Source organism: Emys orbicularis, chromosome 20 (assembly GCF_028017835.1).
Source record: "Emys orbicularis isolate rEmyOrb1 chromosome 20, rEmyOrb1.hap1, whole genome shotgun sequence".
NCBI classification, from domain to species: Eukaryota; Metazoa; Chordata; order Testudines; family Emydidae; genus Emys; species Emys orbicularis.
In genome coordinates, this window is record NC_088702.1 from 4,139,378 (window position 1) to 4,210,869 (window position 71,492).

At 49.9% G+C, this 71,492-nt stretch overlaps 1 protein-coding gene across 1 annotated transcript; it reads left to right on the plus strand.

Moving 5' to 3' along the window:
* The first annotated feature begins 4,194 nt into the window (after positions 1 to 4,194).
* Positions 4,195 to 24,824, plus strand: RHBG (Rh family B glycoprotein). The gene is made up of 10 exons (XM_065420193.1): positions 4,195 to 4,384; positions 13,332 to 13,518; positions 14,928 to 15,078; positions 15,606 to 15,753; positions 17,062 to 17,228; positions 19,045 to 19,182; positions 20,478 to 20,611; positions 22,471 to 22,592; positions 23,943 to 24,016; positions 24,750 to 24,824. Exons 1-10 carry the CDS (start codon positions 4,195 to 4,197, stop codon positions 24,822 to 24,824), a joined length of 1,386 nt encoding a protein of 461 aa, XP_065276265.1.
* Positions 24,825 to 71,492: the final 46,668 nt, after the last annotated feature.

Below are 71,492 nucleotides of genomic sequence, written 5' to 3' on the forward strand. Positions count from 1 at the left end.
TGCATTACATAAGCAGCCATCTCTAGGGCTAGATCTCATTAAAGAACCCCGTTTGTTGATTGCATAATGTTTTGATTGGCTTAAAAAAACAGATGAGGCATGAAGATAAAGGGATTGAGATCTGAGGGTTTAATGATTAATTGGGTTATTGCTTTGTTTGAGGTCACTTGAGTTTTATCTGTGTCAACCGGCAGGGGTAAGAAGCCAGATTCTCATTTACGCTTGGGCCCCTTTACGCCTCTCTGGCGGTGTAAAAGGGCCTCCCGCGTTTGAGAGTATCTGGAGCAATGTGACTAAATCTGGGAACACATATTTCCTCAACTGGCCAGGTCAAAATGAAATTCTGCCCTGAGCAGCGTGTGGGGTGAACTCAGCTTTAGTTTAACAGCTGCCAGGTAGTTTTGTGGAAAAGCGTCTTTAACTCAGGGGTGGGCAAACTATGGCCCACGGGCCACATCCAGCCCTCCAGACGTTTTAATCTGGCCCTTGAGCTCCAGCCGGGGAGTGGGGTCAGGGTCCTGCTCCACTTTGCACGGCTCCTGGAAGCAGCGGCACGTCCCCCCTCCGGCTCCTACGCGTAGGGGCAACCAGGGGGCTCCACATGCTGCCCCCACTCCAGGTGTCGCCCCCGCAGCTCCCATTGGCTAGGAACTGCAGCCAATGGGAGCTGTGGGGGCGGTGCCTGTGGACAGGGCAGTGCGCAGAGCCACCTGGCTCCTCCTCCATGTAGGAGCCGGAGGGGGAACATGCCGCTGTTTCTAGGCGATTGCCCCAACCATTGGGCCATCCTAAGACATACGCAGGCTAAGGAAAAGTATACAAACACCCAAGCAGAGTGCCTAATGGGCAGGCAGCAGACATGTTCATTCCACTTCCTTTTGAGAGACAGATTTCGATCTCTTAGGCTTGGTCTACACTTACCCCCCCAATTCGAACTAAGGTACGCAACTTCAGCTGAAGTTCGAAGTACCTTAGTTCGAACTTACCTCGGTCCACACGCGGCAGGCAGGCTCCCCCGTCGACGCCGCGGTACTCCTCTCGTCTAGCTGGAGTACCGCAGTCGACGGCAATCACTTCCTGGTTCGACTTATCGCGTCCAGACAAGACGCGATAAGTCGAACCCAGAACTTTGATTCCCAGCCGCCGAACTAGCGGCTGGGTGTAGACATACCCTTACACTGCAGAAAACCAGAGTAACTCCCGTTAACTTCAGGGGAATGACACTGGTGTAACGGAGATCAGAATCTGACTCAGTGCCTTTAAAATTAACAAAATTTATCCACATCACTTTCCAACAGGCTGTTTTAGTTTATTCAGCGTCAGTTCACTTCTCCTCCTCTGCGTTCTCAAGTCTTGGATTTCGCACTGTCTCTATATGTTACAAACACCTCTCAGCAAATGCAGATGCAGAGAAAAAAAATGAAGTCACACTCTCTGTTCCCCACACCCACTGCCTGCCCATAGAGATGTGTGAAAGAATTTATAAACAGTACAAGCTTTATTAGGAGCATAGAATTTATAAACAGTACACGCTGACGCAGCTTCTCTGCCCCCAGCTGGGAGACAAAACTTTCTCTCCTTTTCAGCTAACTGACAACCTGGAATTGGGCAAAAATTTTCGGTTCAAACTTTTTTTTCGGTGAAAATTGCTGATTCTATGACACCAAAATGTTTTGTGAATTCACATCAAATTCACCAAATCATTTGTTTTGAATAAAAAACAAACAATATTCAGAAAAGATCAAAACGTTTTGTTTTGACGACATTTTTGAAAATGAGACTTTGATTTTTTTGGTTTGAGATCACTTTCTGTTAAGAAATTTTGTTCAAATTCGCTACTCAAAAGCAAAACTTTTTTAAACCTGTCTTTAAAAAAAACAAAAAAACTTTTCAATGCTCTGAAAATTTCAAAATTTTTGTTTTCAGTTTAATCCAAAACATTTTGGGGGGTGGAGGGGGATTTTTTAGAATTGTCAGCAAATCAAAACATTCATTTTTTACCTAGCACTGTTCTACAGTCCAATCCATCTAATCTCATATCTACCCAGATCCATTGAATCTAGAGAAAAAAATACTTTACAATTGAGTTAAGGTTGAGAGTATGTGTCAGTAATTTAAAAGCTAAAAGGCATTTCAGATATGTTATAAGTATCCCAAAACCACACACTGTAAATCCAGGAAATTCAGAGTTAAAGATACATTTAAAAGAAATGTAGATTTTATAGTAAGAAATGTACAATAAAATTACCCAAACAACCTTAACTCTGCCCTGCCGTGATATCATGCAATAAACATATGATTACAATTAAGACTTTTAAAATAATTTTGGTCCTAAATTAGATACAACTGATTTTTAAATACACATTTACTTTTTCCTATATTTTGTTCCCTCGTAACATCATTATGGAACGATGTTAAGACTGAGTGCCCTAACTGTGCATGTCAAGCAACCTACCAATGAGAACTCTTGACACAACTGACCGGTCCCATACTGGTGGATCATTACAACCAATAGAGTGGTTACATGCAAATAAATTAGCTTTTGAGGACGTGTGGTGATTGGTTGAACTACCTTATCTGACAATGGAACCTCCTTAAGAGTTACCTGATCTGAGCCTGCCCGTAGTCTGTCTAGTCATAAAAATTCGATACAACAATTCAGATAAATTACAAACTAATTTATCCAATTCACCCAGTTAATATACTCAAGTGCCTGTGCTATTCTGTTGTTAACAACATTTGGGCCAAAAAACAGGACTAACAGATACTACATTTCTTCCAGGATCTAGATTTGGGTCAATTTACACTAATAAACTAACAAATGTATTTATTTGTAAATTCTCAGAAAATTAATTCTGTGCTCAAAGAGTAAGCGCTGTAAATTTGGGGACGGTACGGTCTATTTTTCATACAAAATAAAAAGGTTGAAAGTTCCCTTTAAGGGCAATAAACAATTCAGTTTTGATTGTGGAGTCATGATCGACACCTCCATAATAATAGAAACCAATTTATCACCTGTGTCTAACCTAATCCAGCTAATCTATAATCTAATCCATCTGGTCCATAAAGTTATGCATCTAATCCCTTCAATCTTGAATCACTAGAAATTAGCACACTGTGGACACTAACACAAATAAATACGTCCAATACCAAATTTAATCAATCTAATCCATAATCTAAACCAATCCGTTTAATATATAACTAAATACAATCTAATCCATCTCTTTTCTAATCTAATTCAATTAATCTACTCTCTAAATCAATGGATAGCACAAAGGAGCCCAATTTGGAAAACTGGAGTCTAGTCTTGGGTCTGCCATTGGCCTGCTGAGTGATCTGCCCAAGGTTACTTCACCTTTCTGTGCCTCAGTTTCCCTGTCTATAAAATGATGATAAATGCTACAGACCTCCTTTGTAAAGTGCTTTCAGATCTACTGATGAAAAGCACGAGATAACAATATAACCACCCGTTTCTTGTATAATGCTTTTCACCAGTAGGTCTTAAATTGCTTCACAATCTCTAATGGATTGATCTTCACAGCACTCCTGGGAGGTAGGTACTGTATTATTAATCTAACCCAGTCTATCCGTTCTATAACCTAATCGATCCAATCTAATCTCCAGTCTAACGGAATCCATTTCTCCCTAGCCCTATTCCAGTGCTAGGACTTGCATTTAAATTGCAACCCGCATGCAACAGTTGTGCTGAACTCATTTAATTTGTCTCTGAATCATAACAAGCTGAAACAGCTGCTGTCATGATGATGTGATGCAATGGGCCAGATCCTCAGCGGGTGTAAAGCGATTTAGCTCCATTGACCGCCATGGAGTTACAACTGATTTACCTCAACCAGGGATTTGGCCCTAGGAATCCATAGCTGGTGCCTCAGTCACTGAGCCATTGGCAAAGCTGGCTCTCCACATTCCTCTGTTCCTGCCTAAACAGACAGTTGCTTGCAAGCATGCAGCAATGGAGACATGAGCAAATGTTATCTCATCCTCTGGAGCTGCGTTGTGTTTCAGTGGGTGGGACCCAGCTGGCAACTCATTGACTGGTGGGCGGGGCTTTCTACAAGTAATTAACAAAAGTCTTGGCACAAGGGCCCCAGCTTGTTAACTTCCACCTGCGGCTGGTTGGAAGATCAGTTTCATTTTCATCTCTCTCCCCGCTTCTTTCTCCTCCACCTCAGCAGCATGTCTGGCCATGCAACCAACCTCCGGCTCAAGCTCCCGGCAATATGCTTCCTCCTCCAGCTCTTCACCATCATCCTCTTCGCTGTTTTCGTCCGCTACGATCGAGAGACCAGCGCCAGGCTCTGGCACGAGGAACTGAGCCACCACAACAAAAGCAACCGGGACAACGATTTTTACTTTCGCTACCCGAGTGAGTACAGCCTGTCCATGCACTCAGCTCCTGCTTCATCAGCCTAGGTCCCCACCTACATCACCCATCACCACGGTCAGGAGGGGAACCCAAGCGTTTACGTGCCCCATATGTTCCATGGCCTCTCTCTGTGACAGAGGACGCTCATCTCAAGTGCGTGATACTTATGGTCTCTTAAACCCCAGATGAGCCCCCATTTATATGACAGCCACCTTCTTGGCTGACCTCTGGGATTGAATCAGAGACCTCCAGTCCTAAGCCATGAGCCTCTACAGCTGGGTGCAGTATCAGACTCACAGCCTATCTATCTTGGGGGGGGGGGTATAAAACTTCAGCCCATCCCCGTAGTATTGGAGCACTTTCCACGTAAAATCAACAGCAGCATCCTTTGTGGCTCAGGTACCGCGGGAAATGAGTACATTACAGGCCCAGAGGATCTGGGCTACGCTGACTTTCAGGGGGGATTTAAGAACTTAGACGTGCCCCAAGCTGGTGCCCGCTGTTGGCACCATCTTGGTTTTTCTTCTTGGTGCAGAAAGATTGCGCAGAGCGTGGGAGAAGCTGGCGCGGCCGGTGCCGGGCGCGTGGGTTGAAAAGCACTCCGTGTATTATCCTTTTGAGCATGACGCTCACGGGAGTTGGTGGGCAGCACAGCTGCAAGGGAAACGCTGATCCCTTCCCGGGGCCTTGCAATTCAGAGCTGGCCTCCGGGAAGGGTGCGTCTGTGTGCCAGGACATCTTGCAGAGCAGAGGAGGTTGGAGGCTCATTGGGAACCTAAAGCCTGAAAGAGGCGATTGACTTCTGGGGGAGCAGCGGGTGCCCAGCCCCTTGCACCAGGCCGTGCACTGACATTGCTAAGCAGCTGCTCCGTGGGGGCCTGCACTTCAGCAGCAAATGGTTGTCAGGGCTGGTGGATGAAGAGTCAAGGGGCTGGAAGGGAGGTGTCAGGATGCTCAGGGATTCATTCATTCCTCGGTTCAGATCTGTTCTTATTGTGGCAATCAGAGCCAGCTTCAATGCCGGGGGTTGCGGGGAACCACACACAGGCAATTCGCAGCACCACAGGGGAAGTTTGCTCCACTTGGCCTCATCAAAGAATAAATTGTGGTTCAGGCAGTGGCCTGGCTTGCTAGAGAACAGAGTTCAAACCCCTGCTCTGCCACAAAATCCCGTGGGCAAATTGCCTATGCTGCAGTCGCGGGGTGACCGCAGAGCGTAAGCGGGTGCCGACCTCAGCCAGCTTGGGTACCAATAGCAGTGACACCGTGGCAGCGTGGGCTGGCGGCCTGAGTTAGTTTCTGGGGGATTGCACTGCTATCGGTACCCATGCTAGGTAGATGAATGCTCACACCTCCGCCTGCAGTGTAGACATACCCCAAGGCAGAGAGAGACTGAGGCTCTGTCCACATGGTGATAAAAGTCCCGAGGCATGGCTGGCCTGGATCAGCTGACACGGGCTAGTGCGGCTATATAACATTGCAGTTTGGGCTGAGGCCGGATCCCGGACTCCGAGACCCTGCCTGGGGTGGGTCTCCGAACCAGAGCTCCAGCCCAAGCCCAAACATCTACCCTGCAATGGTCAGCCCCGCAGCCCATGCCAGCTGACCTGGACTCTGAGGCGGGGTGCCGTGGGTTTTTTATTGCAGTGACATACGCTTGGTTTCCCTTCTTAAGATGGAGCTAATCTCCCTTTGTCTAGTTAGAGAGGAGCGGGCTTTGCTTGGCCAAAAGCTTGACAAGCGACGGTTCAAAGCACTGTGGGATGACTGGCCCAGTCCCACGGACCATGCTGTAGAAATACTGGCCCACTACTGTTGACATGTTAGACAGGGACCCTCAGAAATACTGGGTCACGACTAGAAACAGCAAGGCCCATACTGAACTTTGGAAATACTCAAAGTGACTGCACAAATCCTGGGCCGTTCGTTCAGAAGGGGTGTTAATATCCGGGAGAACACCTGCTGCTTGGCCGTGCGTCTCTTGCTTCTTATAATAAACTCACACTGCTCCTTTATCAACATAACTAACGCCTAAGCTAATAAAGGAGGTCTTTGTACTGAGCTGTGTCTGCATTGGCTTTATACGTGCTGCTAGGTAGACGGTTCGTTTTTCTAACCCGGGATCTCTACTATAGGGGAGTCTGTCGTTTAGTCTGCAGCAAACTTGTGTCAGAACTACAACCGCCTTGCCTTCGCTAGTTTCCATTGTTGTTTGCAGTATTCTTGTTGCCATATTGGTCCCAGGATATCAGAGAGAAGATACCTGAAGAAGAGTTCTGGGTAGCTCGAAAGCTTGTCTCTATCGCCAACGGAAGTTGGCCCAATAAAAGATATTACCTCGCCCGCCTTGTCTGCGTTAGGATTTTAACGCTTGTTAAGAACACACCTTTTTCCCCCTGCAGCAAAGACATGCTCATAAGGAAATATCTCTTGCTATTTGCACACACAGTCTCTAGCACAATTGGCTTCTGATCTTGGTTGAGGGCTCGAGCTGGTAGTAATCACTGCTTGTCAGAGCTATACAAACAATGTTGTCACTCATAAATCAATCTTTCCAGTCCCCTAACCATTTTCACTGCTCTCTGCTGAACTTTGTTCAATGTTCCCACACGCTGGCTTTCATCATGGGCCACTGTGGGATATACGTAGTGGGGGGGAAGTAGTTCTATTTCATGGGGGATTTCAAAATCAGGTTTCACTCCTGTTTGGAATGAAAACAAAAACTTTCAAAAGTTGTCCATGAAAAGGAGAGGAGCCGGACCCCCAAGGCCGGATGCCTGGCCCGCTGCCCCAGGGAGCCCATTGGAACATCGGTGAAACCAAACTGCGTCCACGGAACCTTTCGACTTCACCGAATTGGCCATTCTGATGAAACATTGTTTGGTTGGAATTTTTTCGACCAGCTCTAATTTATACCCTGTGTGGATTGGTCATAAACTTAACCATAGACACAACCACTTTACTGCTCAGGACCTGGCTTGTGAAAGTCACAGAGAGACTTTCTGGTGACTTCAACAGGCTTTGGATCAGGTTCTGGTTGAGTAAGGCACATGTTTTGAAATCTCCATTGTGCTCTATTAATTATAATGACAATTTAGTACTATCCTACTATTGTTACTATTTCTTATCTGTATTACGGTGGCACCCAGGAGCCTGTCATGGACCAGGACCCCACAGTGCAAGGTGCTGTATCAATCCAGAACATAGAGCTTCCAATCAAAGTACCATCTAATGCGTCATTTTTCACTGCAGACGCTTCCCTGCTCCAGTACTGAAAGCCCCGCCCAAGGTTAGAGGTCGCTGCACTGCTGAGGAGCGCTCTTTGGAACGAGCTCGATTGCAAAACACAGGCTCGGACCACTCATGGGGATGGAAAATCCCGTGACTGTTGTCATGAACCAGGGTCATTAATCCTGATGTCCTGGTCAAATTGCTAAGGGCAGCCAGCGAAACCGCCAGGCCTGAAACAGATACGGATCAGACACTTACGGGAATAATGAAAACACCCCCCCCACCCCCACCCCGCTTTGCCTTAGCTAGGAGAGCAGCATGAAATAGACTGAAACGAACGCTGCAAAGCAAGTGACAGAGAAATTAGGTTTGCAGTGTTATAGCTGTGTCGGCCCCAGGACATTAGTGAGACAAGGTGGGTGAGATCATAGCTTTTATTGGACCAACGTCTACTGGGGAGAGAGACAAGCATTCGGGCTACACAGAGCTCTTCTGCAGGGCTGGGAAAGGGGCGTAGAGCTAGTCTACACTTCTGTTAGTCTTAAAGGTGCCACAGGACCCTCTGTTGCAGTCTACACTTGAAAGGCTACAGCGGCGTGGCTCTAAACATTATCTTCAGTGTAGACACTACCTATGCCAAAGGGAGTGGTTCTCCAATTGGCGTAGGTAATCCACCTCCCTGAGAAGCGGCAGCTAGGTTGACAGAAGAATTTCTTCTAGCTCTGTCTACATGGGGACTTAGGTCAGCTTACCTACGTCCGTTAGGGTGTGGATTTATGAACACAATTTTCAAGTGTAGACAGGCCATTGTCTTTATTAACGCCTGGACTGCACTAGAAAATTAGCTCAGCGTAACGACGTTGCTCAGGAGCGTGAAAAAAAATCCACACCGCCGAGTGGTGTAGTGAAGCCGACCTAACACCCAGTGTAGACAGTGCTAGGGAAATGGAAGAGTTCTTCCGTCGATCTAGCTACCGCCTCTTGGGGAGGTGGATTATCTACAGTGGCTCACTGCTGTTGTAGCATTTTAAGTGTAGACAAGTACCTGATTTTTAGAGAAATTTGGGCCACTTGGACCAGATCTCTAGCTGGTGTAAATCAACATAGCTCCAGTGACTTCAACAGAGAGTTGAGACTCAGTGGTTACTTCTGAAAACGTTGGCCTAATGGTTCTGCAATATTGCGTAGGGAGGCAGCGTTGCCTAGTGTACATATCACTGGCCTGGGACTCAGGATACATGCGTTCAGTTCCTGGCTTTGCCAACTGACCGATGTGAACTGCTCACCCTGAGCCACGCCTGACTTTCCTCCCCAGTGTGACACGCCTCTGCCTGTTCAGTTGGATCAAGACTCCTGCAGCCACATCGATCATTTTTATTTTGTCCCTCGCCGGGGAAAGGGAGTTGTGACTGACAGTGCTCCAGGCACAAAACCAAAAGCTCACCGCGAACCCTGCCTCTTAGCAATCTTGGGAACTTCCTGGCTTTCCAGGACTCCCCTTACCATGTGGCTCGGCACGTCACAGCCCACGATCCATGCCGCTTCCTGCGGTCAAGGAACCCCTGCACAAGAGGAGGGGTAGGTGGGTGCAGGGCTGAGAACTGCCCTGCTCAGCGTTAGTGAAGGCAGGGCAACCGCACAGCTGGAGCGAGTCAGGCCAGCAGGGGCGGACGTCCGACAGGTTCTCCCAGTTTCATCTGCCAACTCTTAACTCCACCCAGAGCTGAAAGAGAATTACTCATTCTCTCCCTCTTCCCCCCCAACACAGAGAGACATGTACTTCCTATCAGGCAAGAATGCAGCCTAGGGTACGTCGACGCTACCGCAGAGCTGAAGCTGTGCCGCTGTCGTGTGGCTGCTTCCTGCGTCCAGGGGAGGGGTTTAGATAATCCATGTCTCCGAGAGGCCGTGGCTAGATCGGTGGAAAAATGCTTCCGTCAACTTAGTTGCCTCTACAGCAGGGGTTAAGGAGACCTGCGGGGCAAAGAATCTTTCACAGCCCTGAGCGACGGAGCTAGGCCAACCTACGTCTTGGGTGTAGACCAGGCCTTAGATAGCTGGAGGTAGACAACTTTTTTTTTTTTAAATCGGGCAGTGGCAAAGTCGTTGCATATTGCTTCCAGGAGTAGCTTGGTACCAGGGCTGAATTTGTCCACTTTTAATAAAGGGAGATAGATGAGCTTCTGGCCCAAGCTCGAGATTTCTTTATTAATGCAAACCCCCATGTTTTTTGGAGGAGGGTAAAGTCCTTCACACCCACAGTTGTCTACACCCACATCTGGACCGGGTTACCATAGCATCTGAGCTCCTCATAATCGGTAGTGTATTTGTCCTCACACCATCCCTGGGAGGCAGGGCAGGGCTGCTATCCCCATCATACAGATGAGAAACTGAGGCAGGGAGAGACTTGCCCCCAGGAAACCTCTGACAGATCAGGGGATTGAAATCAGTCTCCCAACTCTCAGCCTAGCTCTGTGATCACTCACAGCCTTCCTTACAGGTTCTTCTGTGCCATCCGAGGTAGGATTCGAACCCATGACCATTTACACACACAGGAGGACACTTTCCACCATGCCACTGAGCTATGAGACCTGGAGTTGCCAGGTATGTCCACACTACAAGCAAAAACACCCCCCAAACCCAGCCCCAGCCCCAAACCCCTACAGCAGTGAGGTTCAAAGCCCCGTCAACTGACTCCGGCTCGCGAGGCTCACGTGACGGGGTAAAAATAGCCGTGTAGATGTTCGAGCTCAGACTGGAGCCTGGGCTCTGAGACCCTCCCCGCTCACTGGGTTTCAGAGCCTCGAGGGCCAAATATCCTGCTATTCTTGGCCCCGGAATGAGAGTCCGAGTCAGCTGATCCAGGATCCCAGACTTGCTGCGTGGGTCTTTTTTTGCAGGGTAGCTGCCCCCTCATTCTCCACTGCCCTGGACCTTGCGCCCGCGGGCGTCGTATTTACCCTAAGGCCTCTTTATTCTACTCGGGCAGCGCAAAGGGGGGACCAAGTACCTGTAAGTACGCTGCCGGTGTGGGGTAAAGGGGGCCCTGGTGTAAATCAGCATCGGGCCCCTGGGCTTCTTATTGGCACTGGTACGAAATAAGTGTAAAACGCTACAAAATCATAACTAATCATACCAGGCTCTTAGATAGCGTTGGTCATTGGTAGATCTCCCAAGCGTTTCGTCGTCTTTCATGTATTTATCCTCCCAGCGGTAGATGCAGAGTGTCCTTTATACCATGGGCCTCTTACGCCGTTCTGGCAAGGGAAGCAGGATCTTAACGGGAGTGTAGTGAATCTACTTCCTCTTTAAGCCCCGCCAGAGCAGCGTCAAGGGTCTTGGAGTAAATGAGCATCGGGCAGGTGCCGTTTCATGCCCATCTCACACCAGAGTAAAGGACTCCCCCAGGGTACAGGGAAAAGCAGGACCAGGCCCTGGCTTTGTTCCTGCATCACGAGCCTAATGCTTGTGCAGCTGCAGAGTCTATGTTTAGTTTAAAGCAACAGAGGGTCCTGTGGCACCTTTAAGGCGAACAGAAGTATATTTAGTTTAGTCACTTTCAGCGCAGAGCACACGAAATCCTGTACCTGTGACTGTCGCAAACGTCGAGTGTGAGCTCCGTGCGCTGGCAGCAGCGAGGCGACGAGACGGAGGGGCAGGCGCTGCCCTGGCGTTAATCGGCGGAGTCCCATTGACTGCAGTGGCGCGACCCCGGTTTACACCCGCTGAGGATCTTGGCACTCAGTGGGCTGTTTTAACGCCTGTGGAACGAGGGGGCGGTGAAGAACCTGGCAGATCTCTATGCCTGGGGGTGGCGAAGGGGGAAGAGTTTCAGAGAACGCAGCGGACCCTGTACTCGCATAGCTCTCTGGTTCGCTGCTGTTCCCGCAATAGACCCCATTTCCGCTGCCCCCCACCCCCAACCCCCCCAGGGCATGTAAGTTACACTCATTTCTATACCTTCCCAGTGCCGATGGCTTGATTCTCATTTACACATAGGCCCCTTGATGCCGCTCTAGCCTAGTAAAAGGGGCTTTCACGCTGCCAGATCCGTGCAACAGGACCTTAAGAGTGGGACTGAGAATCAGGCCCATAGTGCGTTGCACATGCTTCGCACTGGTGCGAATGAAAACAGGAGGTGCTGGACAAGGGAGAAGACGACCTTTTTACTCCCAGCTACATTTGGCTCGCTGGTTTCAGAGCGAGTCCACAAGTGGATTTACACTGATCTAAACTCCACTGGAGTCAGGGGAGTCAGTCTGGATTTGCAACTGGTTTAACTGGACAAACAGCCCACTTCAAGGGACTAGGAGTAATGAGAACTTGGTTCCCTTCACAGCTCTGCCACTAACTTGCTGTATGACCTTTGGCAAACCTCTTCCCTCCCCCGCCTCAGTTTCCCCGCATGTTAAATGAAGATAATAGCAACAGTGTTGCGAACCCCATATGGGTTAAAAAAAAATCATGGCTCAGGCATCCAAAGAAATCATGAAATTGGCTTAAAAGCTTGAGATTAAAAAACAAAACAAAACTCTGGGTTCTTTCCATCTTCTGTCTGGTTTCTGAGCCTTCAAGGTGCACTTGATTCACTTGCTTTTCTCTGCAGACATGAGGGCTAGAAGCAGTTTTGAATTCTCCCCCCACCACTCGACTCCCAGAGCTGGGGCTTTACCAAGAACAATGAAGATCACGAGACTAGTGATAAAATCACGAGAACTAGCAAGGGTCTGTAACCACTCCCCACTTTTGTAAAGGGAGATCTAGGCAGGAAAGGTCCTATCCAATGGCTAAGAATTATTGTCCATGTTCCCACAGTAACACAGCGTAAGGTTTTGGGTGGAAATGTCGCTCTTACAAGTGCAACGCTGTTCATTATGCTTCTAACCAGGACTTAGGTGTTTGTAGCCCGAGGAATTCCAAAGCGCTTTACAGAACAGGGATCACCTATCCCCCACTGAAATGCAGCCACCTCTGGAGTGGAGCCCTGCACTTCTGATTCTTCACTTCTGAAAAGTGAGGAGGTGGGAGGTGCAGGGGAATGGCTCCAGTTGGAATTTGTCCAGGAGACACCCCAGAGCTCTTGCGAAAGGTGTCATGGGCTCTCTAAGGTCAGGACCTCACTTTTTACATCCCGCCCGAACGGCGGTAGAACAAAGCAGTGAGGTACACTGCCCCAGTGTTTGCGCAGCAGCCAATCAGCGAGGTCATTGGTCCATGGGCCAGCCCCCCAGAGAAAGGGGCCACGGGGCACGTCCGTGCTCGGGGAATTCTCAAGGTCGCTTGGCCGCTCTCATCCCGGGTGATGGCTTCCTAGAGCCGGCTGGGGGCTGCTCTCTGTTCTGATGAGAGCAGAGGGGAAAGAAACGGTCCTAGGAAACACTCAGTGCGTTTGTGCCGAGAGGATGATCTTAGCACTGCCGTCTACCTCTATCCTCTGGGGTGGATTCTCAGGCTCTCCTTCCTGACAGGAAGTTCAAAAACATCTTGAAGTTCAAAGGTAGTTTCAAATTCAGATTTAAAAACAAAAAAAAAAGTCAACATTTTTGTGGATTTCCCCCATCCTGGGTTATTTTGCACCAATCCTGGAGCATGTCAAAAATATGTCGACTCTTGAGGTTTTTTTGCGGGGGGGACGGGGGGGGATAAATATTTCAGAAAATGTGTTGACAAGTTCCCCCTCCCCCATGATCAAATCCACTTGTGATGCTTTCCCCAGGTTTCCAGGATGTCCACACCATGATCTTCATCGGCTTTGGCTTCTTGATGACCTTCCTGAAACGTTACGGGTTCGGCAGCGTAGCCTTCAACTTCCTGATCGCGGCGTTCGCTATCCAGTGGTCTACGCTGATCCAAGGCTTTTTCCACTCTTTTCACGATGGAAAGATTCACATCGGAATAGAGAGGTGAGTGGCCGGAAGCCAGGTGTCAGAGAGGAAGGATGTCAGGTGGCTCATTCCCAGACTCTTTGCGTGACGGTGGGTAAGTCTCTGTGCTTCAGCTCCCCATTGGTCAAACTGGAAGAAGAGCCCTGCTCCGGCTCCCAGGGGCTTCAAGGATAAAGATTCCGAGGCGCTCGGATAGATGGTAACAGGGCGTGAAGTCACACATACAGCTTTCCTTTCGGGTCCAGCTCTAAGCCAGGGAGCCGCACACAGGGCCGGCTCTAGGATTTTTGCTGCCCAAAGCCAAAACAATTTTGGCCGCCCCCCACCCCCCGTTTTTTAATTACCCCACCCCCGGCCCCGCCTCAACTCTGCCCCTTCCCCAAATCCCCAGCCCTGCCTCCTCCCCCCAGGCTCTCAAGCCTAGGAGGGAGGGAGGGGGAGAAGCGGCGCCCGCGCCGCGGCCGCTCGGGATCTCCCCCTCCCTCCCAGGTTTGAGAGCCTGGGAGGGAGGGGGAGACCCCGAGCGGCCGCGGCGCGCGAGCAGCAGCAGCAGCGGAGGTGAGCTAGGGCAGCTGGGGCACATTTTTAGGGGCGACATTCTGGCGCCGGCCATGCTGCCCCTAAAAATGTGCCGCCCCAAGCACCAGCTTGTTTTGCTGGTGCCTAGAGCCGGCCCTGGCCGCACAGATGTTCGCGTCAGACACGCTTGTGATCAGAACACCACGGTGTTGCCTCAGCCTGATTTACTCGTTTATCCAGCAGTCAAAAGCGGATTTGGCAGTAGGCATGGGAGGGCCGAGGCTGAAATCCCGTGTCTGCTGCCGACTCCCCGTGTGACCTTGTCTCCCTGGGCCTCGGCTCCCTATCTGTCCCGTAGGGATAACAAGAGCTCATTTCTCTCGCCTTCGGGGCAGAGGGCGTCTCTCCCGGTGTGTATGGACAGCTCCTAGCACAATGCACTCTGATCTCAGTTGAGGCTACTGTAATACACGGAATAATAGAAGGGCTTTTTTCACTCATTAGCTTGAGACTAGATAGGACCAATAGATCATCTGGCCTCCTGCAGACCACAACACCGGCGGGATAATTTCACAGACGCGAAACCCTCCAGCCAAGTTCTTAGCCCTTCCGCCCACTCGTTAGATGAGCCTAGCGTTTCTGTTCCAAAGGCTCCAATCGCACCCGCTAACCGATTCTGACGTTCCTTCTCTGGATGGCTTTTCTCTTGGGGACCCCTTGTGAATTTCCCAGACTGTCGAGTGCACAGTCTTCTCCGTTACCCATTAAACTACCTGGAGGCTGAAATTCACCCCGGTGCCAGGGTCCCTGCACCATTTAAACCTAGAGGAAACTGGTCTTGTGTTGGCACTCTGCCTGGGGTAACAGTCTCCTGCAACCTGTTCTACTTTCTTCACTATTCCTGCTAGCATGATCAATGCCGATTTCTGCTCCGGAGCCGTCCTGATCTCCTTCGGAGCAGTGCTGGGCAAGACAAGCCCCATTCAGCTGCTGTTGATGGCCTTGTTTGAAGTCACACTCTTTGGTATTAATGAATTCGTCCTGCTCAGCGTCATTGGGGTAAGTCACACTTTTCATGGCGCGTCCGTTCCCCGGAGGAAGGACTGTTCTAAGCTGGGTGACAACGTGGTCTTCGAGCCGAGCAAATACCTGACTTGTCAGTTCAGTGGCTAAATAAAATTTAAAAAAATTGTTTTGGGTCAAACGAAACATTTAGTTTGATCCAAAACGTAATTATTTTCATTTAGTTTTTTGGGTGTTTTTTATCCCGCACCTTTAAAAAAAAAAAAAATCGAACTAGGTTTTTAATTAAAAAAAAAATAAAATTCCAGGAACCTTCCAAATGAAAAATAGTTTTCAAGTCAGATGTTTAGATTTCTAATGATTTTTTAGGGCTCCCTCCCTTCCCCCGCTCAGCAAAGCATTCGGCAAAACCGACGTGAATTCGCGAAACATTTCGATGTGGTCGAATCCGCCTTTCTTTGCTGAGCGCGTCTGGGCTGAAAACACGCTGCCCAGTGGGGGTACAGCCTGGATTACCTCTCGCCCCCTTTTCAGCCCCATCCTTTGCTTCCTGTCCCGACCAGGCAAAGGATGCTGGGGGCTCCATGACCATCCACACCTTCGGGGCTTATTTCGGATTGATGGTTTCGCGGGTCTTGTATCGGCCCCAGCTGGACAAGAGCAGACAGAGGGAAGGCTCCGTGTACCACTCAGATCTCTTTGCTATGATCGGTAAGGACTCGGAACACGCCCTGCTTCGCTCGAGCCCCGCATGGGGCCAAAGTAACATCTGATGCATCAGAAAACTATGTCTGTGGTATTTGTAGGGGGCTTTATCTTGAGTCCCCCTTGCTCAGATGATCCCAAATTTGGACCCGTAACCCTGTCCCAGTGGGACATTACCCAGGGTACCATCTGGACCATTGAACAGCTGCTGGGACCAATCCCCGCTTAGTTCTGTTCTTTCAGAGTTGATGTCATGAGCAATGGAGGCCTCTGTCTCTCTCTGATACCAACCTCCCCTCTCTGAGGATTACCCCCGACTGGGGTGCAGGCGACAAGTAGTCTCTTGGCGACATGAGGGTTGAACCATCTCTCTCGTGACATGTAAATTTCTTGTTTACACCTTCATGTTGCTGAAGAATGGCTGCTCAAGCCAGTGACAGCTCTTTAACACCTGGCTGGGGGCGCTAATGTGTCTTTGAAGAACTGGTTTGGACCTGCCTTTTTAGCTCTGGAACATGTTACAGCAATGTTATACAGTAGAAACTTATAACTTTCCATACAATGTTGATACATATATTTTACCAGGACAATAATGTTCAGCAGGATATGGGTTTTCAAATGATCTCTCAGAAGGCATGCTTTGTACAAAATTTATCAGAATCTTGTAAAAGTGGTGACCATAACACTATAGACCATCACTCCCAGACAACGCACATCAAGTTTCAAAACAATCCAAGCAAGCATGTGTATTTTAGGGCACTTAGAAAAGTCCTTTGTTAAACAGTAAACTACTGTCTCAATAAACAGCTGGGTAAATAGCTGATTTGTCTGCTCAGCAGCAGTTTCAGGGAGGGGAGGGGGGAGTTTGCATCAAACCAAACCTGAAAATCCAATCAGAAACGTCAAATTCTGAGTTGATTCTAGAGTGAGGATTAGAACCCAACATTTTCCCCTCCGAATTTTCCATTAATTATTCTTTTTTTTTTCGGGGGGGGGGGGGCATTTTGTTGAAAAATCAGAAACTGCGAAGTTTTGGTAAAAGTGTTTTGGGTTTTGATTTAACCGAAATCCAGCACTTAGTCTTTCATTTTCTGTTTTTTTCAATGGGAAAACAGGAAAATTTCAACCCAGAAGAAAAACGTGAATGACCATTTTCATTATGGTCAAAGACCCGTTTTCCATCCAAACCAGCTGTTTTGACGCCAAGCGGCTTTTGATCAAAGCGAAAACGTTCACAGAACATTCTCCATCAGCGCTGTGGGTGATTCCCTACCTTCCAAACCTGCCCTCAACTCCTGATTCCTTCCCCTGCAGGAACAATCTATCTATGGCTCTTCTGGCCAAGCTTCAACTCTGCCATTACGGCTCATGGCGACGACCAGCAGCGGACCGTCATGAACACCTACTTCTCCCTGGCCGCTAGCACGCTGGCCACCTTTGCCACGTCAGCCCTCGTCAATGGGGAAGGCAAACTGGACATGGTGAGTCAACTCAGCGGCTGCTCTGTCTTGTTGCTGATGACCCCCAAGCATGGGCGGTGGGTGAACCCCTGCTTCAGGGAGGCTAGCCCCCAGCCCCACCCCTTCCTCCCAAGGGCACCACCCCCATGGCTGGCCTGATCCCCGGGCCACTGGCCCGAGCCACCAGTGGCCATCGGCTGGACCTGAGCCCCTGCCGGCTTCAGAGGAGAGGGGGACCGAGGGAGAGGCCTCAGGGCGGAGCCTGGGTGAGGCCATGGCCTGGGTTAGGGGAGTCTTAGCCTCCCTTGGCCTTTGACACCTGCCACCCATGCCCCCAAGTCTCCTGCCAGCCGCATTTCCCCCTTCCAACGAGAACCTCGGTCTTTTGGCCATGTGGACTCCGCTACGCACCCCCGAGACTCTGCAGGAGAGGAGCCCTGAGCCTGGCGACCTGCAGAGATGCACAAGAGTGGGGATCCCTTTGTGCAGACCTGCCTCGCCGGGATCATCCTTCCCAAGATGGTGGACGGGAACGGTGGTGAGCAGGTGGGATTCTGGGTGTCACAGTTCAGGACGCCTGTATTTCCCCCATCATGGTCCACCAAGCGCTCCCAGTCTAGGCTCCCGGCTCCCCAGCCCTCACATCTCTTGATTGAGAGTTTTCCAGGCTGCACTGTGGTATTCCCAGCAAGCCAGTCGAGCTGCACAAGCAGCCTCTGGAGAGAAAGCAATGAGCAGCGTAATTGCTCACAGTTATGTTACCACCCAGCAAGCGTATTTGTTCTTACGGTAGCAGCATTCCAGGGAAAACCTATTTAAAACAATACAAGAACTTCCCCGCATGCTGAAAGGCTCACTAGAGGCCACCTGAACTCCTGCCTTGGGCTCTGGGAGGTGTCAGTCCTTCAAAACCCCCAATCAGGTTTTCCCCGTGGTTACAAGTTCACACCTGTCTCGGTTCACAGCCGCCATGAACACTTCAGCCTCTCCTTTATACAGCTTGGGCCTTTCATCTTGGCCTCACGTACCAGGCGGTCAGCAGGTAGTGATGCGATCTTCGGGACGTAGCTTCAAAAGGCTGGGTTTTGGTGTAACCGGCGGTGGGGAATTTGCATTCATCTCACCCTAGCTATTCCCCAGGAAAAGCACTTCGCACTTTCTGTTCTAAAAGTCCATTCTTGTCTGGCACATTGGTCATTATAGTCATTTCAAGCCCCATTGAAATGTCACATCTCCCCCCTCCCCCATTGAGAGGTTACATATAATCTCAGCCCACAATAACACATAAGCCATTCATTTAATACAAGGGAGCCCAAAGAGACTCAAACTTAATTCAATAAGGTCTCCCAAGGATATTGCCAGCGGCAGCAAGGAAGGATGGTCCAGTATTTAGGACATTAGCCCTATGGCTTGTGAGATCTGGGTTCTATTCCCTCCTCTGCTACAGACTCTCTCTGCGACCTTTGGCAAGTCACTCAGTCTCTGTGCCTCGGTTTCCCTATCTGTACAATGGGGTAATAGCACTGCCCTACCTCACAAGGAGATTGTGAAGATCACCTCTCAATCTTTAATGTCTCTGGTACTGTAGTGATGGACTCATATAAATACCATTGGTAGATAATATGGTGACAGTTCCTCACCCTCTGGGCCTTCTAAGATCTGTGTGACCAGGCTTCCCCTTTCGAGGAGCTGCCGTTTTGAACCGCGCCATCCAGACACAACTTTGAAATTCTTCCCAACTTTCTCACCACCTTTCCTTCCAGCCTTCACTGCACCTGACCAGCGGCGGGTGCGGGAGTCTACACTGAGCTCCTCCCCCCGTGCTCTCTCTCTCCAGGTCCATATTCAGAACGCAGCCTTAGCCGGCGGGGTCGTGGTCGGGACATCAGGCGAGATGATGCTGACTCCGTTCGGTGCCATGATCGCCGGGTTTCTCGCTGGGCTCGTTTCTACCCTGGGCTTCAAATTCCTCACAGTAAGTCCCGTCGGTGACGTCTACGCAGCACGCCTCTTGCGGTGTGCAGCTTCACCTGCCAGGGAACGGCTCTGGCGGGAGGAAGTGACGGGCTGTGTAGACAGGGAAAGCCCTGCTTGGGCACGTAGAAAGGTGTATAGGGTCCATACCCACAGAGGCCAGGTGTGTCTTTACTTGCCTGAATGGTGCCTCTCAGCCTACCCTGCTAGTTATACCCATACTGGGGGCACGTGCATGTACTCTACCCACGGCGGACAGGAGCATGCCGGGTAGATGTACTTAAATAAATTCTTAAATTAATGGAGATATCCCATCTCCTAGAACTGGAAGGGACCTTGAAAGGTCATCGAGTCCAGCCCCCTGCCTTCACTAGCAGGACCAAGTACTGATTTTTGCCCCAGATCCCTAAGTGGCCCCCTCAAGGATTGAACTCACAACCCTGGGTTTAGCAGGCCAATGCTCAAACCACTGAGCTATCCCTCCCCCCTTTCATGTGGGGCCTGATCCTCATTGGCATTAAGGCCCCTTTTCTCCAGAATGCCAGCCAGGGCCCTCAAAGGGGCTGGAGCAGCATAAACAGGCCCTAAAACCCCAGCTGGAGCCAGGGGAGGTTTCCTCCAGCGCAGGGATGGTGGAAGACAGACACTCTGCTGCCTCCGCCTTGCTACCTCCAGCGTAGGGTGTGCCGTGGGGGCTGGGCCTCAGTAACCGCACTGGAGCTGGGGAGGGGACGGACCTGGACTGCTGGAGCTTAAACCATGTCTGTATGACACACCATGGGCGGTGGCACGTAGGGTACGTGTGGCTACGTGCTGCAGCGAAAAACAAGCTCTATCCACACTGCAACGTGCAGGGGGCAGTGAACGGCTCTGGCAGGGGGGGAAGACAGCGGGGACAGGCTCGTCCGGCAGCGGGGACGTTACACTGCACCTTGTGCATGCAGAGAGCTGTGTAGGGTTTGTACTGGAAACATACCCACAGGGTTCAGGCGCGTCTTTCCTCTGCCTGCCTAAGCTCTGCCTTACCGTCTACACTGCTCTTTGTACCCGGGCAAGGGGGAAGGGAGGAAGCCATCTCTGGACTCTCCACACTGCTGTAAGAAGCATCCCGCATAGACATGCCTTTGGACAGGCCCCCAGGGATGTCTTTCCAGCCCCCGGGGGGGCAGTCCAGGAAGGTGGCTTAAAGCCCTCCCACCCCCTGCACTGCGCCTCTTAGACGCACACCGCAGAACCCGTGCCCTGAACGCACCTCTAGCCCTTCATGTCCTCACGACCCCTCCATGCTCTCCGCAGCCCATCCTGGACTCCAGACTAAAAATACAGGACACATGCGGGGTCCACAACCTCCACGGGATGCCGGGCGTCCTGGGTGCTCTCCTGGGAGCTGTGGTGGCAGCTCTGGCAACGCAAGACGTCTACGGGGACGGGTGAGCACCGCTCGGCGCGCCAGTCTCACTCACGTGTGTGTGTGGGGAGGGGGGAGAGAGAGTCCAACCCTCCCCTCCAATGGATTTCTTGATTTCGATCGTAAATTGCACCCCACCCAGTGCCAGGGATGGAGTGGGCACGAGGTGACATCTAGGCAGCTCTATGCAAGCCAGGCATTGATCACGCACGGTTCATTAACACACCAGCCTGTCCTCTGCTCACTAACTTGATACTGCCACCGAGAGGCCAAGAATCACTGCTCAGCTATTCCCTGGGAGACAGCGTTTCTATAGCAGCCGTTCTCCATCTTTTCAGTACCAAGAACCCCTTCCTGTGTACCAGCACCAGAAGGTCAGCGTGCGTTATGGAAAGGGCAGGGCACTTGCTATCCTCTCCCCCCAACACCTGTTCACAACTCTGCTCGGGGCGGGGGGAACCCACACATCTAAGACTCAGTCTTTACAGCAAGACTTAGCAACATGCGACTCTTTTTGAATATTGTCGATGGATAACACAGAGGTTTATTTTAAAGCCTTTTTTTTCAGTTATCTATTTACATATTCACACTTGTGGGGAAGTTATGGGGGGTGGGCAGACCACAGAGGCCGTCAGACAGTCATTAGGTAACGAGAGTAGACGCTGAGATGCAGGAAGTTAAAGCTTTATAACTTGAAGGCGCAAAGAGTCAGCGTCACGTGGCAAAATATACAAGTCAATATCCTGAAATCAAGTTCTTAAGCCGCGTTTTTCTTACTTTGCCTAGCTGTGAATTTCAATCAGCATAGATGGAAATACACGTTTGGGCTGTGTGCGTACGGTGAAATCGACACTCACCAATATTGACAGATAAAAATCGAATCCTTTCAAGCCTATCAATAGCGCCTTCCAACCCCCGGCACTTTACTGACACTAGCTCTGCCTCGTAACGCAACCCCTGGGAGAGGACATTATTGCATTCATAATGACGGGGAAACCGGAGCGTGGAGAGAGGAAGGAACTTGCCCCTCAGTGGCAGGACCGGGAATAATACCGATTTCACGCGCTCCCGTCACTCCCTCCCTAGGGATGAGTGAACTGTTTCGGGCTTGAACCTCTCCTCTGTGCTCACAACCTGACATCACAAATCTGTTGGGAGGTTCGTTTCAGAAAAGGTCTGGCTCGCATCCCCAGTACTTTCCATCTACCTGCTGCTCTGTCATCTACTGGGACTAACAAGGGCAAGATGACGTGATTGGAGCCTCTGCACTTTTTGATCTGTGACTATTTAAGGGCCTCGGGGGCTAATGCTTTCCCTGCACCAGTCTGGAGCTGTGGAGTTGCTTCTGTAAGGCCTGCTTCTTCTCTGGCACCCCACTGCCGTGGACAGTAAGCTCCCCCTCCAGCAATAGATGTGTCTGATCCACCCCCCAAAAGCCCGTCAGGGGACAAGCAGTGAGTCCCAGCAGAGGTGAGCTGCAGCGGTCGAGGACTGTCCACAGCTCCCCAAATCTTCCACACCCCTAGCACTGCACCCTTTCCGCTGCCTCTGAACCCTTCTGTATCTAGGCAATCCTCCATGGTTACATCTCTATGGCTTCATTAGTTCCACAGCAGCAAAACATCAGTCCTTGGAGCCTCACTGAGCCCCCACAACTTGGCTCTGATGCTGGCCCATCGGCAGGGTTTGAACAGGTGACCTTCAGCACTAGGAGTAGACGGGCTACAGCTCAAGCTAATGGAGTAGTTCCATTGACTTCCAGCAGTAGTAGATTCTTATCCTCTTAAATGACTCAGGCACGCGTTGGGGACAAGGCCCCACCTCGGTCAGCATGAGTTACAGGCGCTCCCAACACATACCTGGCTCTTGCCGGTCTTGCAGGATGGCCGATGTGTTCCCTTTAATCGCTGACGGAAGCCGGACGGCAACGTACCAGGGAACCTGCCAGTTCTTCGCATTACTCATCACGCTGGGGTTCGCTGTTGTCGGAGGAAGCCTCGTGGGTGAGCTTTGTGTCTGTTGATGGGGCATGATTTCACAGGCAGAGGGGCAGACTTTTATTTTTCCCTGGCAATGCTCCACCCCCACTCTGCCCCCTCTCCTGAGACCCTGCTCTCCCCAAACCCCTTCCCCAGCTGCCAAACAGCTGATCAGCGATGCCCCGCCAAACAGCTGTTGCCGGTGGGTGCTGAGCACTCACTATTTTTTTCTGTGGGTGCTCCAGCCCCAGAGCACCCACAGAATCGGCCCCTATGACTACAGGAACATCCCATGGTAATGTTACTACAGGGCTTCGGGACCACGGATGCAGCATTTTTGGTTTGATTCAATAGCAATTATTGATAGTGCGGTAGCACAGGTCTCGGCAGAGATCAGGGCCCCGTTGGGCTAGGCACCACACATAGGTATAACAACCGACGGCCTTTGACCTGAAGACTTTACAGTCTAAACAGACAAGACAGAATCATTATCCCCACTTTGCAGATGAGAGAACCAAATGAGACCCAGATCCTCAAAGAGATTTAGCTTCCTAAATCCCTTTCAGGATTTGGGCCTAAAGTGACTTGACTGAGGTCACACATGGAGTCTGTGGCAGAGGCAAGAACGGAACCCAGGTCTCCGGAGTCTCAGTCCAGTATTTTCCTATTATTAATTATTTGTGTTGTGGTAGCATTTCGGAGTTCCAGTCACGGACAGACCCTCGGGGCGCTAGGCACTGTACAGACACAGAACATAAAGGAACTTATAATCCTCTCTTAAGTAATGTCTACACTACAAAATTAGGTCTCACGTCTTCACTACCCGCCGTATCGGCGGGTAGCAATCGATTTATCCGGGATCGATATATCGCGTCTCGTTAAGACGCGATATATCGATCCCCGAACGCGCTCACCGTCGACTCCGGAACTCCACCAGAGCGAGCGGCGGTAGCGCAGTCAACGGGGGAGCCGCGGCCATCGATCCCGCGCCGTCTGGACCCCAGGTAATTCGATCCAAGATACTTCGACGCGTATCTTGGATCGATCCCTCCCCCAGTGTAGACCAGCCCTATAAGTCTCTATTAAATACGATAACCACTGAGTGCCAAACCTCTGTCCAGCCACTAGAGGTCAGCATAAACCAAGGCGTCGGGAAATCAACATCTGTTCCAGCTCTTTAAGTTTTTCAGAGTTGGGTAGTTGAAGTTAGACATCCAAAATACAAGCAACAAAATAAGTGGGCCTGATTTTCAGAGGTGCTGGGCCCTGACTGCTCCCCCGAATACAAGAGGAGCTGCAGGTCATCAGCACCTCTGAAAAGTGAACGCAGAATGGGACAAACTTTTCCCCTCACCCCTCCTTTTATGTTCCCAGGAGCTATCTTGAAAATCAGGTCGTTGGGGTCCCCTCCAGACACACAGTGCTTCGAGGATCAGATCTACTGGGAGGTAAATCCTTGATTTTGTTTTCTTTCGCCAAGGTGCCCCAAGCAACAGAAGCTGTTCCCTGGGGGTCGTTTGAAGAGCTGAAGCAGACTGGGCACCACATATGATTTATTTCACCGTAGCACTTGGCGGCTTCTACCAGGGTCGGGGCCCCGCGTACACATGGCGAGACCCAGGCCCTGCCCAGACGAGCTTTACCACCTAACTAGGCAAAAAATGATCTGCTTCATTTTACAGATGTGGACCGAGATGCCGAGGGGAAAAAGGCCCGGTTTTCCCAAAACGCGCAGCAGCGGCCTTTGCTTTGTAAAGTCGTCAATGGGAGCGCTTGAAAATGTAGCCCCGGGTGATTTGCCCAGAGTCACGGGGGAAATCTGGAGCAGAACTGGGAATTGAGTCCCACTTAAACAAAAAAATCAGCTGTGACAGAGATGGTGGCTGGGAGCCAGAAACCGTTAAGTGGGTCCCCTCCCAGGACCATAGGGGGCTGGGGATAGGTGCATTTGCCCTGAAACTGTCACCGACAGCCTAACACTCACCTACTCCATAATAGGAAAAGAGTTCCCCAATCACTGTGTCTAATGCTAACACACGCTCTCAGCTGGTACCACTTGCTGTATTATAGTCACCATCAATACCTGAGCTCATGGCTCACAGTCAGTGTCTCTCTGATTATCCCCAATTGGTCTGAGCAGGGAAATACCCAGTGTCACCCTGTGTCTCTGGTTTCCTCCAGGTCCCTGAGGATCATCAGGGCGGATACTTGACGGCTGTGAACTCCGAGGACCCCGAAAGGAGTGCAAGCGTCTAATGGGATTTCCCTCTGCGTCGGCACACCTCAGCCTGCTAGCCACGTGGGCCCACCTGATTCAAGCCATCCAGTATAGGGGGAGATTTCCCGAGCATCTGCCGACCGCAAGGGGTCTTAGCGTGGACTTAGTCTGAAAGAGCCTCATTTAGCCGGAGTTGTGGACAGAGGCGTAGCAGCTTGTGATGGGAAGCCAGGCCACGGTCTCCACCCCATCCCACCTCCTCTTGCAAGGATCACTTGGTGCATTACAGCTACATTCCCATGCGGGTTCTCCATGTCCCTGCCCATCTGCCCCATGCCTGGAATACGAAGCGAATGGAAGCCAGGATCACCATTCCCATTGGGGCTAACGCCCTCTTCACCCCCATTCAGTCTCACTCGCTGTCCAGGCTCCTTTCGAGAGAAGACGACGCGTGGCAGTTTAGAGGCTAGACGGAGAGATCTAGGTTCAGTTCCCAGCCCGGTCAGACACCCGGTGTGAGATCAGGCCAGTCCTTTAGGCCCGGTGTACACACCGGCTTCATTGAACTCATGCAAACTGGGTGGATTCTCTTATTTCAGTTTAACAGTGGCTGATCTTAAACCTGTTCCTCGTTGACTTCGGTGAAACCAAAATAAAACGCTCCGACTGAAATGATCACCTCCATCCAGCCTTGGGCACCGGTATAAAAAAACCACACCTTTGGTTTAACCAGTGCAGCTCTGCGTGCAGGCAAGCTCTTAATCCTTCTGGGCCTCAGTTTCCCCTTTCTGTATTAAAAAGGAAACCTTTCTGAGCTGTTTAGATCTTCGGGCAGGGACTGTCTCTCACTATGTGTCTGTGTAGTACTCAGTCCAGTGAGGCCCTGATCTCCAGTAGCACCTGGAGATGCTACCGTGAAAGTAACTAATCATTTAAGAAGTCTTGAAAGACAGGTCAAAAGCCTTCTCAGCTAGTCCATCAACCCAAGCCAGAGGTGCATAGATGTGTCCATTTGAAGCACCGTGGATGCAACAGGATTCTGTTTTAACCGCAGCCTTTTTACACACCGTTGTCCCGTTTTCTTGCCTTGACAATGGGATTTAGGCTGGCTCGACGTACAGATTTTTCTACCAGCTCTGCAGAAACTGTTGGCTATGGGTGGGTGTGACGGAGCAGGGAGCGGGGCGGATTTGACCTGGGAATGTTGCAGGGGAGTTACATTGGGGATGGGAAGGAAGCTACCTGAGCCGTATCCTGAGCCAGGAGGGGGATTGGGAGAAGTGACACCTTCTGCCCGGGAGACTGAACAAAGGAGAGGGGAGGGGGGAGAAAGCGGCTGGAGGAGTTTTTTAGTTTCAGTTTTGGGCTGGGTGGTGCAACACAGGGAACCCCAAGCTGGGGTCTAAGCTCCCTAAACCCCCCAGAAGGACTTGATTGAGGGGTTCTGGTTGTACCTACACGCTCTGCTTGGGATTGTGTTCCTGTCATCTAATAAACCTTCTGTTTTACTGGCTGGCTGAGAGTCACGGTGAATCCCAGGAAGAGGGGTGCAAGGCCCTGACTCCCCCACTCTCCGAACCAAAACTCTCGTGCGTTTTCTGACTTTCCCCCTCTTTCAGCCTTTTCCAGTGGGAGGGGGGAGAAGGGGGGAAGAAAATCCACACACACCACAAAAATGTAGCCACACCTCACACACCAGATTTCGATTAAATGAAACTACATTCCGTTTTCAACTTTGCTCCCTTTTGTCAAAGAATTCAGTTGAGAAGGGAAGGTTTCTTGGGGGAGGGGGGGATTTTCCACGGCTTCTAGGACGCACCGGGAATGTGTGTTTTATTTCTGAGCCACTGAGCACCAGAGGGCGCTGTAGCCCCGGACACATGGAGCACGTCTATAGTGCAACAAAAGGCTTGTGGCAGTGAGTCCCAGAGGCTGGGTCAACATCCAGTTTGTGCTGTGGGGCTCAAAATAGAAGTGTGGGTATTGCTGCTGGGGCTTGTAACCTGGTGTTACAAGTGCTGGGCTCCCATGGGAGTTGGGCACCTAATGTGTGTGTGTGTGTGTGTGTGTGTGTGTGTGTGTGTGTGTGTGTGTGTGTGTGTGTGTGTGTGTGTGTGTGTGTGTGTGTGAGAGAGTGTGAGAGTGTGAGAGTGAGTCACAAAGCAGCATGTGAACCTAGAGAGGAGTCCGGAGCAGCCAGTGAGACAGATTTTTCTACTGCAGTATCCTGAGTACGTGAGAGAAAGAGATTTCCGCAGATCACCAGGAATCGTAACAGAAGTCTCACGGAAAAGTGACCTGGAACAACACCGCCCGGCCCTGGCGGCGAATGACGGCCCTGTGAGACGTAGCAACCTCAGGTGAAACACAAAGGATCGAACCCCATTCTGGGTGGGGCGAACTTGTCCCTATTGTAGCCGGAAGCTGGTCACGTTTCCTCTTCCGCCGGCCCCTCCCCGTTTTTCATTGAAAAACGGAACCCCCAAAACCTGGAATATTTTTGGCCCCAAACTAATTTTTTTTTCCAGGTTTTCAATTTTCCAACACACCTGCTGCCACGTTCCCACAGGAAACAGACATGTTTCAGGAAAGTTTTCATTTTGCCTCAAACCCAATTTCCCATAAAAAGCAATAGGATGGAAATGTTTTCACCCAGCCCCCTTGGGGGCAGGTCTGCCTTCTTACACCGTGGGTACGTCTACACTGCGAAGGAAAACCCATGGCATCGAGCCTTGGAGCTCCGCACAATCGCAGGGCTAAAAATAATGGTGAGGACATAGCCACCGGGGCTGGTCCCCGGGCTCTGAAACTCGGCCCTACACCTTTTTCAGTACCGTGTAGACGTGCCCTTTGGGACCACTTTGTCTGGCTCCTCCTGCTCATAGAAGGAATCATAGAATATCAGGGTTGGAAGGGACCTCAGGAGGTCATCTAGTCCAATCCCCTGCTCAAAGCAGGACCAATCCCCAACTAAATCATCCCAGCCAGGGCTTTGTCAAGCCGGGCCTTAAAAACCTCTAAGGAAGGAGACTCCACCACCTCCCTAGGTAACCCATTCCAGTGCTTCACCACCCTCCTAGTGAAATAGTGTTTCCTAATATCCAACCAAGACCTCCCCCACTGCAACTTGAGACCATTGCTCTTGTTCTGTCATCTGCCACCACTGAGAACAGCCGAGCTTCATCCCCTTTGGAACCCCCCCTTCAGGTAGTTGAAGGCTGCTATCAAATCCCCCCTCACTCTTTTCTTCTGCAGACTAAATAACCCCAGTTCCCTCAGCCTCTCCTCGTAAGTCGTGTGCCCCAGCCCCCTAATCATTTTCATTGCCCTCCACTGGACTCTCTCCAATTTGTCCACATCCCTTCTGTACTGGGGGGACCAAAACTGGACGCAGTACTCCAGGTGTGGCCTCACCAGTGCCGAATACAGGGGAATAATCACTTCCCTCGATCTACTGGCAATGCTCCTACTAATACAGCCCAATATGCCGTTGGCCTTCTTGACAACGAGGGCACACCGCTGACTCATCCAGCTTCTCGTCCACTGTAATCCCCTGGTCCTTTTCTGCAGAATCCAGAGTCTTCTTCCAGCAGAGGGTGCTCCTTGTCCATCAAGGCTGCAGGGAATGGGTGCTGTGGATGAAGCAGGGCTATACTGCATTCCCCTCTCTCATCAATGGGGACTTTGTTTCTTAGCAGCCTCATCTCCTCCCTCCAGGATGCAGAACTGATGTCTGGCTAGGGACATCCCTGCAGCTAATCGCTGGCTGTTCACCCTGTTATCTCCAGCTAGAGAGGCGTCAAGCTCCCATCTAGGTTCTTCCAATGCCGCCAACCCTGCCAGTGCCATAACTGCTCATCTGGACTAATGTCGCTTCTCTCCTCTCTCTGGCCTCCCTGCAACATACCTCACACGTACTCCAGCCTGGCCAAAGGCGTTCTCCCCACCGACCTCTCCCGGCCACGATCCTTCAGGAGCCCTGCTCCGGCTCTGCATTGCTGTCGAACCTGACACCCTGGTGGCCACGGCCCCTGTCCGAGTCTCATCTCTGACACCCAGTCAGGTCTGCCTCCCACGCTCACCAGCTGGCCCCCTTCTCTTGTTAAGTGTCTCCGTTCCTTGTCCCTGCTGGCCACCATGCCAGAGAGTTCCTCTGATCCCGCTGACCATGCATCCTCCGGCTTGACCTCTCCTCTCTCTGTACATCTCTCGTCCTCTACCAGCCTCCTCAAAATGTGCATCAAATCCAAACTCCAGCGATGCGGCTGGGCAAGAACCCAGCAGACTAGGAATACAAACAACACAGGAAACTTGAGCAGATTAGCCCCGGAACCTGTCTGCAACACTGGCCAGCCCCAGCTGCTTTAGAGGAAGCTGCAAGAACCCCTGCAGTGATGGCATAACCTGCCTCCGGGGATGTTTCCTCCTGACCTCCATCCATTAGAGCTTGATTCAGACCCTGAAGCATGAGGTTTTGAGCCCTTCCTCCAGTTATTTGTATTTGATTGGTCGTTCTTTGCTAAGCTAAGTCTGGATGTTCTCATTAGCTGTATACACGAGGCAAGTCCATTTTGCGAAACCCACTAAGCTTAATGCTTTCTTGTGGCAATGAGTTCCACAGGTGAATGTGTGTGTCAAATGAAACAGTAGCTAGAAAAGAATAGCCAGCGCAGCTGTTCCTTGCATTTCAAGGGTATCTCCACTTTAGAACCCGAATATCTTTTCTCTCTTTAAGGCCCCAAATCCTGTCAACAGATCTGTACGCAACCTACTGGAGAGGCAGCCTGGTTGGGGTAGTGGAGGCAGAGATCCAAAGAGCTAAGCCTGCCTGTTGGGGGGAGGGGGGGGAATTGATGATTTTTGGAAAGGGGGGGGGGCAAAAATGGAAATTTTTCCTGGGGGAAATTCTGATTTTCCAAAGACAGGATCTTTTCAGCCACAATCATTCTACCAGAAGATTCCCGACCGGCTGTAATTCGCTGTAAAAAGGCAGAGAGAGCAATCCCATATCCCGGCTGTGACAGAGTTGTGGGCAGGCATTAATTACAACACCTCCAACTGGTCTCATTTACTGCCAATTAAACACCAGGAGGTAGAAGGGGCAGAAAGGGGAAAGATCAATATATTGATGACAGCCGGGGCAGACCTTTTTTCACTCCCCTTCCTGCTCCGGAAGGCCAGCTCTGCTCCTCTCTCGCAGGCAACAACGCGAGTGTTAATTAAGGCCTGTGGGTTAATGAGGATGGGCTAGAGACGGAGCCCAGAGAGGTGGCTGGGATTGGAAAACCAGCAGATAGGGTGGGGGGGGGGGGGCGGGAAATGCTTGGCACCAACACACCTCAGACCTTGCAGGAACCTGTTACGGGAGCCTAGATGACAAACAATAGCGGAGTGGGGAAGGTAGAGGGGCGGGGAGGGGGTCGTTCCCTGCTTTTGTCATGCTGCATAGCTGAACCCTTCTCTGAACTGATTTAAATCTTTGCTCTAGGGCTGGTGGAAGAGAAGTGGAACCAGCGGAAGAGGGCCAGGTTTCAGGAGGGCCCTTACTGGGTGCAACAGGCCTCTCGGGATGTAGTACCACTGGCCTCTATGTATGCAGGCTGCCAATGAAGCGGTCAGGGCCTCGTTGTGCTTGGAGCTGTACATACACCTAGTAGGAGATAGCCCCTGTCCTGCACAGCTGACAACCGAAATAGACAGGCAAAGAAAACATCACGAGCCCCATATTACAGATGGGGAACTGAGGCCAGAAAGTCTTGGGCCCAGATCCTCAAAGGTATTTAGGCACCTAACTCTCATGGGTTTCCATGTGAGTTGAGGACCTAAATACACCCCAAAGGCCCCTCCTGTAATCTGGATTTACGTGATTTGCCCCATTTTCAAAAGGAATATTCCCACAGGTCAGATTGGCAGAGACCTTGGGGTTTTTTTGCTTTCCTCTGCAGTGTGAGGCATGAGTCACTTGCAGGTTTGACTAAATGGTAGATTCTCTGTCACTTGAAGTCTCTAAATCAAGATCTGAGGACGTCAGTAACTCAGCCAGAGGTTACAGGCCTGGGACAGGAGCGGGCGGATGGGGCTCTGCGGCCTGCCACGAGCAGGAGGACAGACCGGATGAACTTGATGGTCCCTTCTCGGCCTTAAAGTCTCGGAGTCTGAGAGATTGTCAATTCCGTACTGCACCCAGTCCCGGGGGGCCCTGCTCTCCGTGAACGACTTTGTCCTTTCTCCCGCGCTGCCTCTGATGCTTGGGAGGAGCACCCCATAACCATCCACAAAGCTATTTCCTTCCCACCCCTGCTTAAAACTCGCCTCGGCTCGGCCACCTTCAAAAACCACAACACCTGCCAGGCGGCTGAGACCACTGCTGTTTCCTTGGACTCCCCTGCCTGTCTGCCTGTATCCACCTGTTGTGTCTTCACTTGTACCTAGCTTGTACACTCCTTGGGGCGGGGACTCTTTTTGTTCAGTCTGTGCAGTGCTTAGCACCCTGGGCCCTGGCCCTTGCGGGCTGTGGCGACCGACATAATTAATGGTAATGGCTACAAATGCTAGAGGTGCCAGTTATGGCCCCAGAGTTAAGGCGGGGTTGAATTTTGCAGCTTAATAACAAGGGTTTAGGAAGTGAGAGGAATAAGGGTTGGGAGGAGGAGAAAAGAAATCACAGGAGTTTCAAGAGAGGCTCAAATCCCCCTCACTCCCCCCCCGCATCCGAGCATTCCCCCTGTGCTAGACAGGTTTGTCTTCCGAACCGATTCTCCCCGACTCACAGACCGGGCCCGACTCTCCGTTCCCTTACGCCAGTCTCCAATCAGCGCGTAAACCATCCGCTCCCTTGGCTTGCGCAGCCTCGCTCCCGACTCACCGAAGCACGAGGGAGAAAAGAGTCGGGCCCGCAGACTTTACACGGAGCCCGGGGTCCTGATTTGCAAGGCTGCTGCTAGGAACAGGCCCGGGAGGAGGCAAAGCACCTGCCTCTGCTGTTAGTCGCTTGCTTCCGTGAGCTTTCAATTTACTTGCACATGAAGGCAGAAACCCTTGGCTATAACCGAGGACTAATTGCTAATTAGCGCGGGATCGGCTCCCCCAGCTAAGGGGCCCGGGCTGTGAATTCCTCAGCTGCTGCTTGTAAATTACAAGAGGATCTGGCTAACCAGCCCTGGCTAACACCTGCAGCCAGAGGCTCATCAACAACTGCTTGATTAAATGGGGCCTCACAGCACAGGCTCTTCCACACGGCTTGGCATGTTACACCTAATGTGGGGGGAAGGCAGGCCAGCTGGGCTCCCCACTCACCCCACGCTCCTGCCCCAAGAGATTAGCCGGGATACCTTAGCTCAGTACAAATATATTGCCCCCGCCCCCAGTAGATGGAACCCAAACACACTCTGGTCTAGGGATCGGCAACCTTTGGCACCCTGGCGGGCCGGGCCGGGCCGGTTTGTTTACCTGCCGCGTCCGCAGGTTTGGCCGATTGCGGCTCCCACCGGCCGCGGTTCGCTGCTCCAGGCCAATGGGGGCGGCGGGAAGCGGCGTGGGCCGAGGGATGTGCTGGCCGCCGCTTCCCGCCGCCCCCATTGGCCTGGAGCGGCAAACCGCGGCCGGTGGGAGCCGCAATCGGCCGATCCTGCGGACGCGGCAGGTAAACAAACCGGTCCGGCCCACCAGGGTGCTTACCCTGGCGAGCCGCGTGCCAAAGGTTGCCAATCCCTGCTCTGGTCCAATGGCTTTAGGGCATGCCAAGTACAGGTATGAAGTAAGCAGATGGGCCTCCCACCTTTAGGGCTGATCTCCTGATTTCAGAGAAGACAAGCAAAGATACAGCCTCTCCCGGGCCCAGTGTCTGAACATGTGCGTTCCTAGAGTTTAAAGCCAGAAGGGATCACAAGATCTGACCTCCTGCATATCACAGGCCATAGAGTTTGATCCGGTTGCTCCTGGAGAGGGCCCGCGGATATAAAAATCTTCTCTCGGGCCAAAAGATGTGGCCAGTGAGCACCTGCAAACCCCAGGTGAACCAAAACGGAGGGTGCTCAGTGCTGCTCAGGGTTGCGGGGGAGGGGGGAGTACAGCTTTAAATGGGTAATTATAACTAGTCAGAGATGGGCCACAGCAGCTGGGATCTGAGTTAGCCACAAGGCCCGAACTCCCATTGATTTCCACTAGAGTTTGGCGCTTAAATACCTTTGAGGATCCGGCCCCAAGTTACTATGACAGTAGTATCCAGAGGCTTGGCTAAGCTCAGGGCTCCACTGCGCTAGGCGCTGCACATGCAAGAGTCAATCTCTGCCTCCAGTGTAAAGACAAAGGAAGGAAGGTCACCAAATGGTAGATGGGGAAACTGAGGCACAGAGTGAGGAAACAATGTACTTAAGGTTACCCAGCCTAGGAGTCTGTGTTCCAAAGCCATGAATTCAGCCCAGACACCGCCCCTGCCAAGTATTAGCCTTGCCTACAAGTCCAGCCTTCTGCATGCGATGGGCTCTGAAGATCAGGTATAGGTGTTTGCTGCTTGGATTTCATTCTAGGCTCCTCCCTCACGCTCTGCCTCGAAAGGCGAACAGGGAAGGCTTCTGTGGATATACTGCTGGCCTCACCGAGTTCAATCTGGCGTATGCAAGACGCCAAACAGAGACCTCCAGGCCTGGATCGCGCTGGGCCACTGGCAGAAGGAGCGGTGCGAGCTCGCCTGCCGGAAGTGTGCGAACCCAGGGAGACGGGCCCCAGATGCTTCACGCCTCTAGCGCCAGACTCTCGCACTGGGTGTGCGCGTCTCCCGCTGGCACAGGTGCCTCCCAGCTAGGTCCCGCTGGAGCTGGAGAGAGGAGGTGTGTGTGAGTTTGCATGCACGAGGCTTTTCAAATTGGCCATTAAGGAACGGCTAGGAGAAAGGATGCTAGCGATGGGTCAAGTCAGTTTGGATGATAACAGAGAGGGGTAAAGAAGCAATGTCATCTGGTGTCTAGGGCGTTGGGAATCTTTAGATCTAGCCCCGTCCCTGGTCTGTTGTTTGCCCTTAGCCTTCATTTCCCCTTCTGCTGCTCGTCTCTTTAGGTGGTTTCCACACACAGCAGCCCCATTGAAAGCAACGAATCTTGGTTTTAGTCTCCTAAATAAGCAGCCTGCTTGCCAGAGGAGCCGAGTGTTTCTAACGGGCCTGGCCTTTCCAGACACCACGTTGGGGATCTAGTTTTGCCCAAAGGCAGCAGCCGTGTTGCCAACACTCACAATTTTCTCGAGAATTGGACATTTTGCTTAAAGCGCCAGCTTCTGGAGTCATGTGATGGCATGAGACTCTCAGCTTGCGTTAAAAAAAAAGGGTGTGTGTGTAGATCTCGGGGTCATGAAGAAAAACTTGACAAGCCCGAAGGCTCAAAAGCCCGAAGGCAAATAAAGAGAACCCGAGTGGAATTATTTAAGAAAATGGCATGATTTTTAAGTCAATCTCGTGATTTTTTTTTAAGCCCAACTCATGATGTTGGACGGTTCAGGGTTGACAGCGTTGCAGTGGATCTGAGTGACCCCAGAGGAGATGGAATAAAGCATAGGGGGTAAGAACGGAGCGGGGACAGGTCTAGTGATGCTTTTTACAGGATCTACAAAAATGGGGATGGCCATCACCCTTTCCAGAAAGGGATAAGGAAACTTCGGATCCAGATGCTCTGCTCTAAGGACGTAAGGGAGTTAGGTGCAGTGCCCAAATCCCATGGCATTTCATGGATTTAGTGCTAGTGAAAGCTTCCAGAATGAGTGGCCTTTGATTTCCCCGCTCCACAGAGCAGATCTCCCTTAGCCAGCACCCTGCCAATGTACCTCACCCCGAGCGAGAACAACGCTACCGAGCTCTTACCCAGTGCTTTTCATCCATACAGCACTGAGCGCTTTGCCAAAGAAGCCAGGATCATTATCCTCATTTTACAGATGGGGAAACCGAGGCATGGAGGGAACGTGACTTGCCCAAGGTCGCTCAGCAGGCCAGTGGCAGAGCTGCGAACAGAACCCGGGTCTCCCATGTCCCAGAATCAGCCTAAGACAACCCAATATCATCACCCTTTCCACCCCCTTGGCTTTCCCATGCAATCCACCCTCTCTCCCCCCCCCCCCTTTTCCCTTTTTGATCTCCGCTCGGCAGGTTTCAAAAGCAACCTACTGGGACTGAAAGAAAGGCTCTTCCCGCGGGATCATTACTAAACCCCAGACGTCCAGGGCCGGTGTGAAACTGACCTCCCTTCCCCCATCTCCATAGAAGCTGTTATGTTTTGTAATCGGATTAAGAGAACTCTCCCCCCCGGCCCCGGCCCTTTTTCTAACCCTACCAGTTTGAGCCCGGCTACTCTGTAGACAGATTGTTTAAGTGAGTCAGTAGCTTGGCGAGTCCTAGCCTTCCCCCAATGGCGGTGGTGGATTTGGACAGCCAGAGCCTGAAAGGTTTAGTCAGTGAACAAATTGCTTCTCTGTAGGGGCCGTTTTTCTTCCCAGGTTGAACATAATGATGGCAGTTTGGTGAACAGATGGTGCAGCTAAGCAGTTAATCCAGGCAGCCCACTTTGGTTGCTACCCACAGGCCTGTCCTGGGGCGGAGAGGTCACCCAGACATTATGGGCATCAGGATTATGATGATTAGAGACAGGCCCAAGCTGAAGAATCCACATCAGATCTCAAACAGCCCCATCTTTGGGAGGTTCTACTTCAGCCAAGCAGGGAGGCAAAGTTCGCCTCTGGATCTGGGTCTGGTTTCCAGACAGGTCTGTGTTCGTGGAGTGTTGGGAGCCAGAGTTGTAAGGCAGCCCTATCCCATTGGGTTCGGGGGGGGGGGAAGGTTGTGTTGCCGCTCTGTGCCTCAGTTTCCCCACATGGAGGGAATGTCACCGGACCCACCTCACAGGCTTCATTAATTTCTGGGCAGTCCTTTGCAAGCCTCCATTCACGGATAAAGCGTCACCTCAGATAACGCAGATGGTTAGGCGGTTTAGGGCGGGAGCGCTCAGAAGGCTAGGAAGATCGGTCTGGTGAAGGCACTGACCCAAGACTCAGAAGAGCCTGGTTCATTGTGTCTTTCCGCCACAGTCTTCCTGTCCGATTCCAAGCAACTCACCTACAATTTCACTGTGCTTCGGTTCCAGCCGAATACAAAAAGAATGCGGCTAATCATTCAGTTTAGACCAATAATTCTTCCAGGCAGAATTCTTCCAGTCTGTACCAGAGCTGGCTGGAAAAGACGAATACGGTTTCATGAAAAGTTTTGAGTTTTCAGACTTTGTTTTTCTTCCGCATCAGGATGAACCCAAAACATGGAGATTTTTTTCTGGAGAGGGGGAAGCAAGAGAGATATCCATCCTAACCACTACGGTGGGGACAGGAAGGGGAGCGCTGCCTCTCCCATTCTGAGCAGAAATTCCATCCCATACCTGAGCACCCATCCCAACATGATTTTTGTTGAAACTGATCCGCGGCCGAGAAAAGTTTTGGTTCCAACAAATCTGCATTTTCCAGCCGAAAAACATTGTCCTGACCAGCTCTAGCCTACCACAATGGGGCTCCGATGTTTTTTAGGGCGTTTAGAAACTACTGCCATGCAAAGAAATAATACACAGCGATCGGGAGCTCTGTCTACAATAAAAAAGAGCAGCCCCTCCCTAGAACTTCACTCCACTTTCATGTAGATGAAAAAGGAGGCGTTTAGGAAAGATTGGAAAGTCTAAAAGCATGAACCAATCGACTCTTCACTTCCTGAATGTACCTACAGCATGGAAAGGGGGGCCCAAAGTAAAGTGCTACACACTTGGATGCAGGTCAGAGCGTCCCTACATTTCAGGATACATGTTAGGATCTGGGATTGTGATCCAGGCCTATCTCAAGATTTTGGGGGTTTCAATATTGTCAAAGCTAAGTGTTCAAAAATCCAAAGAGTCAGGACTGGCTTAAAAATCACGAGATTTAAATATATATATATATATATAATACCTTCGGAGTTCTTTTTCTTTGCCTTCTAGTTTCTACGCTTTTGGAGGCCATGTTTTCAAACTTCTCTCTGCAGCCGAGAAAGCTAAAAGTATTTTTTTTTTTTTTAAATGGCAGCTGAGGGTCTCATGTTATCATCTGCCTCCAGGAGCTGGGGCTTTAAGGAAAAATCTCAAATATTGCACCCACCCACCGTAATGAGATTTGGAAACACCGGGTTTTAATGACACCCAAATACAAGCTGATTTCACGTTAGGCCTTGCGTTGCTCGTGGGCAGCTCTCGTGTCACGCTTTGTGTTTCGATCAGCATCTCTCCGGTGGGCAACGGCACAGCACCCCTGAAATTGGCCTGAGTGCTGGTCCTTTGGAGGCTTCCGCAGCCGAGAGAGCACAGCGGCTGGGACACGTTCTACTTTAGGAACGAGACGAGCCTGCCCCTTTTTCTGTAGTTTTATCTCTAAAATTATAACATCAAAGGATCCCTCCACCCCCTCCATGAAATGACAAGCCAGTAATGCCCCGAGGACACGCTTTATACTCTCAAATTCAATTTCAGTTCAGCTTTACAGGGGTTTTAGTTAATTCATTTGTTTGCCTTGCTTCGTCTTTACTTTTCCCCTCCCTTGTTGGGCTCCCTCTTTGCTCCTCTGTGTCCTCCCCCCCTTCGCTCCAGCAACAGCTCCCCTGCAGCTTTCACCGTCCTCAAAGCCGTGACCTGTTGATTTAACCCAGTGCCGCAGCATTAAGGATGGAGTAGGATTATAAAGTGCAGCTTCTCCTCTAACTCTGCCGAAAAGGCGCCATCGTAGTGAATAAAAATAATCCTTCGCTCTTATGTGGCATTTTTCAGCCTCAAAGTGCTTTGCAAAAGAACTCAGTATCATTAATCCCATTGCACAAATGGGGAAACCGAGGCACGGAGCCTTGCCCAAGATTACCCAGCAAAGCAGTGGTGCACAGAGGAATAGAACCCAGGTTGCCTGGGTCCTAGTTTAGTGCTCTAGCCACTAGACCTCACTGCCGCTTAACAGGCTGCCTGTTTGTATCAGTCAGACCTGCTGATTTTTTATTCCTGTTAGCCCAACAGAGCCAGCCCAGCTTTGGGAGCTGGAGGTAGAGTCTATTCCATCTTGTGAATTATGCGCAGAACTGTTTGCTAAATCCCAATCATCCGCACCTTTGCAAACCTCTGGAAGGCAACAGGGCTGCAAAGGTGTCTCCAAGGTGCTAAAATGACTTGTAGCAAGCTCCCTGGAAAACCTGCATTAGAACACCCATGGAAATTAGCCTAAAATGGGCACAGACACTTTCACAGCCAATCGGTTTATAAATTCTCCCATGCAGATTTCTTTTTATTTTTTTAAATCCACCTGACCAACCTGATTGTCTTCTATGATGAGATAACTGGCTCTGTGGATATGGGGAAAAACGGTGGACGTGATATTCTTTGACTTTAGCAAAGCTTTTGGTATGGTCTCCCAAAGTATTCTTCCAGCAAGTTAAAGAAGTATGGATTGGATGAATGGACTATAAGGCGGACAGAAAGCTGGCTAGATTGTCGGGCTCAACGGGTAGTGATCAACGGCTCGATGTCTAGTTGTCAGCCGGTATCAAGCAGAGTGCCCCAAGGGTCGTTCCTGGGGCCGGTTTTGTTCAACATCTTCATTAATGATCTGGATGATGGGATGGATTGCACCCTCAGCAAGTTTGCGGATGACGCTAAGCTGGGGGGAGAAGTAGATAAGTTGGAGGGTAAGGATAGGGTCCAGAGTGACCTAGACAAATTGGAGGGTTGGGCCAAAAGAAATCTGATAAGGTTCAACAAGGACAAGTGCAGAGTCCTGCACTTAGGACGGAAGAATCCCATGCACCGCTACAGGCTGGGAACCAACTGGCTAAGCGGCAGTTCTGCAGAAAAGGACCCAGGGATTACAGTGGACAAGAAGCTGGATATGAGTCAACAGTGTGCTCTTGTTGCCAAGAAGGCCAATGGCATATTGGGCTGCATTAGTAGGAGCATTGCCAGCAGATCGAGGGAAGTGATTATTCCCCTCTATTCGGCACTGGTGAGGCCACATCTGGAGTATTGAGTCCAGTTTTGGGCCGCCCACTACAGAAAGGATGTGGACAAATTGGAGAGAGTCCAGCGGAGGGCAGCGAAAATGATTAGGGGGCTGGGGCACATGACTTAGGAGGAGAGGCTGAGGGAACCGGGCTTATTTAGTCTGCAGAAGAGAAGAGTGAGGGAGGATTTGATAGCAGTTTTCAACTACCTGAAGGGGGGGTTCCAAAGGAGATGGAGCTCAGCTGTTCTCAGTGGTGGCAGATGACAGAACAAGGAGCAATGGTCTCAAGTTGCAGTGGGGGAGGTCTAGGTTGGATATTAGGAAACACTTTCACTAGGAGGGTGGTGAAGCACTGGAATGGGTTACCTAGGGAGGTGGTGGAATCTCCATCCTTAGAGGTTTTTACGGCCCGTCTTGACAAAGCCCTGGCTGGGATGATTTCGTTGGCATTGGTCCTGCTTTGAGCAGGGGATTGGATTAGATGACCTCCTGAGGTCTCTTCCAACCCTAATCCTCTATGATTCTATGAGCTTTTAGGGGCATAGAGGAGTTGTGCTGATGATCCAGCCTGTCTGTTCTTAAAGTGTATTTATATTTTAAAAAGGCAACTCACTGTGACTGACGACCCCATGCCCAAGCAAACTGATTCAGAAGATGAGACCCTAGAAGCTTCAGCCTTAGGGGATTTGAATATGGGAGGAGATTTGCTCTTGGATAGCTGAACAGTTATTCCATCATGCTGGCCCTTGTAGATTACAGAACAGAAGCTATGCACCCCCTCCCTTTGGTAACACAGCTGATGTCATGGGCTTTCTTTGTTGGAAATCCAGCTAATCTTCTTTCCCACCTTCATTAGAGTGTGACTCGTTATTCTAATGACACCTGTAATGCTTCTCGTTAGCCGAGGTTTGTGCGATATTATAATAATGGGAACCATATGGGAAAGCAGAGACAGATAATCAACAACAGGGAGCAGAGAGAGTCCCCTACCCCCCCCCCCGCACCCCCGTTTGAACAAAGGGGAGTAGGGCTAATCATTCTCCAACAAGAAAAATTTGAGCTAACAAAGTCCCTTACAACTCAACCCAGGGACTGTGGCCATTTTAAATACCAATGCCACTGCACCATACAAGATCAATACAGCTGGAAGAGCAGGATATACTGAATATTGCATTACATATTTGGATCCTGATTCTCATTCCCACTAAGGCCTGCTTGATGCACAGATTTCGTATACATCTGTGCGAGAGTTGAAATCGCTATGTTGGTTAGGTTACAGCAGCTCTCAACCTTTCCAGACGACTGTCCCCCTTTCAGGAGTCTGATTCGTCTTGCGTCCCCCCACGTTTCACCTCACTTAAAAGCGACTTGCTTACAAAATCAGACCTAAAAATACAACAGTGTCACAGCGCATTGATGCTGACAAGTTGCCGACTTTCTCCTTTTTACCATATAATTATAAGATAAATCAATTGGAATATAAATATTGTACTTACGTTTGAGTATATAGAGCAGTATAAACAAGCCATTGTCTGCATGAAATTTTAATTTGTACCGACTTCTCTAGTGCTTTTTATGTCGCTTGTTGTAAAACTAGGCAAATAGCTAGATGAGTTGATGTACCCCCTGGAAGAACTCTGTGTACCCCCAGGGATATGCGTATCTCTGGTTGAGAGCCACTGGGTTAGAGGTATCATTTTTTACCGATATACTGGTACAACTGATAGCATAGATATAATTAAACCACTATAAAGGTGCCTTTTACCAATATAGCTTATTCCCTTTCCCACAAAGGAATAGCTACTTTCTCTGGTGTGAAGAAAGTAAATCAGGAAGTGTTATTTACTCCTTCTCATAACACAAGAACTAGGGGTCACCCAATGAAATTAATAGGCTGCAGGTTTAAAACAAATAAAAGGAAGCATTTCTTCACCCAACGCACAGTCAACCTGTGGAACTCCTTGCCAGAGGATGTTGTGAAGGCCAAGACTAGAACAGGGGGGAGGGATAGCTCAAGTGGTTTGAGCATTGGCCTGCTAAACCCAGGGTTGTGAGTTCAATCCTTGAGGGGGCCATTTAGGGATCTGGGGCAAAAATCTGTCTGGGGATTGGTCCTGCTTTAAGCAGGGGGTTGGACTAGATGACCTCCTGAGGTCCCTTCCAATCCTGATATTCTACGAGGGTTCAAAAAAGAACTAGATAAGTTCATGGAGGATAGGTGCATCAATGGCTATTAGCCAGGATGGGCAGGGATGGTGTCCCTAGCCTCTGTTTGCCAGAAGCTGGGAATGGACGACAGGGGATGGATCACTTGATGATTACCTGTTCTGTTCATTCCCTCTGGGGCACTTGGCACTGGCCATTGTCGGCAGACAGGATACTGGGCTAGATGGACCTTTGGTCTGACCCAGTCTGGCCATTCTTATGTTCTAAACACTTTTATATTGGTCTAATTGCATCCACCCTGGGGAGGCGGGTTTGGACCACTTTAAACTAGACTGCTATACACTGCTCTGGCGGTGTAAAAGGGCCCCAAAATGAGTGTAAATGTAGCTTAGTGAATCCACTGGGCAGAGACCAATGACTCAGACACACCAGTTCCCGACCCTAACAATGCATTTCCAATGATATATAACGAGATGAGCCCAAAATCAGAAAGTTTGGCTGAGGATTTGGAACATACCAGAGCTCAAGCGCATTTGGAAACTGCATTTGAGTTCAGGCCCATCTTTAACAGACAGCAGGGAGAAACTGAGGCCACACAACCAAGTGAGAAATATACAGGTTTTCATCAGAGATCTGAGGCCATATGGCACAGGTAAGTCGGGACAGGAAAACTCCCTTTGGGGACACATCCTACATCCACAAGTCAATGCAGGACTATTGTGACCTTTCTACTGGGGGACATGAGCAGAAGTAAAGACCACGTGCAAAGGCGGTCTAGGGCTTCTGCTTAAAAGAAATAAAAATGATTGGGTCAAGCTCCCATCTAGAGCCATTCTCCCACGTCCGGCTCTCGGAAACACTCTGTATTCCAGCAGCAGCACCTCCAAACTCCGTCACCAACCAGGACCCCATAGAAACCCAGAACAAAAAGACAATCCCTGCCCCCAAAGAGCTCACCATCTAAGTAAGCGCCTTCCCACCACACCCACTTTCAATGGTATTTAGCCTGCCTGTTCACAGATACCTAGAGTTTGGATTATGTGGGAAGATGACCAAGGTTTTCTTTAGAATATACAAACCCCAACTAAGTATAAACGAATAGTCCTCCCTCTTAACATCTAGCTCCCTGCTGAAACCACAGCAAGGCTCAGAAGATTTGCGGGGGCGGGGGGAAGGGGTTAGAGAACCCTTTTTTGGTTCTGTGTTTGTACAACCTCTAGCACAAGGTGTCTCTGGTTCAAAGAGTACTAATAAAAGCAGATCCCCAAGTCCCACCAATCTCTTGTTTCAGCTAGAGAGACACAGAAACCATAAGTCTCTAGATACCTGCTACAATCTGTTGTGATTATGAATCAGTTCAGTCCTCACCCACTCTCATCAGTAGTCAGCATCCAGGCTAATTCTATTTTAAATAGAGAAGACACACACCCCCAAATAGAAATTTAACAGGCCTTGGGGCTGGGCTACCCAGTCTGAGCCCAGTACTTTCCAGATTAGGGTGGCCAATTTCCCCCCTTGTCAACCCACATATGTTGTCACAGTACCCTCCCTCCCCCCATTCATGTAGGTGCAATTACACAGAATATTTATCAGTTTGTAAGTGTGGCACATGGGGAAATTCCAGATTGAACAGCTTTAGGTGCTGTCTCGAACTGCTGGTGTATATGCAAATTTATACCTACCAGCAGGTAAGGAGCCTTGCATTTTGCCATATGCAAATTAGCCAGGCAGCAGGTAGGAATGCACCCTCAGTGCTCTCACTTCACCTTTCCAGGGAGCCAAGGGGCTTCTGTTTTCACCCCTGCTGGGACTATAGCTTATGACATTACTGTTATGTGTATTATAGTCGGGTCAGTTGAAATCAGGGCCCTGGTGCGCTCGCTGCTGCATGCACACACAGAGTGAGGGACCACCCCTGCTCTTCACTTTTCTCCTACAGCTGGGGCTAAATCTGCAAAGGGACGTTGACGTTGCAACACTTAGCACTGCATCACTTTTCAATGTCTCGCCACCCAGTGGAATCCACAGCCCTGAGCTAGGCTCCCTATACAATGCCTGGGCCACAAAAACCCAGCTGGCTAGATGGGATTAGCGGCTGCAAGAAAGGGTTCCCTTAGGACCTTTAGCCTAGTAGTTAGGACAGTCACCTGAGCAGTGAGAAACTCAAGTTGAAGTCCAGTCTCGGCACCAGACCAGAATCTGGGTCTTCCACATGCTAGAAGAGCATTTCAATCGCTAGCCTAAAGGGAGGCTTCCCCCACCTTCGTTTTGTGTGGAGTTGGGCATGATCTGAGACTAGAGTGACCAGATGTCCTGATTTTATAGGGACAGTCCCGATTTTGGGGTCTTTTTCTTATATAGGATCCTATTACCTCCCACCCCCTGTCCCAATTTTTCACATTTGCTGTCTGGTCACCCTATCTGAGACCAGCGACTGGACGAGAGAGGCAGGGAAACACCTTCGTTTGAGAAGCCCACCGGGTTTAGGTGTGAGATAAGCGCTGGTCATCAGGCTGCGGCAGTATGGTGCATGCCCTGTGGCAGAAACTTAGGGGCTTTGGAAACGTTGCAGGCAGAAATCAAGGTGCTTCCAGAGTCTGGGGGGCAGCTGACCAAGGGTTTGGAGACACTCGGTGTTGCCTCAATGTTGGACTTAGGCTTCTAAGACCCTATGAGGATCTGGGCCTTGCCGACCAGTCTGTGCCTTCCTCTCCTTCCACCAAACGATTCAGTGTAAAAATTAGACCTGCTTTGTCCTTAGCTCTCCCAGCCCACCCCCGGCCTCCGAGAGCAAGCCTCTTCCACAAAGTAACGACATGCCCTCCGCCCATCCCTGTTCCCCGTGGGCGAGACGTGTCCCTCTCGGATACAATGCAATGGATTGCCCCAGGGTTTACCAGCCTGTGGGCGCAGCATTCCAGTTAGGGATCTGGGGCAAAAATCTGTCTGGGGATTGGTCCTGCTTTGAGCAGGGGGTTGGACTAGATGACCTCCTGAGGTCCCTTCCAACCCTGATATTCTATGATTCTATGATAACAGGCATGTGCTGCCTGAAACCAAGCTTTCTGGTGTATTTCGGCGATTTGAGGGCAGGGCCTCGGCTGATATTATTTAATAATTAAAAGACGCCCGCTCTCCCAGGCTCAAGTAATCACGTGACTGCAGGAGCTGCGGCTTTAAAGAAAACCCCCAAATCTCACCAGGTGTGCCAATCCTAGAATCATGATACCGCCCAGGAGTCCCCTGCCCGAACCGACCCGGCACTGAGCACAGAACCCAGGTGTCCTGACGCCCTAGTCGTTGGCCCGTTCGCCACACTAAATCAATGCTTTGTCAGCTGCCCTCATCCCAGCCCCAGGCACCTGTGAAAGAGATGCACACAGCCCTTGGGCTTTGACTTTGGCCCACTGCAACTGCCACATTCTATTTTCAGCTCCCTATTGACCTTCCGCAGCGTAATTAAAATAGTTGGCATTGTGGCCGCGCGGGAGGTTTTGTGGTTTGTGTTAGTGCCTGTTTGGGGAGAAGAGGCACCTCAAGACTGGGGCTCTCCAAGGAAAGCGTCTCCCTTTGACACGAACAAGCGGCTCGTTCTTTGCCGGGTTAGGAAAGAAAAGGCCCCAATGCCGCTGGGAGTCAAGTTTATTTACAAACCGAATGTGACGCGAAGGACTCCGAACAAAGGGGGTTATGTAAGGGGACAGCCAACGATGGCGTCTGTGCTAATGCTACACGGATGCCATTTATCTCGGGGCTGGAATGGCCTCTTTGGCTTTGATGCTGGAGCATTATTTGTTTGCAGAGCTGCCCTGGCTCAGTTAGTCTCCCATACGTATATACATATTCCCCCTACCTACTGACTGATAAATAAATCAACTGGTTACTCTTGTTTCTTCCTGAGAAGAGGCGTTCGCTTGCAAAGCCGACGGCTGGGTGCGTGTCGGGGGAAGAACGCTTAACACGTTGTGCTGGTCCATCCGTAGATCTTCAGGCGCTCCCCGAAGGTGAGTATCATGCTTGCGCTTTTGCACAGGGAAACTGAGGCACCAATAGAATTGGGAGGAAACTATGGCCAAGATACGAGAGTGGCAGGCTACCCACTTCCCGTGGGCGTCTTTGCTTCCATTCATCTGTTCTACCCAACAGGTGGATTTATGCCAGCTGACGCTTTGGCTTAAGCGCCCAAGTCCCACGAGGCAAATTCTTCCTGTAATTATCCCAATGTGCCTTTGTCTCCCTCTACTGGTTGGCTCACATGAGGGGTTCATAAGCTGAAAGGTCAGCTGGCCCTATGGCTGGAGCAGACTCATAAACCTCTCACTAGCTCCACCACACTAAATCAATGTTTCTTTAGCTGCTCCGTGCAAAACCAGCCCTCGGAAAGAGACGCACACAGCACTTGGGCTCTGACCTTGGCCCACTGCAATTACCACATTCTATTTTCAGTTCCTTATAGCCCTTCTGCACCATAACGAGCGCTTGGGAGTTCGAGCGATGTAATTAAATATTTAGCATTGTGGCTGCGCGGGAGGTTTTGTGGTTTGTTGTTAATGCCTGTTTGGGGAGAAGAGGCACCTCAAGGTCGGGGCTCTCCAAGGAAAGCGTCTCCCTTTGACACGAACAATCGGCTCGTTCTTTGCTGGGTTAGGAAAGAAAAGGCCCCAATGCAGCAGGGAGTCAAGTTTATTTACAAACCGAATATGAAGTGAAGGACTCCGAACAAAGGGGGTTATGTAAGGGGATAGCCAACAATGGCCTCTGTGCTAACACTAATTGCCCCTAGCTACACGGATGCCATTTATCTCGTGGTTGGAATGGCCTCTTCGGCTTTGACGCTGGAGCATTATTTGTTTGCAGAGCTGCCCTGGCATAATTAACCTACTACACACACACATTATATATATATATATTTGTGTATTCCCCCTACCTACTTGCTGAGAAATAAATCAACTGGTTACTCTTGTTTCTTCCTGAGAAGAGGCGTTCGCTTGCAAAGCCGACGGCTGGGTAAACTTCAGGGGAAGAACGCTTAACACGTTGTGCTTGTCCATCCGTAGATCTTCAGGAGCTCCCCGAAGGTGAGTACCATGCTCACTCTTTTGCACAGGGAAACTGAGGCACCAATGGGATTGGGAGGAAACTATGGCCAGGGTCCAAGAGTGGCAGGCTACCCACTTCCTGTGGGCATCTTTGCTTCCAGTCTCCTGCTCTACCCAACAGATGGATTTCTGTGGGAACTTAAGCGTCCAGTTACCACAAGGCAAATTCTTCCTGTAATTATCTCAATGTGTCTTTGTCTCCCTCTACTGGTTGGATCACGTGAGGGGTTCATAAGCTGAAAGCATGAGCCTCTGCTGTAAAGGATCAGGTCAGCTGGCCCTATGGCTGGAGCAGACTCATAGACCTCCCACTAGTTCAGCCACTAGAAAGGTGGAGAGACACCTCCCCTGGCCAGGGCAGCTCAGCCTGGGGGATAGGGTCCGTGAGCCACCACTTGGAATAGCACCTGACCTTCTGCAGGGACTGAACACAGGACACCTAGATCAACAAACACGAGCAGCATCTGTATGAGCTAAAAATGAGAGACAACTACCCCCCGCCCCCGTACGTGGGTCACTTTCCCTTCCATGCGGGTGGCTGTCAGAGATGGTGCCATGGTACAATGTTCTGATACAGCCTCAACGCCTCCAGTGTCTGGGGCTGTTTAGATCTGGGGCTTGGGTTTGGGCACCTGGAAACTGGGCTCAATGCAGGAATCACTGGGGGGGGGGAGATTCTTTGGCACTGCCTTAGAGATTCCTAGATGTTAAGGTCAGAAAGTATCAGGGGGTAGCCATGTTAGTCTGTATCCACAAAAACAATGAGGAGACCAGTGGCACCTTAAAAACTAACAGATTTATTGGGGCATAAACTTTCGTGGGTAAAAACCTCACTTCTTCACATGCACGGAGTGACAATCTGTTAATCTTTAAGGGCAGAAAGGACCCCTCTAATCTGACATCCTGTGTATCACAGCTACCCCTGTATCGAACCCAATTACTTGTGCCTGACTAAACCATGTCTCCCAGACGAGCAGCCAGTCTTGATCTGCAGACATCAAGTGACGGAGAATCCGCCACCTTTCCTTGGGAGATGGTTCCAGTGGTTAATTGCCCTCACTGTTAAAAGTTTATACTTTATTTCTAATTTGAATCAGTCTGGCTTTAAATTCAAGCTGCTATTTCTTGTTATGCCTTTGTCCAGTAGGTTAAAGAACCCCTTGGTACCTAGCATCTTCTTACGGAGAGCTTTCCCTTCCTTTCCTTGAACGCAGCTCCTCCAGCATCCCGAGGATTAGCTCAGCCCCATAAACTACCACGCTAGCTGTGCCAAATGTATTTATAAAGGAGGTCAGATTAAATGAGCATGAAAGTCCCATTCAGCCTCGACGCGTCTCAGGCTCAGGCCCTAAAACCAGGCTGTGTATCCAAACGAAAGAGTTGGTGTTCAGGACCCAGAGATCACTTCTGCAGGGAACATGCTTCTGAGTCACTGGATAACTCCCATTTGGGTGACTTTAATTAGCGACTGGCAAACACGGTGTTTATTTGACTTGCGCTGAGAAAACGATAGATAAGGGTGGTAAAATGAGAACAATATTTGGATAACGTTTAACGAATTCAGTGCTTCAGATAATGTTCTTAAGTTCTTGGGATATAAATGCCAGAACAAAATAAATGGCAAGAACAATGTAACGCCATCGCGACGCTGTGCGCTGCATTTCCATGTACGAGGTTTTCTGTTGTCTGTTCAAATCCCGCAAAGAAATTCTAAATGAACGGTGAGCCCTCTTGTGCCTAACACAAGCTATTTGGCTCAACGGTGGGCCTTACATAGACAGGAAAAAGAACTCCCTCCAATGCAGTAAGCATGGGGTGCAATTCTTTGACCTAGGATATCAAACTAAATGACTATAGAGGTCCCTGTTTGCTTTAAAATCTATGGTCCTGGGTCACCTCTTATTGACACTGATGTAAATACAGCATAGATGACTCGGCTGAATTTGTTTTATAACTTCAATAGATGTCTATGTTTGATTTTAAGCATTTTTTCCAATGCGGGAAATAATGGCGGGGGAGGATCAAACACCGGTGTGTGTGTGTGTGTGTGTGTGTGTGTGTGTGAGACAATTATTATTTAAAGACACAGACACTGCGATTCAAAAAGTTGAAGCGTTATAATGGTTAAAACACGAATGATCACCATCACACGTCAAAAGATACCAAGGAAATATACTGAAGTCAAACCCTAATCAGTTCCCCAGTGGCATTTGTCTTGCTTTGCCGAGCTGTCAATGTTGATGATTATCTATAGAAATCGTTTTTTCCATCGGCTTGAGTGTTGCTGGTGAAATCGACATTTACTGATTAAAAAAATCCAAGCCGGAGCCTAGACAATGGAACTACTCGGGTTTACATCAGCTGAGTATAGGGGCACTAAGGTACATTGAACCCCCCCCTGAGCACAGGGGATAGATGAGATGACCGCTTGAGGTCCCTTCCAGTCCTATGTTTTATGAGTCTCTGCACTGGGTTTTTTGCAGAACTTGGCTCTATCTATAGGCTCTGATTACGACACCCCACTCTCTGGTGTTTAGCTGGCCCCCCATTACTATAGGATCTGCACACTTTACAATCTTTAATGCACTCACCTTCACACCTACGAGGCAGGGCAGGGCTCTTATCCCCATTGTCCAGATGGGGAAACTGAGGCAGAGAGCGGCTAAGTGACCTGCCCATGATCACACAGGAAGTCTGTGGCGGAGATAGGACTTGAAACCAGGTTGCCCAACTCACAAGGGCATTTCCTAACCCTGCACTGGGTTATCCCACTTCACCTAAAGCATAGGGGTGCGTCCATCTCCTGGATTTTGAGTCAACCCCCCTGTAGGGTTCCATTTGCCACATTTGCAGCCAAATCTGAACTGGGCTCTGGGGCTTCGGTTTCCATGGTTTTTGGCTCGTGCCCGTCTCTGAGCAGAAGGCAAGTCTTGTGGTTAAAGCACCTGGCTGGAGTTCGATTTCTGGCTCTGCCACAGATTTCCCATCTAACCTTGGCAGCGTCAATTAATTCCTTGCCCCCCTTCCACTCCCAGGGACTGTCTCTGACTGCGTTCAGTGCCCTGCACAACAGAGCCCCAGTCTCAGCAGGGACCTTGCGGCGTTACTATGGTATTAATAAAACCCCCCAACTCAGCAGCTCTGAGCTGAGACCACTGTTTCCCAGGCCGCCCAGAATTGCCTCTGTTTTTCCTTGCGCTCCCCTGTCTGTTAGTTTGGCTCCATCTCTTGTTGCTTGTCTTAGATTGTAAACTCCTTGGAGCAGGGGCTGTCCTTTCTGCTCTAGGGCTGTACAGCACCGAGCACAAAGGGACCCATGACCGAGGTTTCTACTGCAATCCAATGATGGAGTGAGTGAAGTTCCAGATGTTTGAGGCAACTGACTCCCAAATCTTTTGCTATTCCCCCCTCTCTCCCAGGCATCCTTCTTCAGTGGAAATATCCACTCCCCCACCCCATCGGCCTGTTTCCCCTCTTTCTTCCTCTCCCTAGCTGCTCCCACTTACTTTCATCAGGATGCTCCTCCCCCTAGATACCCGAACCCCTTGGGAATTCTTGACTCCTAACAACCTTGTGGGAATTGTTCTGTTCCCTTCTGCCTGAACGAGGGGGAGGGGCATGGCCCTTAGGAACCCAGAGGTCAGTTTTATTGACAAACTGCCTCTTGAATGGAGCGCTCTGGGGGACAAGACAATGGCTTGAGTGAAACCCTTCAGGCTAGTGGACTTTGTCATGGTGTGTATCTAACCCTGACCTCTCCCATTGTGGCGTAATTGAAGTCCTAGTTTGGAGACAAATTGACATGATCCGGGGGCGAGGGTGTGAATGGGAGAGCCCCGCTTTGGCGTGAAGTCCACTCAGTGCTCCGGCCAGAGACCTTGTCAATTCCGCACCAGGCTGCGCGGCGGCTGATGCTTTGTCCGGGAGGATTATGGCTGAAGGACAAAAGAGCGGGCTAAAAACCCATGTCGGTGGAGGCGCTGAAAACAGCATTACGGTGAAATGATCCCGGCCCAGGGATGTTGCCAGATGTGGGGATTAGTAGGGAAAGCGTATTCAGATCGCTTTCCCAGCCTGCGTGGGAGAGGAGCTGGCACGGGCCCAAACTGCGAAATTCGGATCGGGATTTCTAATGCCCCCCAGCAGGGCTCAGACCCCGGGTTTTTATTTCGGCCCGTTTCCAATCGGAATGCACCTTAACCGCATGTGAAGAAGCAGCCAAGTCTTTGGAGCACAAGCCCTGTCATTGGAGGTTTTTAAGAACAGGACAGACAAACATCTGTCAGGGATAGCCTAGCTGTGCTTAATCTTGTCTCGGCATGGGGGGTGTGGACTAGATGACCTCTCGAGGTCCTTTCCAGCCCGAAGTTTCTATGATTCCTTTGGGAGACTGGAGCACGTGAGCAGTCCAACTCTGAGCCTTCCCTTTATCACAGTAAACGGTAGACCCCCTCACTGAGATCAGGGCCCCATTGTACCAGGTGCTGTATGTGTGGTAAGAAACAGCCCTTGACCGTAAACAGACAAGGGGCTTATTCCTAGTCCCATTTTACAGCTGGGGGAAATGAAGCACAGAAAGATGAAGTGATTTATCCAACGTCACAGAGGATGCCAGCAGCACAGCACCCCTCTCTTCCGAGGCTACGTCTACACTACACAGCTTTTAGCAACACGGCTGTGTCACCACAGCCCTGCCGGTAAAAGTCATGCAGTGTAGCTGCTGTTTGTCGTCAGCAGAGAGCTCTTCTGCCAACAAAAAACTTCTACCCCCTACGACAACAACATGCTGTTCACGCTGGCACTTGCTGCGGCAAAACTTTTGTCTTTCAGGGGCGGGGGCGTTTAACACCTCTGAAAGACAAAAGTTTTGTCATTCAATTGCCAGTGTAGACATAGCCTGAGTCTAGTTCCTTAATGATAAAACCACCCTTTGTCTCCTCCCAGATTTTCCCCGGGAGGTCACAAGGGGATCCCTGGAAAGGGAATTTCCCCTAGCTTTACAATAAACTCTCCATTTTGACCTTCACTCCTGATGTCTGAATGATTATCATCACATACAACCAATGGGCGGATCACTGCTTGAGAGCATGGCTAGAATGCTGTTAATGGAGGAGTATAACTCTCACTCAGTGGAATTTGTTTATTTCTAAAAAAAAAAAAAAACCCAATATTTTACTATTCACTTTTTTACTCATGCCTAAGGAGGCTCAGAAAATGTTTTGCTTTCAGGAAAATGTTAATTTTTTATTAAAACACTGAAGCCCAAGAATTTTGGTCAAAAACTGCCAAAATTAAAAAAAAAGTGTCCATAATATATATATATATATATTTGAAAATCATAAATTTGCAAGGCAAAATGGCGCTTTCTATGAATATTGTCATTTTGTTGAAAAGCTAATTTTCTGTCCAAAAACAAACAAACAGAAAGCAGCCCAAATCACTATGTCTGTTCTTTGAACAGGCAGAATGTGTGAAAATGAGAAGAAAACTTAGGTTGAGACTCAGAAATTTTCCTGGCAGTATGATCTCATAGATTATGGTGGGAAACTTAACCCTTGAGTTATTTAAAACCGCATTAAACAAAAAAAGAAAAGAATAAAACTGGCTGATATTTTCTGCAGGAAAAATTTGTCATCCAAAAATCCCATTTGTTCAAAATTTTAAGGTTAGAATCTCTTGAAATTTTTCTCTCTTTTGATAATTTTCCAATGGAATAGGAAAAGAAAAAAAATCAGCACATGTATTGATTTTCAGATGTGGGGGGTTCAAATGTTCAAGTTTTTGAATTTTCATTAATTCCCATTTTCCTTTCCTTTATTCTAGGGTGTTTTTTTTTATTTCCTTCCCCCCAATTCTTCTTCTGCTGAGTCAAAATGAAATTTTGATTTTTTGACATTGAAAATTTTCACTTCTTGAAAAATGACCAATTTTCAGAAATGAAACCTATTCAGTTTAAAAATAACGTCAAAAAACGGTCAACAATTTGAAAAATCAGAACATTTAAAAAACAAATTAAGTGAAGGTGAATTCAAAAATTTTGGTTTTATTTTGTCAACCAGCTGTTGGCCCTGATTTGGGAAGGTGTTTAAAGTGCCCCACATTGAATGTATGCCTAACTTGAAGCATGGGAATAGTCTCAAGAACCTCTTGGGCCTAGTTCTGTGGTCACACATGCCAGTGTAAATCTAAACCTTGTACATGGCCCAACCACAGAGGAAGACAAAATCCGGCCTTCCCTGGTGTGGCTTACATGAGGCAGAATAGAATCGGGCATAAACCTGCATAAAACCAGGGTAACTGAGATCAGAATCGGGACCGCTGGAGGGAACAATCTTGGATTTGATTGGGGAACGGTCAGGGTGATTCAATGGGTCTCTTCCATATTTGACAAACCCTATACATTTCTACAAAACCTATGACGCCTCCAGCAATAACCCTCAGTGGGTTTCCTTCCATAACGGATGATTCAGCATGTTTTTCTCATGCCCAGGCCATGCTGAAGAGCTTCTATAACAAACCCTACCATGTGGACACGAGAACAAATGGATATAAACTGGCCGTGGAGAAGTTTAGGCTTGAAATTAGACGAAGGTTTCTAACCGTCAGAGGGGTGAAATTTTGGAACAGCCTTCCGAGGGAAACGGTGGGGGCGAAAGACCTCTCTGGCTTCAAGATTAGGCTAGATAAGTTTATGGAGGGAATGGTTTGATGGGATAACGTGATTTTAATCAATTAGGCAATAACGTGCCATCGCTGGTAAAATGAGGGTCCGGCTGGAGAATCTTGCCCGCATGCTCGGGGTTCTACTGATCGCCATATTTGGGGTTGGGAAGGAATTTTCCTCCAGGGTAGATTGGCAGAGGCCCTGGAGGTTTTTCGCCTTCCTCCGCAGCATAGGGCAGGGGTCGTAAGCTGGAGGATTCTCTGCAACTTGAAGTCTTTAAATCACGATCTGGAGACTTCGACAGCTGAGTTAAGGGAAAGTGGGTGGGTCAGCTTTTGTGGCCTGCATCATGCGGGAGGTCAGACTAGATGACCATATTGGTCCCTTCTGACCTTAAAGTCTATGAGTCTATGAGTCTATAAGGCTTGAACCATGCACCCCTTGGTCGCCAAAGCAGAGACTGCTGTCATTGGAACTAAAAGGCACAACTCCAGCAGTAGTAGTCTGTTATCTTCCAGCCGTTAGAATGGAGGGGTATGACACACCCTTTACATGCGTGTTGCATTGAGGTGATAGTTGCTTTAAAACTGAGCAGCCTACCAGTCCCTCCATTAATCTGATGGTAGAAAAGCGCTTTAAAAAATATACACCGACATTCCCTAGCATTTTTACAGTGCAGGTCACAGCCACGCCAACTGTTACGTAAGGGATACAGCTTGTAGTAAACTAAGGTACCAATGACAGGTTTCAGAGTAGCAGCCGTGTTAGTCTGTATCCGCAAAAAGAACAGGAGTACTTGTAGCACCTTAGAGACTAACAAATTTATTTGAGCATAAGCTTTCATGGGCTACAGCATCTGAAGAAGTGGGCTATAGCCCACAAAAGCTTATGTTCAAATAAATTTGTTAGTCTCTAAGGTGCCACAAGTACTCCTGTTCTTTTTAAGGTACCAATGTACCTTCAAATGGGGAATCAAAGTCGGTCTTACTGACGATGGTTAAAGTGACTCCGTAGAGCGACCAGCTAACCCCCAAATGACTAATATTGTGCTGTAGTCTCGCCTCATATCACAGAATAACGGAATCATCAGCTGTCGAGTTTAAAGACAGGTGTGTTTCCCATGCCCACATGCTTTTATTTTAAATAGATTGTCTTTAAAATAAATTCCGGCTGCCTCATTCATTTAAAGTCAACGCCTCACCCTGGCTAAATCCTGCAATTGGTGAGCCGTTTTCTTCAGCACAGTGGGTTTTCCCTGCAGTTGCCCATGATGTCTTCCAGCCCGGTAACCTGGTCTCGCATCATTCACACAAGGGCTGTGGCTCTGAGCATGAGATGGATTGTCTGGATTTCAGGAGCTCGCCGGCTGCCTGACATTCAAACCAAGAGGGCCCTAGCTGCACGGAATTTGACGTTGGCCCAAAGGGTGGGGCATTGGAGTGGGAGTCAGGAGATAGTGGTTCAATTCCTGACCTGACCAGTGTTTCCCTGTGTGACCTTGGGCCAGTCACTTACCCTCTCAGTGTTTTACCAATTTCAGTTAAACCAGTGCAATCTTCTTGCGGAGACAGGGCCCAAGCCAATGCACCTGCTCCTTTAGTGAAAGGAGTGGAAGCTCATACTTATAGATCCATAAGTCCCTGTAGACCACCCAACTGGGAGCGGCACAATAGGAACCCTAAATTCTGACCCTTTGGAGACTCATTAGACATAAGACTGCAAAGGATCTCCTGGGTCATTGAGTCCATCCCCAGCTATCACTAGCAACCCCATCCTACCGTCCCGTTCATAAATGTATCAGTCTCCATGGTTAAACTAGTGAGGTTTTTATTCAGTTCCCACTCCTCCTGTTGCGTAGCTATTCCAGAACCTCACTCCTCTGATGCTTAGAAAACTTTCTCTAAGTTCCTGCCTCAATTTATCCGTCTCCCCCTCTTTGGTGACGCTACCTTGGGAGCCACATCTCAAAAGCAACATACAGGGGTGATTTAACCCTTTCCAGGAGAAGCACGTCACACCGCCACTGATGAGGATACATCCCCAGCCTTGATTTGCGCTAAATTACCTTAGAGCTGGAGCAGCCCCGAGTTATCACCGATGGCAACTGCTCTGCGTTCCAGACATAATTTCCCACGCTGGCTGCATATTTTTAAATGGCAGGTTCCATCTTAGTCATCTGTCGCTGATGAATACATTTTGGTTCTATTATTATGATGGTAAAAGACACACTAGTCCGATTCACAAACCAGATAAATCACTAGCTAGATTGGATCCAGTAGGAATCAGAGTTAATTTTCAGGAGGTAGGGATATAATCACAGAAATGTCGGTCTGGAAGAGACTTCAGTCCACCCCCCTGTGCTGAGGCAGGACCATGTATATCTAGATCACCACTGTTTGTCTAATCTGTTCTTAAAAACCTCCAACGACAGGGAATTCCAAAACTGCGCTAGGGAACTGTTCCAGGCTTTAACTACCTTTTAGAAAGTTTTTCCTCATATCCAACCTAAATCTGCCGTGTTGCAAACTAAGAGATTGCTTTGGACTGTGCTTCTTTATAATAACAAATAAAGTTTAATTATAGAAACACAAGCCAGCCATTCTGGTCGACAGGGATGGTGGCGGCTTGTTGGCTGTGACGCAGAAAGGCTCAAGATTCAGTGCCTTGCGGCCTCAGCCAAGACTGGAAACCCATCGCGCCAGGCGCTGTACATACAAGACTCTCCCATGACAATTTGGATTAGACGTGTGGCCCATCAAGCCTTAGTAGCTTGCAGTGGCCAGCACCAGATGAGCTACAGCGGAAGGTGCAGAAAACCTCACAATAGCAGATGTGGGATAACTGGCCTTCATCCCAATCCCTAACTGTTAGAGATTGGCTTAAACCCTGAAGCACAAGATTTTGTCTCCCTTCTAATGGCCTGGTCTACACACAAGTTTTGTCCTGGTTTAACTATGTCGTATATAATAGCTACCAGTATAATTATACCAGTGCAACCCCTAGTGTGGGCACAGCTATACCGGTATAAAGGTGCGTATCCTCCTTCCCAGCCAGGAATAGCTACACCTGTATAAGCAGTGATATGACGGCATTCACACTAGAAAGCTTGTACTGGTTCAGCAATACCAGTATGGTTAAAGCAGGACTATTTTCCAGTATAGATCAGGCCTGATGCCCCTTACTCTGCTCTGACAGCCCCTAGAACTGCAATTTCTACCCATTTTAAGTCCCTTTTAGTACCGGAGCCAGATTTTGAGCCGAAGCGGAGCCAGGGGGGTGATGGATCACTGCTGTTGCCTCCTTCAGTTTTAGTTATTGGCTTGAAATGGTGCCACACATACTCCTAAAGGCGGCTGGAAGCCGGAGAGGGGCAGTCACCCCCCCTGCCCCCTATTAGCTCCTCCACTGATTTGCCAATGTCAGAGCAATATAGAGCGACCTTGGTGTATAAGGGAATCAGGCTCTCATTGTTTGTTACCTGCTCCATAAAGCGATCTCCCTCTCCCCCCCTCCTCCCCACATCATGGCTCATTCGTTGTCTTATCAGCATCCGGAGGGTAAATGGACCCGGCTCCATTGGCTATTGGCCCAGGCTCTCGGAGATGGGCGTGCGGCTAAAATCGTTGCCTACGTTCCGCGGGCGCGTTGAAACAAATTCTGCGTCCTCGGGGAGGCATTACTGGTTTTTTTAAAAAACGGTCCCCCCTCTCGGCCTGATTCTGAGCTCCCTTTACACCATTCAAGCAGTGCAAAGGGGCTTTAAAGCAGGCGCGAAGGGGAGTTCATGTCGACGGCGAATCAGGCCCGGTTTCTTTCCCCATTCTCCAGTCTAATCTCTAGTCACTTTCGGTCGCCCCTTGTTTTCTCTGTACCTCCTTCTTTTGCTGGTGATTCCCCTCCTTCCCCCAGCTCTCTCTTGTTCCCTATGGTGATCTGTCCTCAACCTTCCCTCTTTTCTCGCTGCTTCGCTATAAACAAAGCACCTCTGTGTCTGCAGGAAGAAAAGTTGCATTATGCAAATGGGAAAAACAGCATGAGAGATTTCTCACTCCGGCTTCTGAGAACCCCCCATTCCCAGCCCACACCTCGGTTTCCATGGCATGCCCAAAGCTGCCGGCGTCTGTTTTGCATACGGATGAGCGCGAGGAGATGCAATCAACAAGAAAGCCATCTCTGACACAGAGCGCCATTGTTTAGCCTGTCTGATTTGTAAGCTAATGAAACACCATCAAAAAATGCTCCCTCGCTCAGGGCTGCAGGTTGTTGTTGTTTTTTAAATATGACGATGTGGGCTATCGTCTGCGTGATTGGGCTCCAGGACAAGGTATCCTGGCGCCGTGAAAAGGAGTGCCTGCAAGTCCCAAGATGCGCCGCCCTCGCGCACAAGACAAATTCAGACAGGAGATGGTGCTGTGGGCAGGGGCTAGGCCGAGACAGAGCCTGTGAAATCAGCGAAGATCCTCCCGGAAAGCCGCCCTGGCATTTAGCGTAAAAATACACGAACCCACCGATGTCAACAAAAACATTCTGTTCTCCAAGGGGCAGAGAAAAAAAATAAGTCTGATTGAAAACACAGGGCAGGTTGGAGTGTGGAAAGGAATTGTAACAGACCATGGGGGCCAAGATTCAGCGGTCTTGGTTAGTGGCTTGCCATCCAGGAGTCTGTTGGGGTGAAACTGAGAACAGGGATGGCTCTGAACTGAAGACAATAAAAAAAAAAAAAAAACCACCAACCCCAACCCTGTACAAACACATAGTAGCGGCCTAGCTACTGGCAATTACAGGGGCAAGGGCTGTGTCCCATTATTTGTCTGCTACTGGATATTATTTGTCTTTCGCTAGCATCTAGGGACCCCAGCTGAGATTGGGGTCCCAGTGCACTAAGGGCTGCACAGACACATAGTAAGAGAGAGTTTCCTGCCCCCAAAATAAGACAAACAAAGGGTGAGTGAGAGGATGTGGAACTTAAATCTGTTTAGATAGAATAGAGAGAGATGTTGATGGTGTATATGGGGATAGACAGATAGACAGACAGATAGCTAGAGGGGTGTGTATGGGTACAGAGGAGGGACGTATGGAGATAGATGGATAGAGGGATGCACATGGGGATAGATAGATAGATAGATAGATAGGCACTGTCTCTTACTATGTGTTTGTACAGGGGCTAGCAGAATAGGGCGCTGATCTCAGGTGTGGTCTCTAGGCATTATCCAGAGCTCACAATCTAAATAGACAAGACAAATGGTGGGAGGAGAAACAGCAGCTTGGTGGCACAGCAGGAGAGCGGCAGAACCAGAATTCAGGCCTCCCACTCCTGTGCCCTCCTCACCGGACAACCTGTTCACAGATGCATATAAAGGGCTAAGCATTGGGAGATCCTTATCAGATTTGCTGAGCGTGCTGGTCCAAAACCTCCTATGGGAGTTAGGCACCTAAATCCCCTTTGTGGCTCTGGGCTGCTGTGTCTGTCAGAAGAAACCCCCATCCCACAATGCCTTGGTTCTCCTGACACCTGTCACTCCTTTCTTATTACTCCTTCAGCCGCTCAGCAGCCTGGCCCCCATCCTGCTCCACTGACTCCCACAAGAAAGACTCATGCTGAGATTTTGCTATCAACAGCATTTTGTTGCCATTGCAGTGGGTGGTAGAGGGGTTCTCAGGGAACCCCAAAATGTTGGCCTCTTTTCTGTGACGCCTCTATTCTCCTTCAATCCCTCCAATGGACTAAACAGAACACAAAACCAGAGTTTGCTTTTCTTTCTTTCCAGGGGAAAACCTTGTGTCTTTGTCCTAATTAACTGAATTAATTAACCTCATCCACACGGGGCCTGATTCTCATTGATGTGAAGGCCCCTGCCCTGGCAGCGTAAAGGAACCTTAAAACGAGACTAAAGTATTTGAAGGCCCCTTTACACTGCCAGAGGGGTGTAAAAACACGATTCGTATAAATGAGAATGAGCAGATTTATGGGGAGAATCGCCTCCAGTTTGCTCTTCCCTTGCTGACCCGGGTTTTGAACCTTTGCAGCATGAGATCGCTCTGCCTAAATCTATATGGGCCTGATTCTGATTGGCAGCCTCCTCTCTTCTGCTGTTCTGTTAATGCAATGGGGCTTTAAAGTGGGTGCGAATTAGAGTCAAAGCCCTTTTGTTCTGCCAGAGTGGTGTTTAAGGGGCCGTAGCCTCCCTGATTCCGGCTGATTCGATAGCTAGATAACATATACTATCCGTATTGGGCCAAATCCTCAGTATTAGGCTAACGGAGAATTCAGGCCATTATATCGCTATAGCTCTGTGAAAGCTGCATCGCTTTACACCAGCTGAGAATCTTGCCCATTGCTTTTGCCGTGATTGCGCTGGGGATGTGTGTGGTCCGGGTCTTGGCTACTGCTTCCCTGGCATTCGTCCTTCCACATGGCACCCACTTCGCCGGAGCTCCATGAATGACCAGCCTGTCGCTGTTCCCCCTCCGAGCCAACGCGGCTCCGTGATTTTGTTCTTTTCCCTGCCAGTCGCCAGCTCCATTCACCCGCTTCGTCTCCGCTCCTGGCTCAGGAAAGCAAGCAGCAAAAGGAAAGGCAGGTTTCCCCCATCCACTGCACTTTCCTCTTTCGCTTCAGGCCAGGCGGCTAGCTGAGCTTCTTCCAGCAGGGTACGAGCAGCCATGAGACGAGCAGCTGCCAGTATTTGCTTTTTTTCCTGCTTCTACCCTTTTACTCCGAAGAAGAAGAATCTAAGGCCTTGCATTGTCCTTCCCCCCACCAAAATCTCCCACCGTAACACGATCACTTTTGCAAGCTCTAGCGTAGGTGAGCCTCACCAAAAGCTTTACGTAAGGACCTGAGATTTGTTCATTCCCCCCCCCCCCCGAAACCTCCGTTGTCTCCGACCAAAACCACAAGCGGCTAAAGCACAAGCCGCGCCAGGGCTGAATTCGCCTCTCCTTTATGCATGGGAGCCCCTGCTGACTTCCAGGGACCCCGACTGACCCTGTGAAACACCACCAACTCCCCAAGACCCTCTGTCACAAGGTGACTGCCCCTTCAAGGGAAAATGGGACCAGCCCCACCTAGGCCTCTCAGCCTGAGGGGGCAGGACTAACGGGGTTGGGTTTGTGCGGGATGCAGGGAGGTCGCTGGGAGAAACCGCCAGAGTCCCCTGGGCGGGAAGGCAGTGGCAACGCGCTAAAAGAAAAAGGGGGTGACGGGGAGCCCCAGAGGGCAGAAGAATCTTTTGTCTGTTTGGCCTTTTGATACCCCAGAAGTGGACTGAATGTGAAAGCTGACCTGGCTGGAAAGCCGGGCGTGGCAGAACCAGAATGGCAGACAATAGGGGGCGCTAGAGCAGGACACCCCTTGCAATGCCGTGTCCTCCTACACCCCCTCCTACACACATGCGCTTAGCTCAGCGACTCAGGCAGAGCTGCCCCCCAGAGTCAGCCGCTGACCCTCCTTTCACATGAGGGAAGGGGCCACAGAGGGCAGCTAATTACGGGGCATAACCAAAGAAGGCCACGGACGGAAGTGGGGGGTGAGGGCAAAGGGGACATGGTTGTAGGGTGACCAGATGTCCCGATTTTATAGGGACAGTCCCGATTTTTGGGTCTTTTGCTTATATAGGCTCCTATTACCCCCTACCCCGTCCCGATTTGTCACACTTGCTGTCTGGTCACCCTACATGGTTGGCACTGAGCAGAGAACCCTGGACAGCGCACCCTGCTCTGGAAAGACGCTAAGTTCAGCGGAGGCTGCCCCGGGCACTTTCCCGGATGCATGTGCCAATGGGTACAAGGAACACAACCACGCAGATCGATGCGCTCCGTGAATCCAGAGAATCCGTGAATCAGCTGACACGGGCCAGCCACGGGTGTCTTGTTGCAGCGTAGACACACCCGACATGGCCTTGAATTTTGCTGTGCAAGTCTGAATTTTGTTGCATCAGAGTCTTTCACTGTTTGCTGTTTCTCATGTTAGGTATTCAGTCCCAGTTCGTAGTCTAGGGATATAGAATAAAAGTCGGATCTCATCTGAGTTATTGCAACCTTTAAAACAAAAACAAAAAAGCCAAAAGCACAACCCCGACCTTCATAACCATTAGCTGAGCCGGCTGGCTGTTATCCCTGGCCATAAACTTTCCTTACCTAAGTAAAGCTTCCTTATTTTCATTTCAAACCCCCAGCTCCCCACTGCAGCTGGCCCTCAGAAGAGTCACATTTCCAGCGGCCATCGATTTATGGCGACACTGAATTTTAATGGCACTATACCTCTATCTCACGGCAACACTGGAAAGCTGAGTGCTGGAGAAGGAACGTCAAGGAATCACCAAAACGTCACCTTGTGCTTCACGATGAATGAGGAGGTGTCCCCACCATTCCCCTCCCCCTTTCTTTTATTCCGGGAAAGTGTGATTTGATCTCTCATCGTGCAAGATCTCAGAACCGCCTGTGCAGTGCAATGTGGCTGGATGGGCCTCCATCAGCCTGCATCAAATCTCAAGCCTCTAGATCTTCAACCTGGAGCTGCTCTTGCCCGAGTGAAAGGACCCCGCTTCATTAGCTCAATGGCGGTAGCTGACTCATCAATCACCATGCACTCCAGCCATGAGGGGGAGACAGAGAGCCGCACGCTGTACCTGTGGGTTACAAGCAGAGCTGGCTGGAAAACAGGTTTTCCTGTGGAAAAGCGTGTGTGTTTGGCACACTGCGGCACCTCATGGGAGCTGTAGTTTGGACACCTCATGCTCCCATTCTCCTCTATCGGCCAGGCTCGCTGGTGGGACTACAACTCCCATGATGCACCACAGTCTCCCCTCTCATTCTGACTCAGTCTACTTTTACCATTGGGTGGATCCATGATTCAAACCCCCACCTCAGGCCTTGACTGCTCCACGGACCCGCTACAGAGGGATATGCTGGGACGGAGCGTAGGGGTTAAGAAGTTGGCCTGCATATTTATCAGTGGCAGTGGCTTCTATGGATGGGGTCCCTTCCCTGTATCAAACAGTTTCATTCTCCCTGGAGGAGCCATGCATGGGTGTCCAGCCAGCTCCTGCAACTGAGGCGCACATGGCTGCTGCTTGTGCAGCGTCTGGTATGCGTGTGCCCATGTGGGGACCAGAATCTGGCCCTGGAGAAAGGAGACTGAGACAGCTTCAGTGTTATGCACTGATTTTGGATAAACAGAGCTGTGCATTCTTGCAACGAATTAATGGCTATGTTAAGACTTAACAGTCACGGAGCATTAAGTATTGCCTAGACCTTCCCAGAGACAACGGGGCTAAAACCCACACCAGTCAGGTCCCAAAGCACGGGACTCCCATCACAGCTGACAGCAGCAGTAGAGTGCCTATGACACACCACCGAGCAGTTCCAATTCCAGCCAGCAGAGGGCGATGGTGCACATGCAGACGATAGCTAACGAAGGGGGGCGCTGGGCCCACGAACTGTAAAAGGCTCACCTTCTCGGCAGATCAGCCCCGGCAGGAAAATGATTTGCCCTATCCTGCCATAGCTGCCCCTACTCTTTTGTTAATTCCCGATGACCTGATTTCTCATTTGTTGTTGTTTCCAGTTTGTCATTAATCAACATAGACCCAGATTGCCGGGAGGAAAAAAAAAAACCCAACAACAAAATATAAACCTCTGCAAAAGCTCCGGTCACGTCACCTCCCTAAAATGAGTTTTAATTGTAATCCTTTAATCCCTCTCAGATGGCCCTCTGAACAGTGATGCTTTAATTACTCCTTGCCATTTTCCCATCGGCCTAAGGAGCATCTTCAAGAGGGTGGGGGCCGGGAAGAGGCCCTTTATCAAACAATCATAATGGGCCAAATTAAGACAATCGGGAGAGGAATGATGAGGGGGCGAAGGCTGTGAAAACAGAATGGGGATTATTACCCCCCACCCACCCCAGAAATTTCAGAGATGAGTCCTTCATTCAGCCGAGAATTGAGGCTTGTTTGCTTTAGCCCGGGTACAATGGTCACATTTAGCCAAGTGGGTGCGTTCACAAAGGAGTACCAGGTGCTTATGATTGTAAGTGACTGGGGGCAGGGGGGGGGGGGAGGGAAGAGCGCTTAGCACTGGCCGATGATAAATATTATTCAGCCATCGACAGCCGGTAGGCACTGTCGAGTATGTTTGTCTTCCTCCCAAAACTGCACTTTCTGGGTTTGAAGCAAAGCAGCCCATTTGGGGTAATTTTTATTTAACGACTGGCATGACAGCTAAGGGGCTTTGTTTACTGCTGGGATGACTCGTGGGTAGAACTTGTGGAATTTTCCTTGTGCTGGTGATTCTGAAAAAAAAAAAATCAGCGGAGAAAAATTCCTTTTGGGTCGAACCAGAAATGAATTTTTTAAAATTTTCGTCAAATTGGAAAGTTAAAAAAAAAAAAAGGTTGTGGGTGGAACACAAGGGTTTGTTTCTATTTTGAGCCTTTAACAATTTTTTTTTTTAATTGTTTAGGAACAGACCAGAAGGAAATTTCGGAATGAAAAGCTGTTTGGAACGAAAAATCAAAATGTTTCATTTCAAAAAGGCCAGCGTGAAATGGTTTTGATTTTTCATTAAGGGTTTTTGAGCTGTAACAATGACAAGAATTTGCAGACCATTTCAGTGTCGCCGAACCTGCATTTTGCGCAGGAAAAAAGCGTTGCCTGAAAAATGTCACCCAGCTCTGCTCGTGGTAGAAAAGTTAAACCCGTGCGTCGGCGTTTGCAGGATGGGAGCTTTAGACTGAAGGCCCATGAGAAATTACCCAGGATTTCAGGCAGGCTTGTACAGTTCACTCGGAAGCTCTCACTGGACAGTCATCTGAGCGAGCTAGATTAAAGCTATGTGCATATACAGCACCTCGCTGATTTTGGTTGAGTCCGCAAGCTGCTACAGCAAATAATAAATCCTATTTTGTATAATTGTACTGATAAGTAACTCCGAATGACATAGCCCTAAAATGTCTAGACACACACATGCTCATTATATGGCTACGCACTATACCTATTATATTACACACAAAAAGCCTACATTAAAAGAACACTGTTCAGGTTGCAAAAATCAAGCAGGCAAAGCCAAGCCTATGCAACCTTAATTCAGACCGCTGGTGCTCACGATGCGGCCTTTACTTACACGCTCACATACTATAATGTTGGGCAATCTTAAAAAAGGAAGGAGACCCCAGCTCCACCTATTATACTATTGATCTAACCAGTGAATTCTCTGGCCTGAGCTGTAATTCAGGAGCTCAGACTGTATGATCTCGAATGTATTTATCCTCGCATCCTCCCCGGTCAAGTAGGGCTGCCGGTTTGCAGCTGGAGAATTGAGGCACAGAGTGGCTAAATGACTTACCCCAGGTCACAGAGGGAGTCTGTGGCAGAGAAGGGAATTATACCCAGCTCTCCCAAGGCCTGCGCCCTAGCCACTGGACCTTGGTCAGAGCTGTAGCGATCAGATCAAGGTGGGGAGCAGAAGCCCCTTGGAAAAGAATTAATGAAGACAAATGCCCATTTCACAGTCTGCTTGGCTTTTTCCACTGCCCTGTCTCCAAATGAACACACACACACACACACACACACACACACACACACACACACACACACACACACACACACACACACACACACACACACACACACACACACACACACACACACACACACAGGACTTCCAGCCAGTCCTCCTAGCTCATTGTCTTAGAGGACCGAGCATCTCTCTACACACCCGTCTGCCAGCAAGGGCCATAATTAGATCACTGCTAGCATCAGCTTCCCACCTGCTGCTGGTTACCAGCTACTTCGCCCCTAAAATGGGTTTTAATTGTAATCTCTTCATCTCGCTCAGACGGGGCTCTGAAGCTGCTAAAAAGGACCAGGGCTTCCCGTCTAATCATCATTCACAAAGGCCGGTTCTACGGTCCGCAGCCCACGGGAAACCAGGGGCGGACGGGAACCAGGGAGGGGAGAGTGGGTCCGATCGGATACAGAAGCAGCTCAGGAACCGCGGCTTTGTGATTTAGCACAGAACCAGGCGCCGAGTCCCAGCCAGCGCCGGCACCAATACCAGCCCAACACCCAATTCCAGCCAGCTGCTGATTGGGTTTATTCCAGTAGCACCTAGAGGCTGCAATCAAGATCAGCTTCATTGTGCTGGGCGCTGTACATTTAGGTGCCTAACTTCCATTGGGCCTCAATTCCTCTGAGGATCAGGGTTCAGGTGCCCCACATGGTCCTCTGAGAATCTGGCTCCTAAGCGCAGGCTGAAATTAACACTGGAGTTCCCTTAGCCGAGTATCCCCGGCGGAATGTGTGTCTCTCCAGACTAGTGAACTAAGACTTAATCCAGCGAACATCTTGTATGGTTCTGATTGGGGTTAACCCACCCCGAACGTCTCTTTCACTCCCTAGCCCGCCCTGCCTGCCCCCTCTCCTGGAGCTGCTAATCGGTGTATTACTCCAATGAATCTGACCCCAAAGACTCTAATGACTCCTCCCCACCCTCTCTCCATAAAAGGCTTTCTCTCCATGACAACTGGCACCGTCCGATCCTCCGCCATGGTGCCCAAATTAAATTGACATGCATGTAGGAGGCATGGCCCTCTAGGGGCAGGGGGTCGGAGCCCGGGTGACCCCGAGGGTCAAGTGATTCTTTGGCAAACAAAGAGCCCTGTATGAGGAGGGGCAGAAACACGGGCAATTAACTCTGGTCAAACCAAACAGAGCGGGTTCATGAGCTCTGGGCTGAAGAGTTGTCTGAATTTATAGACTCCCTCGCCTAGAGCTCTGCTAGGGGAAGAGAGCCAGCAGGAACTGGCCCAGCCACAGGAGTGGAAAATCCAATGTGGGGGACTCGGCCTGAAATCCAAAGACCGACGCAAGGTGCAACAGGGTCGGCTGGATGGAAGGAGAACAGAGGCGTGGACAGGAACGCTCAGCGAGAGGCGCCGCAAAGGCAGGGTCGTGTTAATTACAAATGGCTGACTACAGAAGGAAGCATGGTCTAGTGGTTAGAGCACACTATTGGCTGCCCGGACACGTGGGCTGTATCCCCAGCTTTGGGCGGGAGTGGGGAGGGTCAGGATGCCTGGGTTCTATTACGAATTGAGTGATGCCTAATTAATGGTTAGAGCTGGGAATAGGGGACTGGATTCGGGGGGGCCTCAGGAGGCTGGCGTTCCATCCCTAGCTCTCAGAATGAGCGCAGCCTAGTGGTTAGAGCTCGGCGGTAGGGGGTCAGGATGCCTGGGTTCCATCCCTAACTCCGGAAAGGAGTGTGGTCGAGGCACTCCAGAGCACACAGGTAGGCGGTCTGGGCCCTCGCCCAGGTCTGTGTGGGAGTGTGGTCTATGGATCGGCTCAGTAGAGCATGTGCTGGGACACCTGGGTTCTACGCCCAGCTGTGATAGCGAACCAGGCTTTACGCATCCCAGAATCCAGTGGGACTTTTGCCATGGACTACAGCGGGGTCAGGATGTCTCACGCACTGTGCCTTAGTTTCCCCATTTGTAAACTCAGAGCCGGGGGGGGGGGGGGGAGGGGGAAATCTGAATACTGCCCTACCATATAGGCCTGGTGTTGGGAGCTGGCTTTATGCAGGGGGTCAGACTAGATGGTCAGAATTGTCCCTTCTGGCCCTAAAAAGCTGTGAGTAAAATCCTAGCCCCATTGAACTCCATTGGGAAATTCCCAGGATCGTCACTGGGGCAGGAATGTCAGCCGTATGCATCCAGGAGTGCTGTGAGCATTAATATTCGTAAAGATACGTGGAGCCAGGAAAGCGCTAGAGAAGGCCAAAATGTCACTAAAGCGGTGCCGCTTTAGACGGGCGGTTGATGATTGGAACTGGTTCTGAGCATGGATTTCACTGTATTAATAACTCCATGACCTAGGAACTTTGCAGTTGTCATTATGCTGTACACCAGGGGTCACACAGAACATCACAACGATAGCAGAGGTCAGACTCAAAGGTTCCTGCTTGAAAAGTACTTGCGCTCAGGGAGTCTCCATGTGATACAGTATAGGGCATATGACACATAGCTCAGCAGTTCTGGTGCCATCCACCAGGGGGAAGCAGTACAACACTAGGGAGATCATTATGATACTAATCAGGGTATCATGAGGCATAATTCATTACCATTTGAAGAGTATTTTAAACACGCAGAACAAAGATGCTATGGAAGAGCAAAGTATTAACATTACTGGCATTAAATTTTATCTAATAGCTACCACAAGGCTGGGACCTAATGGTAAATGATTTCACTGAATGCCTCCCTTGTCAAATGCAAACATCCCTTACAGGAATAATGTATTAACTATAACAATTTACACCCCTTCATTCTGGAAGGATGATCTTGTGAACAGGGCACCGGGCTGCGACTCAGGAGATCTAGCTCAGTTTTCCCAGACACCCTGTGCGCTCTTGGGTGAGTCACTTAATCAGCCAGTGCCTCAGTTTCCCCAGTTGTAAAATGGGGGTGATGCTAATAATTCTTTTATTTTGCCTATTTAGGTTGCAAGCTCTTTGGGGCAAAACCAGTCTAATTACATGAGTATGTACAGCACCCTAGCACCACTGGGCCCTCTTCTGGCTTGGGGCTTCTGGGGGCTACCGTAATAGATCATAATCATGAGGCCAGCCTTAGCATATAAGCTCTTGGGGGCAGGCACAGTCTTCTGTGTTTGTACAGCCTCTAGCACTATGGGGCCTACCCATGACTGGGGGTTCTAGGCACTACTGTAATTTATATAACAGGAATAAAAAGTACAGCTCCTAGCACAATGGGGCACTGGGCGCTACCATAATATACCTAATAGCAATAAAAATGATTGTGGGTGCGAGAGAGAGAAGAGCTTTAAGTACCCACCTCGGCTTGTACTGCCCTTTAGGGTACATCTCCGCAGCCAGCAGGGGCCTGCGGCCCTGAGTCTCAGAGCTCGAGTCGCCAGACAAAGGCGTCGCACTACCAGGCCAAAACCAGCGGCATAGGGTATGTCTACACTACAGGATTAATCCGAATTTATATAATTCGAATTTAGGAAACCGATTTTATAAATTCGAATGTATTCGGCCACACTAGGCACCATTAATTCGGTGGTGTGTGTCCAAGCTACCGTAGTAGCATCGATTTCCAGAGCGTTGCATTGTGGGTAGCCAATAACATTGAATTGCCAATAACTTCGAATTGCGGCCACACTAACCTTAATTCGGATTAACAATACCGATTTTGACGCTACTCCTCTCGTCGAGGAGGAGTACAGAAATCGAATTAAAGGGCTCTTTAATTCGAATTAAATGGCTTCGTTGTGTGGACGGGTCAAGCGTTAATTCGAATTAAAGCAGCTAAATCCGAATTAAAGTCGTAGTGTAGACCAGGCCATAGACATTGCAGCTTGGGCTTTGTAGCTTTGGGCGGCCAGTGGGAGTGGGCTAGCCAGCTGAGCTCTGACCGGTTGCTGGGCAGGCGTGGGCGGCTTGGCGTCCAAACGGCTAGCGTTAGCGTGCTAGCTTCCCTCAAGCCAGCCCCAGTGTAGACGTGCCCCGGCTGCCTAGAAACCAGTTAGCACAGCAAAGAAACCCCAATATTATAAAACATCTTGTCATTTTTAAGCCACTCTCATGCCTGTGTTGCGGGGGGCGGGTAGGGAACCAGACTCGTGATTTTTTGAATGCGGAGGCCTGGCACTACAGCGTAGCCAGAGCACAAAGCAATCATCTCCTGCAGCCAGCCCAGCCCCAGAGCCTGACCGGGAGCGTATAGTCCGAATGGGCACCATACTAGGGAACGCCGCCTGGTTCCCCCACCCCTCATTTAACTCCCCCCCTCAGCCTCATTTATTTTCTCCACACACACAAGCTGGCACGGAGTCGTGGGAAGCAAACAAGCAGCTGTGGGTCCTAATGCTATCAGTCTGTTACCTCTGCCAGCCTCCCCCCCCCCCAGTCCCCTATGCCACCCCCACCCCAGATACACAGGCAGCTGGAAAAGCATAGAATAAAAAAGAAGAAAGAAAACAGCCCCCTTTAAAATAAAGAGGAGGAGAAAGAAAGGGGGGGGGGTGGTAAAAATCGTTAGCACTAATTATCAGGCGCAGGGACAAACGATTAATTTGCAAGTCAATTAGGCTCAGATAGGTTCACGCTTCCTGTTCTCAGCCACTGAGGGGGAAAGAAAATGAGAGACACACTGAGGCCTTAATCCTTCTCAGAGGAGCCGCCATGGTGGGGCCGGTTTTCTGTGCCAATGTTCGAAAGGCCAGGGGGACGAGGTTACAGCTGGCACGGCGGAGGCTGGGCGGAGGGGGGGGGGGGGCGGGGGGCACCCTCCTTGCCAGTCATTGTGCCCGACAGAACAGCAGTGGCTTGTCTGGTCTTCCCGCCCCCCCCGCCCCCCAACCCACTGCGTTTCTCTTTCCCTCTTTGGCACGATGCCCATCCCCCTTCTCCATCCACCTCCAGTTGGCGGCCCCACAGCCGGCTGCTGGGGCCAGCCGCCACTTCACAGGTGAATCCCAAAGGCCACGCTATGGCCCCATGAGGCAGAACCCGCTTTACGGCCCTTTGGCGGAGCCAGAGCCGGGTAAAGGGGTTGCAGCATCAGAGAGGGGCCCCGTGCTTGGCCCCCCCTGCACTGCATTATGAACCCGGGTCTGTGGGCCCGGATTCCGTGTTTCCAAGCCCAAGCGTGAGCGTCCACCCTGCCTGGCAAACCTGGGCTTACAATTGAGGGGGGCTCGCAGCCATACTACACCGTACCGACCTCCTGACTTAAGTCTGCGGGTCGGGCTCCGTCTACACTGCAAAATGACCGGGCTCGGCCCTGAGTCACCGCAAGAGTCGGGCTCTGCCCCACCTACCCCGAGCAGAGTCCTCGGACCTGGGTACTGAGTGCTTGCTGAAAGCGTCTGAAGTCCCCACATTGTCGTGCTGTTGCAGTGAATTTCACATTCCCGCACCCCCAAGGAGAAGTGGGGCATGGGATGGCAAAGAAAGTTAGGGCAGGTGTTGCTAGGCCATATCTCTTTGGACCTTCACTGTCCCAGGAGAAGACTCAGGGGAGAAGGCTCCAAGCCCCCCACCCCAAAGGACCTGATCCTTTGTACTACCCAAGATCCTGCATACCCCCTGAGCGCCCTCAGTTCCAGCAAAGCCAAGCCGATTCGAGGGTAATCAACACAAACCGGGCGGGGACCTGTTTTCTCATCCCAGGAGCCTTTTCAAAAGTTTCCCATCCCCAAACAGGATGAAAAGTCAGAATCTTGACCTTTTCCCCCCGAACTGAAAATCTGAAACCACCTCGGCTCGGCTCAGTCGAAACGTTTCGTTTCAGTTTTGACATTTACGGAAAGATCATTTACAGGACAATATAAGCGGAGCCTCCCCTTCAGATGGGAGGAGCCTTCTGACCACCCAGGGGCTTTTTTTCCATTTTGAAAACATCAGCATGGGAAGGTTCCAAACTTTTAAGAAATTGTTTCAAACAAGAAATTTGCCCAACACACCCCTTTCCCACACCCAGGTTAGAGTTTTGAGGAATTGGCGCTTTTTGACAGTTTGTCAAATTCCTGACCCGGCTTACTCAGCGCCCCAGGCTTAGTGCAAGGTGGGATGGAGGAGGACAAGCAGTGAAACTCAGGTGAAGAACAAGCATAATATGGTTGCCCAGTTTATCAGAGTGATTTCTGCAGCCGGGAGGGTTTGGAGGCACACCCCTCTTTCCTTTCACTAAGGCCAGGATGCTGTTGGCTCAATTCAAGCATAGAAGGTTGTTTGCAATTCCCAGACATTTGTGAAACTTAAACATAATGGGCCAAACTCTCCACAGTGTAAAATCTAATGGAATCCCAGGTCGTCATGGATTTAGCCCATTTCAAACCCACAGCAGGTAGAGCGGCCTCATAGAAATCATGAGGCATGCAGTTCCATAGGTTGGTTTCTGTAATTCCCCAGCCTGATTAAAAGGGAACCACACTGTGTGTAACAGAAGTCAGAATCAGACCCTGGTATTATATTATCAGAAGAGATTAGGATTTCATAACTCAGTAATTGAATATGTAGAACTATTGTAATAAAATATTGAAATACTATAATTACAAAATTCATCATGGCTAACATAGCCCCCTGAACCAGGCAGTTTAAACTTCGTTTTTATGCAGAAGCAGGGTTTAATGGTTAAAACAAATGACTGAGATGGAGGCAGGACTCCTGGGTTCTTTTCCCAGTCCTGGGAGGAAGTATTGTCTCATGGTTACATCACAGAACTGCTAGTCAGGACTCCTGGGTTCCATTTCTGGTGTGGTCAAGGGGCCACAACGTGGGATTGGGAGTCAGGGCTCCGAGACCCTATTCCAGACTCTGCCACTGACCTTGGGTCAGTCACATCCCCTTTCCATGCCTTGGTTTCCCCATCTATAAAATGAGGATAATGTGACTGACTCTCTTGGTAAAGCACTTTGAGATCTATGGATGAAAAATGCTGTTTAAGTGCTTGCTACAAACTGGAAGTGGCATGAGATTTTTAACAGCCACGATCATTTAGGGGCCTGCCTGCTGCATCTCCTCAGCATCAAAATTGCTGTAAAAGGGTTGAGGAGAGAAAGAACATTTCATATAAAATGTAACATTCATTCTCAAAGGGCCCAATCCAGAGTCCACTGAAGACAAGGATGTCTTTTCACTGGGGTTTAAACAGGAGTTAGAGCAGGACCCAAATGCTCACAAGTTATTTCCAAAATGCACCTATTTTAAAATGTTGAGAG

Coding starts and splice junctions, on each gene's coding strand:
- RHBG (XM_065420193.1), top strand. CDS start 4,195: ATGTCTGGCCATGCAACCAACCTCCGGCTCAAGCTCCCGGCAATATGC. Junction 4,385..13,331: donor TTTTTACTTTCGCTACCCGA/GTGAGTACAGCC, acceptor TGCTTTCCCCAG/GTTTCCAGGATGTCCACACC. Junction 22,593..23,942: donor TGTCGGAGGAAGCCTCGTGG/GTGAGCTTTGTG, acceptor TTATGTTCCCAG/GAGCTATCTTGAAAATCAGG.